The sequence below is a fragment of the Lactuca saligna genome, chromosome 6 (genome assembly GCF_052625555.1).
Source record: "Lactuca saligna cultivar CGN05327 chromosome 6, ASM5262555v1, whole genome shotgun sequence".
In the NCBI taxonomy this organism is placed as follows: Eukaryota; Viridiplantae; Streptophyta; class Magnoliopsida; order Asterales; family Asteraceae; genus Lactuca; species Lactuca saligna.
In genome coordinates this window covers 153,541,448-153,613,536 of record NC_136422.1, presented here as the reverse complement: position 1 = coordinate 153,613,536, position 72,089 = coordinate 153,541,448, and the positions used below count along the sequence as shown (strand labels likewise).

At 35.5% G+C, this 72,089-nt stretch overlaps 6 protein-coding genes across 9 annotated transcripts in view; 5 read left to right on the top strand and 1 right to left on the bottom strand.

The window, feature by feature from the left end:
* Positions 1–1,293, top strand: part of LOC144999768 (alcohol dehydrogenase 2-like) — a 3,317-nt gene extending 2,024 nt beyond the window's left edge. For both annotated transcript variants that reach the window (XM_078958935.1, XM_078958936.1), the window contains 6 exons: positions 1–139; positions 222–304; positions 370–445; positions 527–684; positions 775–936; positions 1,022–1,293. The exon at positions 1–139 is cut by the window's left edge and continues 187 nt beyond it. In XM_078958935.1, the coding sequence (XP_078815061.1) occupies positions 1–139; positions 222–304; positions 370–445; positions 527–684; positions 775–936; positions 1,022–1,138 (735 nt within the window). In that variant the 3' untranslated portion in view covers positions 1,139–1,293. The remainder of the gene's footprint in view (positions 140–221; positions 305–369; positions 446–526; positions 685–774; positions 937–1,021) is intronic.
* A 31,063-nt stretch (positions 1,294–32,356) lies between these two features.
* Positions 32,357–35,234, top strand: LOC145002102 (Exostosin family protein). Its single transcript, XM_078961398.1, has 8 exons — positions 32,357–32,822; positions 33,418–33,564; positions 33,644–33,708; positions 33,824–33,893; positions 33,976–34,194; positions 34,262–34,405; positions 34,480–34,615; positions 34,711–35,234. The coding sequence occupies exons 1-8, from the start codon at positions 32,448–32,450 to the stop codon at positions 34,938–34,940; spliced, it is 1,386 nt and encodes a 461-aa protein (XP_078817524.1). The 5' UTR covers positions 32,357–32,447; the 3' UTR covers positions 34,941–35,234.
* A 308-nt stretch (positions 35,235–35,542) lies between these two features.
* LOC145001874 (thylakoid lumenal protein (Mog1/PsbP/DUF1795-like photosystem II reaction center PsbP family protein)) lies at positions 35,543–36,943 on the top strand. 2 transcript variants are annotated; one of them, XM_078961207.1, is made up of 5 exons: positions 35,543–35,946; positions 36,080–36,187; positions 36,276–36,387; positions 36,468–36,695; positions 36,780–36,943. In XM_078961207.1, the coding sequence occupies exons 1-5, from the start codon at positions 35,938–35,940 to the stop codon at positions 36,842–36,844; spliced, it is 522 nt and encodes a 173-aa protein (XP_078817333.1). In that variant the 5' UTR covers positions 35,543–35,937; the 3' UTR covers positions 36,845–36,943. The 2 variants fall into 2 exon arrangements, with proteins under 2 accessions (XP_078817333.1, XP_078817332.1); XM_078961206.1 differs by having other exon boundaries at positions 35,557–35,946; positions 36,084–36,187.
* A 3,410-nt stretch (positions 36,944–40,353) lies between these two features.
* On the bottom strand, positions 40,354–43,626 carry LOC145000434 (Trimeric LpxA-like enzyme). 2 transcript variants are annotated; one of them, XM_078959662.1, is made up of 3 exons: positions 43,445–43,626; positions 40,837–43,040; positions 40,354–40,623 (listed from the first exon to the last, which is right to left on the bottom strand). In XM_078959662.1, exon 2 carries the CDS (start codon positions 42,989–42,991, stop codon positions 40,847–40,849), a length of 2,145 nt encoding a protein of 714 aa, XP_078815788.1. In that variant the 5' UTR covers positions 42,992–43,040; positions 43,445–43,626; the 3' UTR covers positions 40,354–40,623; positions 40,837–40,846. The 2 variants fall into 2 exon arrangements, with proteins under 2 accessions (XP_078815788.1, XP_078815789.1); XM_078959663.1 differs by having other exon boundaries at positions 40,837–43,033.
* A 4,592-nt stretch (positions 43,627–48,218) lies between these two features.
* Positions 48,219–49,415, top strand: LOC145000704 (uncharacterized). Its single transcript, XM_078959969.1, has one exon. The coding sequence runs from the start codon at positions 48,262–48,264 to the stop codon at positions 49,261–49,263; it is 1,002 nt and encodes a 333-aa protein (XP_078816095.1). The 5' UTR covers positions 48,219–48,261; the 3' UTR covers positions 49,264–49,415.
* Positions 49,416–61,188: 11,773 nt separating this feature from the next.
* Positions 61,189–62,193, top strand: LOC145003031 (uncharacterized). Its single transcript, XM_078962193.1, has one exon. The coding sequence runs from the start codon at positions 61,189–61,191 to the stop codon at positions 62,191–62,193; it is 1,005 nt and encodes a 334-aa protein (XP_078818319.1).
* Positions 62,194–72,089: the final 9,896 nt, after the last annotated feature.

The window sequence follows — 72,089 nt, the reverse complement described above, 5'->3', positions numbered from 1 at the left end:
AACGGAAAACCCATTTTCCATTTCGTCGGAACTTCAACTTTCAGTGAATACACCGTCGTTCATGTCGGTTGTCTTGCCAAAATCAACCCTCTTGCTCCTCTTGACAAAGTCTGCATCCTCAGTTGTGGGATCTCCACAGGTACAAAAACAAATCATAGTATCTTCCGATTGCAGTTCAATTAGTGTTTTCTTGACCTAATTAATCTTGGTGTTTTCTTCAGGTCTTGGTGCTACTCTTAACGTTGCAAAACCTAAAAAAGGCTCATCTGTCGCCATTTTTGGGCTTGGAGCTGTGGGACTTGCTGTGAGTTTTCTGATATTTTAACTTTATCATCTAAGGTTTATGACGAATGATTTGTTTGTGATCAGGCTGCTGAAGGTGCAAGAATTGCAGGTGCTTCAAGGATCATTGGTGTTGATCTCAACGCCAACAGATTTGAGCTTGGTTAGATTTTGCTTCATGAAACTGTGAATAAAAACCAGTTTGATAAATGGTGAATCTCATATATTTTTTTGGCTTCAACAGCAAAGAAATTTGGGGTGACAGAGTTTGTGAACCCAAAAGATCACACGAAACCAGTACAAGAAGTGATTGCAGAGATGACAAATGGAGGAGTTGACAGGAGTGTTGAATGCACGGGTCATATTGATGCTATGATATCTGCCTTCGAATGTGTTCATGATGTATGAATTTAATCAATTCATCTCTCACTCATATAATGAATTAATGATTCATGTTTAATTACACAATAACAAACATTGAAAATTTTACAGGGTTGGGGTGTTGCTGTTCTTGTGGGTGTTCCACATAAAGATGCTGTTTTCAAGACAAGTCCATTGAATCTGTTGAACGAAAGGACTCTGAAGGGAACCTTTTTTGGAAACTATAAACCTCGATCAGATATTCCTTCTGTGGTTGAAAAGTATATGAATAAGGTAACCCGTTTTATAGCTTCAAAGTTGAATTATAAATAAATAAAATGGCATGGAAGCATGATGAACTTGAGTTGATTTTGTGCAGGAACTTGAGTTGGAGAAGTTCATTACACATGAATTGCCATTTTCTGAGATAAATAAGGCTTTTGATTTGATGCTTAAAGGTGAAGGTCTTCGATGCATAATTCGGATGGGTGAATAAATGGAGAGGAAAGTTTTTAAAAATGTTGTATAATAGTAGCTCATATTTCATATAATAACACATCAAGTGTCTTCTGTAATCTTATTATGTACGCAGTGTTTCTGTGTTGAGATCCTGACTTTATGAGTTTATATATTCCATTGATTATTAGTTCACTTCTCTTGGTAACTTTTAACGTTTTTTATGTTTTAGTAGAAAGCTTAGTTTTGTGAGTTTAATCATGTCTAATGTTTTATTGTCACTTTAAACTCGATATATACCACACTTTAGGACACTAATGGTATGCCTATAAGTGTTTTGGTATATAATTTATATTGCTGTAATCATGTATAAGCGTCTATTACCACAAAAAACATTCAACCATCAAAATAACAAGAATATATACTAAACAATTTTACTTTAATTGTTATTTACAATAACAATATATTTACATAATATGTAAAATAAAACTTAGATAATGTACTTTAGTTATTAAACATAATATGAATTCGTTTTGTATTTCTCTAACTCTAATAACAACATACATATATATTCTTTTACATATGATAACAATCAACAAGGTGCTTAAATTTCTTTATGTAATTATAATAATATGTAATCTAACGTTGGTACATGTTTTATAAAATTCAAATTATACCACTGCTAGGATAAGAAATAAGAGAATTATGGTTATATATAAAAACATTTAATACTAAACTAATATGACTTTAACATAAAACGTAGACAAAATTAAATAAATGGTTCTTCTCGTTTACAAAAAATTTCATAGATGGTCTTTATGAGAATTTTGTTATGTTGTTGGTCCTTAAGGTTATCCGGTGGGGGCAACGTCTCATCGACGTTTTTATGTGATCTAAGAAGAAAACGTTGCTACCCGAGGCTGTGGTGGTAACGGGAAGCAATGACAAGCCTATAATGCGCAAAAACGATGAGGGGGAGGGGGTTGTGTAATGGTAACGCCGTTTTCTCGGTGCCACGTCGGAAAAATGCCGGTGGGGTGTTGCCCACACCGGATAGCTTAAGAATAGAAAATTTTGCACCACATGCCCTTATGTCTAACATTGTTAAACATATGGGTTAAATATTTAAAAATGACTAATATGCTCTTGTGAATACGTGTATTTACATCAAATAATTTTTAATTAAAGAAAATGAAAAAGACCCTATCCCACCCCCACCCCTTTTATCTGTATTGCCCATGCATTGTTGTATCTACCCTTGCTCCTCTATACCCAACACCGTCAAAGTCGGGCATCTCTGCCCTTGCTCTTCTATACCCAACACTGCTCCACTGACGACTCCTTTAACATGTAAAAAACACCCCTTCAACCAATTACAATACCCATTTTATATTTGCCATGTCATTCGAATCCGGAAGAATCACTCATCAACTAAAAATTAAACATGAGAATCAACAAAGTTAATATTCAAAGAGTTTATGTGCATCGAAAAGATAGCACACCATTGGAAGCACCATCGTACACATAGCTTTCGAGCTACAATGGCTTCAACACAAAATTAACACATACTAGAACTTAAATCAACATTCAATTAACCATAAACTTTTGTGGGGTTTTTGTTGGATCTATATGCTTAATAATCATTATTGAATGATATTGCTAATAACATACAATATTATAGGGTCATAACTTAATCAAGTTGGTACTTATTATTTTTTAAGTATTTGATTATTAATAAATAAATTCAACTCTTGTATTTAATTAGAGAATAATTATTGTTTTATGAAAATAATAATAAAAGAAGCAACAAACTCGTTATTATATCATATGGTATAACTAATAAATCGTGTACAAATATTTTAGACACTTTGGTTAACCGTAACTTAACTAGCTAGTTAGTGTTTTATGGTTGAAGAAACTAGAAGACAATTTTTGTCTTTTATTCCCCTCATGGCCTGATCTTTAGAGGTATGTAAGGATGTTTGTCAACCTCCCTCCTCTTGATCCCCATGCTTGTTTAGTTGCCAATACTTTATATTTAAATAATGTATAGGCTTTACTTTGCATGGAGGTATTTAAAGCATGAACAAAAACACTTTTTCTTGGCTTAGAAATCTCTTCAAAAACGTAGCCTTTTCTTCTCCTTCACATTGCTCTCTTTTAAAGTTAGTTTTGGTAATTAAAGTTTCCTTGAGTTGTCTCCTGTAGTGTTTACTTGTATTAGGTGCTTAAAGGCTTAAGATACTCAAGAATACAAGAAAGAACTAGTATTACATAGTACTTTACTCTTGGTGGTGGATATTTGTAGAGAAGATCATCCTCTTTGATTTTTTTATCTTCATTAACACCACAAAACCAAGTGGATTCAAAAGCTCCAAAGGTTATTATTCTAAAACACCCTATGGTTGGTTTTAATGTTATTCTAACCTCTTTAAAATGATCATTGGTGGTTTGGTTTTGTTATATAATCGAAAATTACTTGTAAAATTTTAAAGCTTTCGTTGCGGGTTTTAAGAAAAATTCTCTTATTATATGCATCAAAATCCATCAGTTTCAAATTAGCTACTAGGTTCGATTTTCTTTTAATCTTTGTTTAATAAAAGGGTTTTGTTTAAATCTTTTAGCAAAAGAAGTTGGTGATGACGATCTCAGTGATATAGGAAGTATGTGGGCACCTTGTGTATACCCATCACTGCCAAAACTCATCGCCATGCAACCAGAAACCGATAAAAAAAAGATGAATATAAATATTATAAATAATTAGTGAGAAAGGAAGCAGACTTGAAAGAGGGGTTTTTTCCTTGGGTATAAAGATCGAGATTGTGACAATGGAAGGTGTTGAATATATAGAGGAAGAAAGGGAAGAACAACTTAGCCTAAGACCATCTTCACATCTAAGACCATCTTTACATCTATACCATTTTTTTACATTAAAATTGTGTAAAAATAATGCAAATAGTATTCCAACTTCAACTTACATGTTTTTACACCAATAGTATATATATATATATATATATATATATATATATATATATATATATATATATATATATATATATATATATATATATATATATAGTCAAATACCACTTTCGACTTATTAGATTTTTACATATTTTTTGTGTAAATATTTTATAAAATATATCATTATTAATTTATAACCATTTTAATTATTTAAAATATATGTCAATTTTATGTTTTATAAAATATGTTACCATATTTTAAAATTTTAAAGTATGTAATATTTTAAATAAATTATGAACCTTTATATTAACTTTTATATTTATGATTAATTAATATCAACTTAAAAGATAACATAAAATTATAATGAATAATTATCTTTACTATCTTATAGAAGAAATCTCACTATTTCTAAAAATAGATTGAATATAATAATATTATTTTTTAAGACGTTCAAATTAATAACCTAATAGTACAAGTAGTCATCAATAAAATAATATTAAATTTTAACCTGTGTTTTGAATCCTTATATTTCTCAACAAATTCTATCTCCTTCCCTGAATTTCGGATAATTCAAAATTTGAAACCATCAGAAAATACGTGTTGATTCAAATATCTCTCATGCAAATGGCTCTTTCTTAACAGGTTTTTATTTTAATATTTACTTGTAATTGATTTCATCATTTTTAACTTTTTGTATTTTTATCTTATAAATATATTGGGTGAAGGCTTTATTATATCAGGTTTGTTCCTAAAAAGGTTTTTACTATGTTTATTTAATGTGTTGGCTTTGCAGGTTCAAAGAACTCAACCAAGAGGACCAGTTAGAGCGTTGTATTATCATTAGTTTGTATATTTTGGCATCTTACTTTTGCAATAAAGAACGGTTAAACATAAGATTTGACATGATTAAGGTAGTTTGTATATTTTTCATCTTGTTTAGTCTAAAAATGAAATCTTTTTCATCATTGGTCCTTATAATATCAAGTTTCATCACATGGACTTCCTAATTACGGTGATTATTGTCTTTATTATAAGGTTCTATATAGATTTTGTTCAATATTTTAAGGTTTCGAGAACCTAAATCAATATGAATCCTTTAATTACATACCATCGTTGAAAATGCTTAATTTGTGACCAAACTTGGTTTAAAATCACAATGAACAAGTTGATACCTGAGTATTTTGGCCTTCTTAAAGGCCTATTTATCGACTTTTGAATCACAACACCTGATATTGTAAAGGTTTATTTTTATAAACTATTATTTATATATTTTAGCATTTTACTTAGTAGGATATTAAATTAATAAATGAATTAAGGAAAACGAAAAAAAAATGACGATAAACAGTACAAGTAGTTTGGGTATGTATAAATGGAAGTAATAACCATTTAGGGAGTGTTTTGCAAAAAAAGCTTATTGCTTATTAGTTTATTAGCTTATAAGTTAATAAGTAAGTGTAGGGTAACTTATGAAAAAATGACGTATTAGAGGTTCCCCACCGGAATAAGTTATTTTAATCCAAACACTTTTTTAACTTATAGTGATGTGGAACCTAATAAGTTGTTTTAAAAAAGCTTAGCCAAACACCCCCTTAATATGGTATGGTAATGCTCTTGAAAAATATATATCATTTAATATTCATTTATCGAAGTGAACGCAAAATTATTTTAACTTTAAAGAGATCAAATTATTCGCCGTCCGCCGCTTTGCGCGGGTAGACGATTAGTTATATTTAAAATAAACCAATCATATTTTATAAACTAAAATGTAATAAATATTCAAAACAAGGGACTAAAAGTGTCACATGAATGTTTTATAGCATTTGGTATAAATGAATATTATAACATCAAATTTGGTGGTATACTATTTAGAGTAAATTACACGAATGGTCCCTATGGTTTGGGGTAATTTACGTATTTGGTTCCTAACTTATTTTTTGAACTCGGAAGGTCCCTACTGATTATTTTTGTTACACGCATGGTCCCTACTGTTTTTTTTTTTTTTTTTTTTTTTTTTTGCGAGATTGGTCACTGTTTTACCTAAAAATGCTACTATTTAAATAGAAAAAAATGGTAAGGTAGATAAGGTAAGGTGAAGGTGGTGGGGTTGGAGGTGTGTTAATTTAAATAAATTAAAAAATCAATGTCAAAATAGTTTTTTTAGGTAAGATAGGGACCAAGCGCGTAACAAAAACAAATAGTAAGGACCTTCTGAGTTAAAAAAATAAGTTAGGGACCAAACACGCGAATTACCCTAAACCATAGGGACCATTCGTGTAATTTGCTCTACTATTTATTTATGTTAAAATTGTCACACCCCCGAACCAGACGGCGGAAACGTCCGAGGGCTGTTGTGACTCAATTGAATACCATCACAATGAATATACATAAAACATAACATCATACATCACCAAGCATTGGAATAATACAATTGGTAGCGTTTACATTTAGTACATTGTTCCCTAACATTACATGCCCAAAAAGTAGATTGTTCGGTTCTAATTAAACAAGCAGCAAAACGTCACTGAGTACACTTATCCCTTCGATGTATCTGTTACCTGAGAATACAAGTATTTTGAAAAACGTCAACATATGAAATGTTGGTGAGTTCATAAGTAATGTTTGAAATCCAATGTTTGTATTGTTTCGAAAACCACCAGAAAATCCGATATTTTCTGAAAATAGTATAACGTAAAAAAAAGTGTGAAGATCCGTGAGTATGCTTGTTTGTTTTCTATAGATGTAAGCGTACGAGTTGTAAAATTCGGCATGTAATTCGTAAGTGTACTAGTTGAAAACCCTAGGAAAACCCGACGTTTTCCTATCACTTTGCTTTAATGAGTTTATGTGTTATTGTTACGTTACGTTAGAGGTATTCGTTGAGCTCCGGAGGCATTGAGTATATAGTGGGTGGTGAATTGTTGTAACGTCCGTTAATGAAAACGTCCAGTCGACAACCGTACTAGCGATCCCTTAGGCATCACTCGCACTTATTCACACAACTCAATCCTACCGAACTTGTGTAGTCCCACGACCGAAGAGAAAAAGAGAAGGTGTGAAACCCTCGGTATTTCCCTACGTCGTTAAAGACCATTGCAATTGCGAAGGGCCCGAAGCCCAACTCGCAATCGTGAGTTCCCGACTTTACTAGCAGCACCGAAGGACCCTTGGGGACCAGCAACACGTTTGCCATTGAAAGTCCTTTTACATGCGGTTAAGTCGTATTAGACCCAACTACATGTAAGCAAGTATCATTTGGGCCTAAAGATCATGTCATCGGGCTAGCTAGGCTCAACAAGCATGATTTGCAACTTTTGGGCCTAAGGAGTGTACGTCGACGTATTGAGTAATTCCACGAGAGTATAGAGTTCCGAGAGTTCCATATGTGTATTGAGCGTTGTAGTGTTAGTAGTTTTGGATTTGTTATTGATTCGAGACCGAATCAATTCGTTTAACAACGATTTTTGGTATTGTTGTGTATTGTGTCGGTAGTCGCGGTGCCAATATTCGATCAAGTTGCGTGTATTGAATTAGCCTTGAAAGTTTTCTGTTTTCAGCCCCTCATTGTTTGTAAAATTTACTTTTTCAACCCTCTAATTAAATAACTTTCTGGTTTGGTCCTTAAATCATTTTACTTGACATTTTAACACCAAAAATTATTGAAATTAATATCTTTCATTGAAAACAGTTTAAGTCCCTGAAATTGCAGTTTTCTCGGTTATAACCCCTCTTTTTCGTAGTTTTTACAATTTTGGCCCTAATTGGAAAATTTTTGCAACTTTGGTCCTTTTTAAATTTGAAAAGCATTTTAAACTTTTGAAAAGTACTTGTAACACTAGTAGTCCACTGTTTTACAGAAAAACACAGTTTTGGCCCTCCAAAACAGAAAAATTCGCATAATGGGCCCTATTGGGCCGAAGTTGTCATTTTTAGCCCATTAAGCTTGAAATTTATGTTTTTAATCCTCCAAAAGAGTATATTTTCAGAAAATACATTATGGAAACTGTTTTGACTCATCTCACCCATCAGCTTTTGAAATATTTCATTTTGGGCCCTTCAACTTTGTATTTTTAATATTTATGTCAAAAAAATGAGTTTTTAGCCCAAAGTATGTATTGTTAAGCCACTTAGCTATTTTTCTTGGTATCCTTTGTATGTAGTAGTATGTTTTATGTTAGTATCATTTAACATAAAGTATATCTCGGTTTTTAGTGATTTATGACTAGATCCAACATCATAATCATACCAAACACACATATAAGCATAGAAATCATACAAAGCATATACATAATGATAGATCTACACCTTTGCTTGTATTCTCCCCCAAAAAACTTATAAAAACCGAAAATAAGGGGGTATGAAGCTCACCTTTGGATGTTGATTCGGTTTTTGAAGAAAGGATGGAAGAAAGCTTGGTGATTTTTGACCCTAGCACCCCTTGATGAAGTTTTCGAGTTTATGGAGTTTTCTAGGATGCAAGATCACGATTTTTGCATGGATTAGGAAGATATTTTGATGAAACAAAGAATATAAGTCATAGATCCAAGCATAGCCTTACCTTAGATGAAGAGTTTGTGGAAATATCCTCTTGAAAGCCTCCTAATTTTCGAGATTTTTGAGTGGAGAGGAAGGATGTGTTCTTGAGTATTCTAGAGAGAATTTGTGAGATATTTGTGTATGTGTGTGTGTGTGTTTCGGCCGAGAGTGAGTGAGAGGGAAAGAAGAAGTGATCTTTGAAGTGATATGCTCCTAGAAGTATGAGAGGTGCATGGAAACATGTTGGATATAAGTGAGGTGGCATGCAAATAGTCAACACTTCTCCATTTCTTCTTAGACTTGGGCCTTGGGCCGAGAATGGGCTTGACAAAATGATAGAATTGTTTTTGGGCTCCTTTCTTGACTTGGTTCGAAGTTATGAAGCCCAAAAAAATTTCGGCCCATTGGGCCCTTAAGTGTGTTCACGGCCCAATGTAGATCAAAGGGAGGAGTTATTTGCCCAATAAGATCCATCAAAGATTTCATAGTCCATAACTAATTTGAACATGAATTTCTAGGGCTTCCAACCCTTAGTTGAACATATGAGATGTATTTGAATGAGTATGAAGTAGAGTATTCACTTAGAGTACAAGTTATTGCACTAGGTGAATGATTGCATAAGAGTAGAATTTCCTAGCAAAATGCTAGTTGTGACATCATCCCCCCGTTAGAGGGAATTTCGTCCCGAAATTCTTTTGTGAGATAGGTTCATGAATGAGAGAATAGGTGAGGGTACTTCCGTTTCATCTGGTCTTTGCATTCCCATGTGAATTCCGGTCCACCCTTAGCGTTCCATCGGACCCTCACAATTGGAATGCGGCTTTGCTTCGTATACTTTACTTCCTTATCCTTTATCTCAACCGGTTCTTCGACGAACAGGAGATTCTTGTTTACTTCGATTCTCTTTTAAAAGGAATGATAAAGGTTTTGCCTGATAGGCACTTTTTCAGATTCGATACGCTAAACACATGGTGTACATTGCTGAGCTCTACAGGCAGCTGCAGCCTATAAGTCTTTGGACCAATCCGAGCAAAAATCTCGAAGAGCCTAATGTATCGTGGGTTTAGTTTTCTCGTTTCCTAAAGAGAATCATTCCTTTCCAGGGTGAGTCCTTAGATAACACGCGATCCCCGACTTGACATCCTAATGGCTTACGCCGCTTGCCAGAATGGCTCTTCTGTCGGTCTCGCGATGCTTGAAGTCCAGCTTTGAATTGGATTATCTTCTCTGTTGTTTTGTTAATGGTTTCTGGTCTCATGAGAGTACTACCGAGTGATATGCATTTATGACTATAAAGAGTTTTCGAAAGGAGCATTCTTGATGCTCGTGCGATAGTTGTTATTGTATGAGAATTTAGTCAAGGGAAACCGGGTATCCCCTGATTTGTTGAACCCAAACACCTAGACTTGTAGCATGAATTTGAGTGGTTGAATAGTTCGTTCGCTTTGGTTAGTGGTTTGAGAGTGGTAAGCAATGATCATACTTAGCTATGCTCCCATAGTCTTTTGGAATGACTGTTAAAGTCTTGAAGTAATCTCGTTATCTCGATCCGAGATAATAGATGTTGATACTTCATGGAGTCTCACGATCTGTATTAGCTGGAAATGGGCATATTGGGTTAACCTATTGACGATCACCCGGATAGCACCCAATTCAACTCGCATTCCTATAAGCTTCGTCTTTCAACTCCGAGAGTTCTTTCCATTCACGTAGTGTTTACTTCGCGATATTCTCCGACTTTGACGTTTTCAAGGCTGGTCGTAGATGTTGACAGTGTTTTGTTCTTGCTTCGTGAGCAGACGAATATGTTATTAATGAAAATGATGAAAAGGCTAACTAGGGATGGTTGGGAAAACTTGGTTCGTAGGGTCCATGAATAGTGTGGGAGCATTCGTTAGACCGAAGGATACCACAATGAATCTGAAATGGTCATGACGAGTTCGGAAGGCAGTTTTTTTAAATGTCGCCTTCTCGGACTCGAAGTTGATGATAACCGATTCTTAGATCTATTTTAAAGAAGTAACGGGCTCCTTGGAGCTGGCCAAATAGATCGTCAGTCCGAGGGAGTGGCTATCGATTTTTGATGGGAAGCTTATTCAATTTCCTAAAATCGATGTACCTTCTGAAGGATCCGTCTTCTTGAAGAACAAGATCGGAGCTCTCTAGGATGAGAAGCTTGGCCTAATGAATCCTTTGCGCAACAATTCTACTCAGTTGACAGGATAACTTGTGAATTTTTAGCGGGAGTCAACCTATAAAGTGAATTGGCAATTGATGTGGTTCCCGATATGAGGTTGATTCGAAATTCGACCTGTCTCTCTGGGATATTCCTGAAAGTTCCTCGGGAAACACATTTGGAAAAATCACATGCTACTGGAATACCTTGTATGCCTACCTCTTCTTCGGTCTTGTCCACAACATGAGTGAGGAGAACGTAGTTCTTCTGGTGCAGGCACTTCTGCGCCTTGATGCACGAGATAGGAAGAGGATTGGCGCCAGGTTTATCACCATGGATTATTAGAGTTTTCGTGATTAGGAAGGTGAAGGCAAACGGCCTTCTCGCGACACATAGTATCGGCACGGTGGGGGCTTAACCCAACCACGATGATTATCACATTAAAACTCCTAATCTTTACTGGCATGAAATCTATTTGTCATGAATGGTTGTTTAGTGTTAAGGTGTACTCCACATAAGTACCCTAGGTTAAGTCGGTTTTTCCCCGTTGGCCATGTCCATTGAAAAGGCTTAGCTTAGCTTTGGGGATGTTGTTTTAGTAAGTGTTTGAATATGTTAATAATCGAAACTTCACTCGGATTTACCATTGAATAAGAGGTAAGCGAAAGAGTTGTCAAGTGGGAACATACCAATAACAACCGTTGGGTCTTGGACTGCTTCGCCTTGACCCCAGGTCAGGACCATTTCTGATCTTTCTGCACCTTGATTGTTATCCTTGGGGCAACTACGCCAGAAGTGACCGGTTACTCCACACCCATAGCAAGTGTGAATGGTCTCATCATTGGTGTTGTTGTTAGGGTTGCTGCGAGTGTTTTCATTTCCATTTGGCTGACGATTCTGGCATGGATACGTTCTACAGAATTTAGCGGTGTGATTCTTTCGGTTGCATTGTCACAATGCATCTCCCGGTAGGCTCCATTATGACGGAATTTGCACTGGTTACATTTTGGGAAGGATTCCAACATATGGTCTCCCGGTTGTTGGTGTAATAGGGGTCATGGTCTCATGAACAACAACAACATGTTGCTTCCTTGAGAACCCTTGAGTGGGATGTCCCTTTCTCTTACTTACAGACCTCAGCTTCCTGCTCTTAAGCTTGGGGTTTGGGGTTCCTTGATAGGTTGTCACTTGTTGGTTTCCATGTTCGTCCCTTTGGCTGGAGTTGTCAATGCTATTCCCGCCTCCATTTGGGTTGTTTGCATCGATTTGTGCCATAGTAGTGGTTACTGCCGCCATTACAACAGCTTGAAATGTAGCAGAGTCCATCTGCAGGAGCGGTGTCTTGCGGGCGCGCTTGTTATCCTTGCGGGATGGCATTTTCCTGTGTTTCCATCTACATCGCTATGATGTATTTGCGGTAGTACGTAATCACATATTTGGCATGATCGTTGCGTCTATCCTTAGAGTATATAGGTTGTTCTGGTTTTGAGATCCTTGAGTGTCTAGCGGTCTCGAGGGTTCGCTTGTGCAAATTATTGAGTCTTTGCAGTAATGTGAAATCAATATAGCACCTAATTGTTTAAGGGGTAAGTACCATCTCAGTACACGAAAGGGAGTCATGTCGGATAGTAGGGGGAACTAGAAAAGGCTGATCCTAATCATGGCGGGAAGTGTCTGGTGGTGGTGCTGGTGAAGTGGATGCACCTTGGAGACGAGCTACTTGTTGCTCGGTATCTCGTAGGCGTACCTCCCAAACTAATCGTCTCGCTCGAGAGTCTCCGTTCACTTCCCGTGTTTGCCTTTCATCCCTCTTAATAGCAAGCCACATTTGTTTCGTTCGATTTTGGGTGTCCTGAGCTCGGTTATCAATACTTCGGGTGCGTCGGACCATGATTGGGAGAGCCTGGTCAGCGGGTCCTTTATGGCCAATGGTCGGAGAGACCTCTGTAACGCCCGCAGATCCGGGCTAGTCAATTTAGAGGCAATAGGGGTCAAAAATGACTTTTCAACAAAAGATTATTTAGAATGAATATTCTTAACCAAGTTTTAGAATATGTCACAAGGTTTCCGTACATATAAAGAACGCCGAAATCCGAGTTATAACGAAGAAGTTATGGCCCGCCGAAGTTTTACGGCAAAACCGGCACGGCACCGGAAGACGTAAATAGTGAATTTACGATAGAAGACTTTTTAGCCTTAGCAATCTAAACAAAAGTCTTAGAATATGTTAAACTAAGAGCGTCGATAAAAAGAACGCCCAAATCTGACTTCGTATGAGGAAGTTATGATTTTTCTAAGATTCGGCTTAGCAGTGTACAGCCCGAAACTCGAATTTTAGTTCGAGCGGTTTTTGGCTTACGCGACCTAAATGAGAGTTAAAGATCTCATTAATAGGAACTCAACAGTAAAAAGATGGACGAAAATGGAGTTCGTATGAAAGAGTTACGAATTCTTCGCGGTCATTTAACAGTCTAAACGTCTCCTACTGTTAAATTTATGATCGGTCGAGAATTAGCCAACGGAGCCAAAATGAAAGTTGTAGATATTATTTTTACCTACGCATGGATATAAAGAACATCGAAAACGGAGATAGTATGAGATAGATATAGACGAAGCTTAGTCGCTACTTTTCGAGCGCGGCGAATTCGATACAGTTTTGTAAATCCGAGATAGAATGAGAATTAGCCAACGAGGTCTAAATGAGAGTTGAAGATCTCATTAATAGGAACTCAACGGTAAAAAGACAGACAAAAATGGAGCTCATATGCGAAAGTTATGGACGAAGCTTAGTCCCTACTTTTCGAGCGCGGCAAATTCGATACAGTTTTGTAAATCCGAGATAGAATGAGAATTAGCCAACGAGGTCTAAATGAAAGTTGAAGATCTCATTAATAGGAACTCAACGGTAAAAAGACAGAAAAAAACGGAGCTCGTATGCAAAAGTTACGGACGAAGCTTAGAGACTACTTTACTATAAAACTCCTATAAATACAAGGGTGAACTCCTCATATTTTCTTCACACCATAAGCCTCTCTTTCTCTCTCTAACTTCTCTCTAGCCTCCCTAAACCCCTCCCAAGTCTACGGAACCTCCCTAGCACGAGAAGAAAGCCCCGGAGCGCCCGACGGCTCCGAGAAGAAAAGCTTCCGGCTTGGAAACGCTGCTCCAGCGAAGCCCGATTTTTAATAAAAACTCGTTGTAAGTGAGCTACGCCTATACCATATTTAATATAGATTTTATTTAATTATAGTAACATTATTAGGACCTTAGAATAATTATTTGGGCTATTATCATGAGTTATATTGAGTGTTATTTAACGCTTATATAATAGTAATAATAGCTAAACTATTAATTAGTCGTGGTTAACGTTAAAAACTAAACCCTAATGGTATTGATACTAGGTTTTGTCGAGGAAAATTCTTTTGAGATAACGAAGTGCTGTCTGAGTTCGGAATCACCACCTAATCAGGTGAGTGCATAGTCTCTTTCATCTTACACATAGATATGAAGTATTTAATATAAACTACGTGCTATGTGTGCATATTATCAGAATACTTGTTGTCTATGTTGGATGAACGTTTTATACATGTTTTAAAGTATTTAAACTGTATACGTATTTTATATATACGAATATGTGGGGTATGATGATGGGTAGATAGATGATGAGAGACAGAAGATGACGTGAGTATACATTGGCAGCTATAGACTTAGTGCCTATGGGACAAACACCGGTAGCTATGGACTTAGTACATGTCAGACGTTGGTAGCTATGGATTTAGTACCTGTTAGAAATTGGTAGCTATGGACTTAGTACCTATTAGTTAGATGCTGGTAGCTATGGATTTAGTACCTATAGGAATTGGTAGCTATGGACTTAGTACCTGCTGAACGCTGGTAGCTATGGATTTAGTACCCGATGAGTAGGATATAGCAGCTATGGAATTAGTGCTTTATGAACTAACATCGGCAGCTATGGATTTAGTGCCAGTCCTATAACCCTGGAAGTAAGGGACTTCGGAATAAACAAATGCATGATAGACGACTCTTAGGTTAAATCCTTAAGAGTAAAGAAGATAACGGGGATGGGTAATAGGGTTAATTGTTTGATGATTAAACATAACAATTATATTATTGTGGGTTGAAAACCCTATATACTCACCAGGTTTCCCAACCTGACCCACTCAGTTTATGTATATCACAGGTGTTGATATGAAGTCACTTTACACTGAGAGATTTAAAGAGATGTAGATCACTAGTGTAAATAAATGTAAGTTCTGTTTATGCTTATGTTTCTATATTAACGATGACATCCCAAACGTTTTAAGATGAATAAAAATACGTTTCTTCGAAAATGTTTTAATAACGTATTTATCGTGTTTTTCTGGGAACAAATTCCGCAACCTTTTTATAAAATGAAGTACTCTGATTTTTATAAAGCATAAACAAAATCGGTATTTTCTGGCCGTGATTTTGGGGATGTCACAACCTCGGTTCCTGCCCTAGTGTGGTCATATCCCCTGCTGGTGACTCTATTTCCAACTTTCGTATGCCCAAGGGGGCATGGGGCCACTGGGGCCCACACAATAAGTCGATACTCTGGCTTTTCATGGATGGTTAATGACATCAGATTATGCATCCGAGTCATCATCATCTCTGCCCTTGGGCTCCTCCTCCTCGAGGTCCACTTATTGACTTGGCGGGTTCACCGGCGAGTTCTACCTCGTGTTCCTCCTGCGGTTCTTCCTCTGGATCGAGCCACCCTACTGTTCCTTGACTAGGGAGATAGGGTTTTCCTGACTAATGATACTTGTCTATAGTGTATTGCATGAAGGACTATGAATACTAGAATCAAATAGCATACCAATTACTCCTATAATCCTACAACTATTGCATAGATTTAGTTGGGGTTCCCTTTTTGGAGATTAGGGGTATGTTTTAAGATTCCCTAGCTATCACGATTTCTTCCAGACATGTGATGGTTGTACCTTGGAGGGAATGTAGTTGATCAGGCTACATCCGCTCCTTGATACAACCAAGAACAGTCCTGGATTAACCGAGATACTAGCATTATTTTGTTTGGTTCGGTGTTAGGTTCTCGTTCCTAATACAAGCAATGGTGTTTTATTGTTATGTTTTACTTATTTTGTTCAGAGTTATGTTAGTCCCTCTTTTGGTTTATAGTTGCATATCAATGTATGGTTAGATATGCTAGTTCACTATAAACAGAGCTCTAATACCAACCTGTCACACCCCCGAACCAGACGGCGGAAATGTCTGGGGGCTGTTGTGACTCAATTGAATACCATCACAATGAATATACATGAAACATAACATCATACACCACCAACCATTGGAATAATACAACTGGTAGCGTTTACATTTAGTACATTGTTCCCTAACATTACATGCCCAAAAAGTAGATTGTTCGGTTCTAATTAAACAAGCAGCAAAACGTCACTGAGTACACTTATCCATTCGATTTATCTATTACCTGAGAATACAAGTATTTTGAAAAACGTCAACATATGAAATGTTGGTGAGTTCATAAGTAATGTTTGAAATCCAACATTTGTATTGTTTCGAAAGCCACCAGAAAATCCGATATTTTCTGAAAATAGTATAACGTAAAAAAAAGTGTGAAGATCCGTGAGTATGCTTGTTTGTTTTCTATAGATGTAAGCGTACGAGTTGTAAAATTCGGCATGTAATTCGTAAGTGTACTAGTTGAAAACCCTAGGAAAACCCGACGTTTTCCTATCACTTTGCTTTAATGAGTTTATGTGTTATTGTTACGTTACGTTAGAGGTATTCGTTGAGCTCCGGAGGCATTGAGTATATAGTGGGTGGTGAATTGTTGTAACGTCCGTTAATGAAAACGTCCAGTCGACAACCGTACTAGCGATCCCTTAGGCATCACTCGCACTTATTCACACAACTCAATCCTCCCGGACTTGTGTAGTCCCACGACCGAAGAGAAAAAGAGAAGGTGCGAAACCCTCGGTATTTCCCTACGTCGTTCAAGACCATTGCAATTGCGAAGGGACCGAAGCCCAACTCGCAATCGTGAGTTCCCGACTTTACTAGCAGCACCGAAGGACCCTTGGGGACCAGCAGCACGTTTGCCATTGAAAGTCCTTTTACACGCGGTTAAGTCGTATTAGACCCAACTACATGTAAGCAAGTATCCTTTGGGCCTAAAGATCATGTCATCGGGCTAGCTAGGCTCAACAAGCATGATTTGCAACTTTTGGGCCTAAGGAGTGTACGTCGACGTATTGAGTAATTCCACGAGAGTATAGAGTTCCGAGAGTTCCATATGTGTATTGAGCGTTGTAGTGTTAGTAGTTTTGGATTTGTTATTGATTCGAGACCGAATCAATTCGTTTAACAACGATTTTTGGTATTGTTGTGTATTGTGTCGGTAGTCGTGGTGCCAATATTCGATCAAGTTGCGTGTATTGAATTAGCCTTGAAAGTTTTCTGTTTTCAGCCCCTCATTGTTTGTAATATTTACTTTTTCAACCCTCTAATTAAATAACTTTCCGGTTTGGTCCTTAAATCATTTTTCTTGACATTTTAACACCAAAAATTATTGAAATTAATATTTTTCAGCATATTTTTCATTGAAAACAGTTTAAGTCCCTGAAATTGTAGTTTTCTCGGTTATAACCCCTCTTTTTCGTAGTTTTTACAATTTTGGCCCTAATTGGAAAATTTTTGCAACTTTGGTCCTTTTAAAATTTGAAAAGCATTTTAAACCTTTGAAAAGTACTTGTAACACTAGTAGTCCACTGTTTTACAGAAAAACACAGTTTTGGCCCTCCAAAACAGAAAAATTCGCATAATGGGCCCTATTGGGCCGAAATTGTCATTTTTAGCCCATTAAGCTTGAAATTTATGTTTTTAATCCTCCAAAAGAGTATATTTTCAGAAAATACATTATGGAAACTGTTTTGACTCATCTCACCCATCAGCTTTCGAAATATTTCATTTTGGGCCCTTCAACTTTGTATTTTTAATATTTATGTCAAAAAAAATGAGTTTTTAGCCCAAAGTATGTATTGTTAAGCCACTTAGCTATTTTTCTTGGTATCCTTTGTATGTAGTAGTATGTTTTATGTTAGTATCATTTAACATAAAGTATATCTCGGTTTTTAGTGATTTATGACTAGATCCAACATCATAATCATACCAAACACACATATAAGCATAGAAATCATACAAAGCATACACATAATGATAGATCTACACCTTTGCTTGTATTCTCCCCCATAAAACTTATAAAAAACGAAAATAAGGGGGTATGAAGCTCACCTTTGGATGTTGATTCGGTTTTTGAAGAAAGGATGGAAGAAAGCTTGGTGATTTTTGACCCTAGCACCCCTTGATGAAGTTTTCGAGTTTATGGAGTTTTCTAGGATGCAAGATCACGATTTTTGCATGGATTAGGAAGAGATTTTGATAAAAAAAAAAAAAAGAATATAAGTCATAGATCCAAGCATAGCCTTACCTTAGATGAAGAGTTTGTGGAAATATCCTCTTGAAAGCCTCCTAATTTTCGAGATTTTTGAGTGGAGAGGAAGGATGTGTTCTTGAGTATTCTAGAGAGAATTTGTGAGATATTTGTGTATGTGTGTGTGTGTTTCGGCCGAGAGTGAGTGAGAGAGAAAGAAGAAGTGATCTTTGAAGTGATATGCTCCTAGAAGTATGAGAGGTGCATGGAAACATGTTGGATATAAGTGAGGTGGCATGCAAATAGTCAACACTTCTCCATTTCTTCTTGGACTTGGGCCTTGGGCCGAGAATGGGCTTGACAAAATGATAGAATTGTTTTTGGGCTCCTTTCTTGACTTGGTTCGAAGTTATGAAGCCCAAAAAAATTTCGGCCCATTGGGCCCTTAAGTGTGTTCACGGCCCAATGTAGATCAAAGGGAGGAGTTATTTGCCCAATAAGATCCATTAAAGATTTCATAGTCCATAACTAATTTGAACATGAATTTCTAGGGCTTCCAACCCTTAGTTGAACATATGAGATGTATTTGAATGAGTATGAAGTAGAGTATTCACTTAGAGTACAAGTTATTGCACTAGGTGAATGATTGCATAAGAGTAGAATTTCCTAGCAAAATGCTAGTTATGACAAAAATGGTGTAGACAATGGAGTGAAGTTGAAGATGATACTATTTTGGTGTAAAAACCGGGTTTTGGTGTTGAGTTGGAGACATGATTCCTTTTGGTTAGATGGGAGATAGAGGCATTGAGTGTATTTGTTATATTTATTTATTTATTATTGATAATTTAAATAAGACAAAAATTTAAGAAAATTGGTCATTTGTTAATTTCATATGGACATAACCTTTACATTTTATTGGATTTTGGCGTAAAGACCATATGCAATGACCCAATTTTCACAGCCAAAAATTTCACTTTTAAATCAACACTTTAGAAAACATTTGTGAATAAACTGTTGGGTTTTGAGCAATCTAACACTTCCTAAGTGTGCATGCAACCCTAATAAACCTTGGATCTATGTTTGTCTAAATACATGCAAAATAATAATTTTCCAAGGTTTATAACCTATCTAACATGGCATGGGGAACATTTCAACATAAAAGAGTTAGAAGAGATTACATACCTTTTGGTGAGTTTGGTTCTAAGGAGTTTGAGGGCCAAGCACCAATAGTGTGAATGCCTCAAATGGAATCACAAACACCACAAACTCTTGGAAAACTTTGAGAGAGTATACACCTTGTATAAAATCAGCCACACACATGCACACACACACACTAGTTCACTAGTTTTCTCTTAGGCTCCATTTCATGCTCCATAAGCATGCTTATATAGTGTGCATGGTTAGGGTAAAACCCTAATAACCCATGTCTTTTCCTTTTCCAAGGATCCATGGGTTAAAAGCTCCATGGATCATCCATGGACTTCCACATAAGCCTAACCCATTAACAAATGAGTATTAGCCCACACTATATAAAACAACTAGCCCATAATTTAATTAGTATTCCTTTTAATCTCTAAATTAATTCATAATTAATTTAAGACTAAAACTAATTAAATAACGTAATTTCATATTAATATATTATAACCCATAATATATTAATAAACATATGTGTATAACTCTCATAAAATTATCCATAATAGTTTGGATGAGATGCAACCCAAATGGACCATGCCGGTCGGGTCAAGTATATACCAAATAAGTTATGGACTTAGACACCTTATCCAACAGACTCCCACTTGGATAAGTCTAATAACTATATTTGCCTATAACTTCAGGAACCAACCAGCAATCGTAGCTCTCGAAAACTCCCTCGAACTATGAAGACTCTGTCGAACTATGAAGTGCCATTTTAGATAAGTGATCACATAATCCTCTGTTCTCATGATATCAGCCGGACAAACACATGGAACTATGTCTTGCTTATTGTCTAGCAGTTGTTTCTCGATTTTTCGATTTGTTTGACGAAGAACTTCACTAAACACATCGGTTTAGTTCTGACCAGGCCTGGTACATGGGTCAACACAAAATCATCGAGGGGCCCAGATATCGCTTCTATTTCTAGAAGGAACAGATAAACTTCGACTGATATGCTTGTTCTACTACTTATTGAATTGTACACAAAGACACGTTTTATAACATCAAGTTACTGATGTGTTTACGTGCAATCAATGCACAACCAACTCATAGGTAACAACTCATATCTCTAGGTTTAAAGATTTATATGATGTTATCGTCTCACGATCACTCGAGATAAATTCCATGAAGTGATACAAGTGAGCGTGGGTTTATACCAATACTCATAACTTATGAGTACTCATGAATGTTGCAGCAACCATTGCCATGTCTAAACACCTTTAAGGCATCTACAAACCCAATTCATGACAATCTTGATTCATACCTACTTCCGACGTATGATCGATTGTGGAGGTTTGAATAAATTAATTATTCTGGAAGTCAAAACATGCAAAACTGAAACAATAGTGAATAATTGACAATGATAGTAACACTTTACTCATAAATAAATCACAAATTTTATTCATCATCAAACGTCGATTACATTTTACAAGTTTCAGAAAAAACTACCTAATCTGTAAAACTAATATCGTCCCTCAGCCCGATGCGTCTCGCATGCTGAAAATGCTTAATCCTCGTTAGTCCCTTCGTAAGGGGATCTGCAGGATTCTCATTCGACGATATCCTCCTTGTCACAAGGAGTCCTTCTTCAATCTTGTGTCTTATGAAGTGATATTTTCTGTCAATGTGTCGGGATCTGCCATGATCTCTTGGTTCCTTGGCTAAGGTAACCGCACTATTGTTGTCACAGAAAATCTCTATAGGCTCCTTAATGGCTGGTACAACTCCAAGGTCTCAGATGAAGTTCTTTAGCCATATCGCCCCCTTCGCTGCTTCACTCGCTACTATATACTCTGATTCACAAGTCGAATCAGCCACCGTCTCCTGCTTGGAACTCTTCCAAGAAATTGCCCCTCCATTTAAGGTAAAGATCCAGCCCGACTGAGAGCGGAAATTATCCCTATCAGTCTGAAAACTAGCATCTACCCTAATACTTTCAAGTCATCACTGCCACCAAGGGTAAGGACCCAATCCTTAGTCCTCCGCAGGTACTTGAGAATGTTCTTTACCGCGGTCCAATGAGCCTTGCCAAGGTTCCCCTGATACCTGCTGACCATGCTCAAAGCAAATGCCACATCAGGACGGGTACAAGTCATAGCATACATGATCGAGCCAACTGCGGAAGCATATGGTAATTGGCTCATCTCAGCTATCTCTGCCTCTGTACTCGGACTCTGAGTCTTACTCAGTTTGGTATTGCTTTGGATCGGTAAATCTCCTTTCTTGGAATTTTCCATGTTGAACCTTTTCAACACCTTGTCCAAGTAGATACTCTGACTAAGTCCAATTAGTCTTCTACTCCTTTCTCTTAATATCCTTACCCTAGGATATAGGTAGCCTCCCCTAGGTCCTTCATAGCAAAGCACTTCCCAAGACAGGACTTAACCTCCTGCAAGGTTGGGATGTCATTTCCTATGAGTAGTATGTCATCCACATACAGTACCAAGAAGCTAACTATACTCCCACTAGCTCTGACATACACGCAAGACTCATCTTCGCTTCTCGAGAAGCCAAACTCTTTTACCTTCTCATCAAAACAAAGATTCCAGCTACGAGATGCTTGTTTTAATCCATAAATGGATTTCTCAAGCTTGCATACTCTATTAGGGTACTCTGCACTGACAAAACCCTCTGGCTGATTCATGTACACATCCTCAGCCAACTTTCCGTTAAGGAAAGCGGTTTTGACATCCATTTGCCATATTTCATAATCATGAAATGCTGCAATGGCTAACATAACCCTAATAGACTTAATCTTTGCTACCGGCGAGAAGGTTTCATCATAATCAATACCTTGAGTTTGAGTAAAACCCTTCGCAACCAGTCGAGCCTTATAAGTATGCACTTTTCCTTCCATGTCGGTCTTCTTCTTGAAGATTCATTTGCACCCGACTGTTTTACGGCCTGGTACATTGTCAACCAAGTTCCAAACTTGATTGTCATACATGGACTGTATCTCGCTGTCCATAGCCTCCTTCCATTTAGCAGACTCCGTGCCTGCCATGGCTTCCTTAACACTGCTGGGTTCATCCAAATTTACCAGTGTACTATCACTAATAAACATATCACCTTCCGTAGTAATATGAAAACCATAATAAAACGAAGGTGTGTTCCTAACCCGTGTGGAACGCCTCGGAGGTACAGACTCGTCAGCTGGATCAATAGGAGTTTCCTCCTCAGGTTGATTGCTAGTGTCTGAGGTTCCTTCACCCCTCTCACAAGTTCCAGTGAAGGGTGATTTTGTCATTTTTCCAAGTAGACAAGATTCACAACTATCATCTGATTTAAGGTCAAATGATTCCAAGACTCCACTCTTTTGGAGTTGGCCTATGCGTTTCTTGTTTACATGTCCAAGACGACAATGCCACAATGATGCTTTATCTAGGCTAGTAGAGGAATCAATATACAACACATTATTTCCTAAGTTGTCTACAATCGACACAGTTTCATACACACCATCACAAGGTAATGCTTTAAAATAAAACACATTATTAAAGAAATCATTAATACCACCACATTCATTATCAAACAAAAAGGTAAAACCTTGTTTGTACAAAGCATGAACAGAAATAATATTCCTCGCCATTTCAGACGAGTACACACATTTATTCAAATCTAATTTTAACCCATTATTAAGCAACAAAGTATAAACTCCAATCTTGGAAACAGGTGAAGCCTTCCTATTCCCCATGATTAAGTTTATCTTCCCGTGCTCCACATCCTCACTTCTTCTTAGGCCCTGCAAATCAGAACATATGTGAATACCACATCCTGTATCAAGCACCCAAGAGTTAGAGTATGTTGAGTAATTAGACAATATAGTGTAAATACCTGCATAGGTGGGTTTCACTTTCCCATCCTTTAGATCCTGCAAGTACTTAGGGCAGTTTCGCTTCCAGTGTGCCTTTTCATGGCAATAAAAGCATTCAGCATCCTTGGGAATGGCAGAAGGAGTGGCAGAACCGTTCTTGGTCTTTGATGAGGAGCCTTCAAGAGACTTTCCCTTGGTACCCTTCGAAGGGTGCTTCCTCTTCTTCCCTTTGCCTTGCCCAATAGCTAAAACAGGGGTAGATGTGGAGTAGGAGTAGTAGAGGTAACAACCGCTTTACCCTTAAGACCGGTTTCAGCGGTCTTCAAGAGTCCTTGAAGCTTGCTGAGGGTAACTTCCTCCTTGTTCATATGATATGTCATTCGAAAATGATCATAACAAGAAGGCAAGGAGTGCAAAATGATGTCAATTGCCAACTCCTCGGGGATGTTAACATTCAGCTTCAGCAAATGGTCCACATACCTTTGCATCTTTTGCATGTGGCCCGTGACGGATTCACCGTCCTTCATGCGGGTAGTTATTATGGAAGAGATTATTTCATACCGCTCCTGACGAGCACTCTGATGGTAACTTTCCATCAGGTCTTGGTGCATCTTAAAAGGGTAGAAATCTTCATACGACTTTTGGAGCTCGGCTGTCATCGTGGCCATCATGATACATGCCACCTTAGTAGCATCTCTCTCATGAGTCCTGAATTCAGCGATCTCCTCAAGAGTAGCAGTAGACTCATCAAGTTCTTTTAACTCCTTATCGAGGACATATTCCTTATCCTCGTAACGAGTAACCATCCTGATGTTCCTAATCCAATCCATGAAGTTGGAACCATCAAAGATGACCCTCCCACAAAGATTCATGAGAGAGAAAGAACCAGTTGGGTTAGAGCCTGAAGCATTAGTGTTGGAAGACATCTGAAAGAAGAAAGTGAGTTTAGATTAGATATTTAGGATCCTTAATAAGACACCCAAATGTAATATTAAGGCTAGGATCCAATCACAATATATTACACTTAGAAGAGGGATGCCGTAATCTAAGTAATAATATATTTGAAAGGTAGGTGAATGACGATTCACCAATTTCCACCATGAAAACGAAATGATTTATTAGGTTTAATTGGATTTGAAATTCCTAGATTCTTTTGAGATTCATTGAACTTTTCAATGGCATGTTTCAATCTCGATTGTGTCCTTCAAGTTTTGTGACTGGGATGCCGAGGATCACAAAACAAGGTGTGAATAACCATGCTAATTCACTTGGTACTCTTAATATTATCACCTAATCAATGTGCCGGTTAACCACACACGCTCCATTGATCTATGACAAACATTAAGTCACCCTTCGTGATCCTTACTAGTCCTAGTTAGTGTGCCGGTTAACCACACACGCTCCACCAACGATTTGGTAAGGTACAAAGTGTGAATTCCATGGACTAGCACCATGTTCACATTTTCCTAAAATAACTAAGATTGGGAATTAAAAGAGTTTAGTTATTTTATAATATTCATTATACATTTAATGAGGATTTAAAGTCATTGTTCTACCCGTTCGGCTAACGACCCTCCACCGATCAAGCAAGCGGTGGGTGAGAGTATACACCCATTAAGTCGCCATTTTATAGGCAACAACCTTATACCCACCTTATAGACCGGCTTCGTGAATGAGGCCTACTAACGGTAAAACGACTTATTCTTATACATATATATAATAATTAACCATTAATGTTATAATAGTATAAGGGTTGAATTTTAACTATTAAAACTCTAAGGTTTGGAATTAAAGTTTATTAAAGTGTGTGAAACTTTACAAATTCCAAAACTTGAGGGCAAGTTTTGTAACTTTGCAAAACTCTTCATTTCATAACTTATGAATTAAAGGTTCATAAAAATGAAGACTCTTCATTTTCATGTAACTTATGTGTTTTAAGTGTGTGTTAAATAAAAGTGACATTTGGTAATCCATAACTTGAGGACAAATTATGAATCCCATTAAAACACATAAATGATCAAGAATTAATTCTAAACAATTCAGCAAATAATTCCTATCATTTTCTAAATTCATAAGAACATGAACATGATCATCAAAAATTCAAGAATTATATGAACACATAAAATCATGGAATTTTGATATATGCTATTGTAAATGGATTAGAACAACCATTACACCAACTAAAATAAGTTTTATAACACCAAAACAATTTAGGGTAATGTTTCTAGTCCATTTCCAGCAGAAAAAGTCGAGAATCTGCACTTTTTCGATCCTACTCGTCGAGTGTATGAACTGACTCGTCGAGTAGGTTGAAGTTTGCCTTGGACTCGTCGAGTCCCCCCAATGGACTCGGCGAGTCCACCATGCTGACAGCAACGATTTCGACTTTTTTCACTATTTTGCATCAAGTATCAAACAAGCAAGCCTAGGCTCTGATACCACTGTTGGGTTTTGAGCAATATAACACTTCCTAAGTGTGCATGCAACCCTAATAAAACTTGGATCTATGTTTGTCTAAATACATGCAAAATAATAATTTTCCAAGGTTTATAACCTATCTAACATGGCATGGGGAACATTTCAACATAAAAGAGTTAGAAGAGATTACATACCTTTTGGTGAGTTTGATTCTAAGGAGTTTGAGGGCCAAGCACCAATAGTGTGAATGCCTCAAATGGAATCACAAACACCACAAACTCTTGGAAAACTTTGAGAGAGTATACACCTTGTATAAAATCGGCCACACACATGCACACACACACACACTAGTTCACTAGTTTTCTCTTAGGCTCCATTTCATGCTCTATAAGCATGCTTATATAGTGTGCATGGTTAGGGTAAAACCCTAATAACCCATGTCTTTTCCTTTTCCAAGGATCCATGGGTTAAAAGCTCCATGGATCATCCATGGACTTCCACATAAGCCTAACCCATTAACAAATGAGTATTAGCCCACACTATATAAAACAAATAGCCCATAATTTAATTAGTATTCCTTTTAATCTCTAAATTAATTCATAATTAATTTAAGACTAAAACTAATTAAATAACGTAATTTCATATTAATATATTATAACCCATAATATATTAATAAACATATGTGTATAACTCTCATAAAATTATCCATAATAGTTTGGATGAGATGCAACCCAAATGGACCATGCCGGTCGGGTCAAGTATATACCAAATAAGTTATGGACTTAGACACCTTATCCAACATAAACATCATCATTTCATAAACATATTTCGTGTCCGAAACCAAAACATAAAAACAACCATAATGTCAGAGTACAAATCCCAGAATATCTCGTAGTGCGAAAAACAAAGAGTGTGTGTGTGATATGCCACTACCGCGCCAGCTCCTTCCCCTTCGCTGAAGAGGCACCTGAAACAACAACTAAAAACCGTAAGCACGAAGCTTAGTGAGTTCCCCCACCGTACCACATACCAAATAACCACATAACATACATATATTGTCAGGCATATCTGGGTACCCGACCTACCCCTTCGGTCCTCTCGACCGGATACTAACTAGCATATTTGGGTGTTGGTCTCCCGTTCGGTCCTCTTGACCGGATGCTGACTAGCATACCTGGGTGCTGGTCTCCCTTTCGATCCTCTCGATCGGATGCTGGGGACTATTTCACCCCTACCACTACCACATAACACGTATCACATAATCTATCTAGCATGATTGGGCATAACTTCCCCTTCGGTCCTATCGACCGGTAATCTGGGGACTATCTCCCCTACTATCACTAGCACATAGCATCATATCATACTAGCACATAAACATAACACAGGTAGTAGCAGCCCTAGATGAATATCACAGAGACAATCATCTAATCATACAACTCCTACTAGTGGGCCGACATTGTGGCCTTAGACCCACTGCTACTGGAAGGTAACTCACCTCGAAAAGTAGCTGCTGAAAGTCTGCTTGCTAAGCGCTTGACTACTGAATCGGTAATCCTCCGACTATAAATCATAAGCATAGATTAGCCACTCATAAACACCCTTAGGTTAGATGACTGACCCACCCCTGGTCCAAGGTCAACTCCTTGGTCAAAGTCAACTTCCAGTTGACTGGACTCGCCGAGTCCTTCTCCCTCTAACCCGGTCCCACTCTACAAGTCCCTTTTGCCACTCACTGAGTCACCCTTAACTCACTACTTGGGACGATAGAACCGGCTCGCGATCCAACTCACCGAGTCCAAGAACAACTCGTCGAGTCTATACGAGCAAATCTCCTACTCGCTTCCAAATCCTCACCAGAGCGTCCTTTATGAGGATTTGGGTTTCTAGGACTATTGCTACACGTTAGATTGCTAATTAGTGCAGATACGAAGGGTTGGACCTTCAACACCTAAACCCCTCTTACTCAGTAACTGTTCATCTGACTCACCGAGTTTGAAGAACAACTCGCCGAGTACCAGGCAATCTTCATAGGACTCGCCGAGTTGTTCATCCAACTCGCTGAGTCTAAGGCCATCTTCAAAGAACTCGCCAAGTTCCACTTTGGGACTCGGCGAGTCCATTGACCCATTTCCCATATAGACCAAATCTGAGACATGCATGCTTCAAAACCATAGATCAATGTTCCTAGGGCATGCTTATTACGTAAAGTTGCAAACTTTACGTGCATGCATGGCCCTACAAGCTCCAAAAGGCAAATCCAAGCTCTTTATGAGGTCATACACTTAATGGGGACCTCAATCACTTTAACCACAGAAACTTTGTGCTTCTAATATGTCCATAAGGTCTAGATCTAAAGTCCTTTCGGATCATTAAGCATAAACACATGGAGTTTGGTGTTTTAGGGCTTGAAAACCACCAATTTGGGACAAAAATGGTATCTAATGAACTAGTGATCAAGGTAGGAACTTTTCTACCTGAATGGAAGCTTCTCACAGTGTAGATTTCGGATCTACTCCCCTCCTTGCACTCTTCAACCTCCTCCTTCTTCTTCTAAGCTCCAAACTTCCTTCACCAAGCAAAATCACTCACAAGAATAATATGGGGGCTAAGGTTTCGCTCTACAGCTCTTTGGAAGTGTTAGGGACAAGGGAGGCCGAGTTAGAGTGCTTAAATAGGGTGCACACACCTGGGTTAGGGTTTTTGCCCAAACAGGGCCTACTCGCCGAGTCCGGGAACCGACTCGTCGAGTCCAAAGCTCAGACCCCGGGTCTCATCCCGCTCTTACTTGGCGAGTTGGTCCTTCAACTCGCCGAGTCCAAGGCAAATTGCATTAATTTAAGAATTATTAATTACAAGGAATACGTACCATGAACCAAGTGCTACACTATGTATGTAAGGTTTTTCAAATTTAAAGACCATTAGTCTAACAAATTCTTCATAAAGACCATTTGTGGTGATTTTGTAAACATATGAACCAGTTTTGTAACTTTATCTCAAATGTAGAGAAAACTGCAAAAATAATTCATATAGTTTGTAGTTTTCTTTGACTAAGTTCCAAAAAGGTTTCAACTTGTAAAAGTAGTCCTTATTTAATGGTTTCGTTGAGGATTTCGCCTCTAAAAGTAATAGTAGTTAGTTTCTATCTCTTAAGTGTACTTAAACGAGTTTTTTTGTCATTCTTTTTAAATTTATTAGATTATTATATAATAATAAATTTTATTTTTTAATACTCTTATTAAAAACCTAAGAGGCTACGACACACCCTATCCATTAACTAGAGTCAATCTAATGTTGTAACATCCCAAAATCCAAAATAAATTTTCAATTTTTTTAAATATAGCAAAACCATTCAAATATTATTCCATCAAAAGATAATCAGAGTATGAGTTTGAATTTCCAATCAAATATCAGAGTAAAATCATAAAAACGGACAATATGGAATGTCCAGTGGATGCGATGCAATCAGTTGGGGCTCTTCTCTTTGGTACCACAAGTACCTAAAGCATTAATACTTAAAATAGTAAGCATAAAACTTAGTGAGTTCTCAAAGAACACAAAATAATGGACCCCACCTTGAATATTGGACCTCATCCCGAATAATGGCCATCTCCCTGCATATTGGACCGCGTCGTGAATAATAGGTCCCCACCCTAAATATTTGGGTGCCACCCATCAAACATACAAACTTACAAACAATAGTCACAAAGACAACAAACATATATCGACACCTCGTGTCCTACATAGGTTAGTGAGAAGACTTACCTCATATATAAAATAGATAACCACTACAACTTGCATGAAATGTGAAGGTTGGTCTCACAAACCACTTAAAATTAAATAAAATGTCAAACCTTAGTCTATGACCTAAAACCCTAAAGTTTGTCATAAGGTCAAACTTAGTCAAAATGTATATATTTAGTCAAACAGGCGCCCCATGCCCACTAAAAGACAAGTTAGTCGGGATCCAAGTCTAAAAAGGTGTATTTCAAAAAATTTCCAAAAACGCGTCACTCATGGAAAAGACATGTCGCGTTAGATTCACTTCTTACGGGATTTTCGAGTTATTCCATTAAGTCAAAGCTGAAACTTCCTGAACCGGTCCCTAACCATGTATTAATGGATAACGTTTCCAACTTTATCCATTAAGACATCCTAATCATGCAAGATGTAAACTTTATGCACCATAATGACCTAAAAAACCAACATAACTTACATGTCTTAAAGGGGGGACAAAAAGGTCCCAACTTTTCTAGTCCATGAGGTCTAAGGAGTATCCCAAAGTGCTCACAAGATGTTGGTGTTCTCTCAACTCCAAGATCACCAACAAAAGAGACCAAAAAGCTTATAATGTGATATAAAGCAAGATCTAATTAATCAAAAAGAAAGTTTGAAGCTTTATACTCACAAAGGTCTAGAAAAGATGCAACCTTGTTGGATCTACACTTGAACCTTCCTTCTATGCACCAAAAAAACTCTTGATCTACAAGCTTCAACCACCAAAATGGAAAAATAAGCTCACAAAAGGATTCCAAGGCTCAAAACAAGGGAGAAAAGGCTAGGGTTTTTGAAGTTCTCTTAAGGGGTTGATGAAGGCTGAGAATGAGCTAACCCTAGGGGTTAACGATGCATAAATAGCCCCAAAACCTAAAAATACGTTCAACCCATGGGACAAGGCGCACCATACCTATAAAAAGACGCCTCACATCTTTTACGCTTAACAACAGATTATCAGTTTTCAGATTTCAACGAATAAGTAAAATAAAACCATGATAGATTACGTACCAGGAAAATGGATGTTACTAATGTAGTAACTCTGAAGAACAATGATCAAGCAAACAAGACTTTCCATTCTTCTTCTTTTTTTGGCTAAGACACAAACCCTAACTTGGATATGAGAGAGGGAGAGAGAGAGAGAGAGAGAGAGAGAGAGAGAGAGAGAGAGAGAGCAAGAGAAAACATGAGAATGAGAGGGAAAAATAATATGTCCAGTTCTCAAGTCTTAAGGAACTGCTCTATTGGTTAGATTGCTATTTATCTATTTTAATTGGTATACTTATATGTTAATCCAAGGGATAAATACTTACCAATTCAAAGTTTCAAACCAAGCATAATTACACTTAGACCCTTCATTTAGTTTCTAATTAACTAGACATAAGGTGACAAGATAATAAACTAGTCCCTCTAATTTTCCTTTTATCATTTTATTCGTAAATCATATCTTCGTGTAACCTAAAAGGACCATGCTATTTCTAAAAATATCACTAACTTATGACATTGGGCATACTTCCAACAAGTCAAACTCAAAAACCGTTTTTGGGTTTTATTTTCAAAAGCACATACACACAAACGAACACATAGAAAACTCTGAAGAATATGAAATCGTTCGTGGGTGTTCATCAAAATCTGATTTTTGTGATGTTAAAAAATCGAAGGACATGAAAACCTTTTTGGAAGAAATCATTTTTTAGGTGTTTGATTTCGTTTCTGATGAGTCAAACCCATAAATCGTTTCTTGTTTTTTTTTTCTTCGGATTTCCTGGTTTGTTGGATTTTTTTTGGAAGAGATACACAAATATAAGGGATTCATGGTAAACAATTTTAATGATTATGTGCCAAAAAAACATAAGGGTGCACAAAGTATGAGCAAACATGGAGAATGGTAGCCATTGGTGGGCTCAATACCGTGGGTACGGGTAGCGCCATTCCGTGAAAGTGGGGGCCGTAATGGTGCGGGTTTAGCCAAATGGTGATTTGTACCACATGTTTTAGTATTTGTACGTTGAGAGCGGGTTAGGAAATATGGAATCCTTGTATTGAGGGTTGTGAAAGATAGATTAAGAAGAAAGAGAAAAACGAATGTGACAAATAAGTGACAAGAGGGTTGAGACTTGGTATGGCTGGGAAAGATAGATTCCCTTGGTTCTAAGTAATTAAATACGTGCATGAGATACCAAATGGTTTGTAGCCTAACAATATCAAAAGTATTGGAACAATGTTTATTTTTTAAACGATCGAGGTTTCAAGTCTCATGTGGACAAAAGAAGTGGAATTAGTAGTATGATTAGTGGGTGTGTGTTTGTAGTAAAAAAAATAAGGGAACTGAGTAAACTAACTATTATAAATGAGTTTTTATTTATTTTTTTTTATAATTATTTTTTTCAGTTTTTGAAAAATGACCATTTACTCCCAAATACTATATTCCGGACATAATTCATTTTTGGTTTTATTTTTTCAAAAGAAATATCTCTATTTATGTCGGAAATGTCCTTCGAAGTGTTCAATGTCATTGATTTTTAGTCAAATGCTTGATTTTATACATTAATCTCGTATATAGATCATATTAACTATGTTTGTTGAACTTTTTGTTAGATTTAAGTAAAAGATTAATTTTTTTCTTGAAATTTCAGAATTGTTCATCAGATTTGGACTTGTTCTTGAAATTCCAAAGTTTTTATCGAAATCCAAAAATATTGTATGAAATCGAGAATGTTACTCCGAAATGTCAATCTGAAAATGTGTTTTTTCAAAATATCGATTGACAATTCCGTACTAAGTGGTTATTTTTAACAAAATAATTCTTTTTAATTACTTTTCTTCAAATACATATTAAATTGTGGTTAGATTGCTTAATACTGTTAATAATACAGTGTTGAAATTTATTATTTTCTTATTAACTCATTCTTGTGATTAAACATCAATAAAAGAGAACGACGTCGTCGTTTCCTTCTTCCTCCAAATCTCTCACTCCCAGACACAGTATGAGTCGCTTAACTTCCTGCTACTGATAGTCGAACAAAGCAATGGGCAGCACAGTCAACATCAAGAGCAGAGTGTTCGGACCTCCTTCCTCAACACCCTGCACTCGCTCACACCAGATCGGAGCCCTAGCCCTCATCGCCGTTACCTTTTTCGCCACCAGACTCTTAGACCAATCATTCCCCTCCTCCATTTCTTCCTCTTCATCCTTCGATGGCAATGGATATGAATCCAACATTATACGTTTCTCAGAAGATGAGGGTTCAGTACGGTGGCCTCGCCGCGGATATGGGTCCTACATCTCCCTCAAAATCTACATCTATGATGAGAATGAGATCGACGGCCTAAAACAGCTCTTGTATGGTCGTGATGGAACGATTTCGGCCGATTCTTGCCTCAAGGGCCAATGGGGTACTCAGGTAATTCAATTTCCCTTTTTTCGTGTTTACCAGAGTTCATGGAACCTATAGATCGTCAATTTCATCTTACTTGTGCAACTTATTGAATGAAGGGTGCTAATCTGTTCTTCAACTATAGTCGATTTGCCGAAATTATATGTTACTGGTTTATTGGGATTAGTTGTTGTTTTACATGATTCACTTCTGCCCTGATCAAAAGCTGAAACATCAATTTAATCTGGCGACGATGTATAGGATGCGAACTCAATTTGAATTGCATATAACAAGTTACCATTCTGAACTGATGAAATTAGTTTGTAAATTTGAAGATAACCTTCCTTCATCAGGTTTTTACAAGCACATCTGGTCACAGTTATAGCATTCTTGTATTTTGGTAGAGTTTCACATGAATTTTATCCTTTGCATCAGATAACCAGTCCAGTTTTTATTTTTCTATCAGATTTGACATAGAACAGGATTATCTTATTGTGATTAAAACCATGTTCTTGAAAGATTGCACATTTATATAAATTGATAATGTTAAGTGTTCTGTATCCTATTTTTGTTTGAAGGGTATACTAAGTTCTTGTCTTTTGACACTGACATGAAATTATAGGTCAAGATCCACAAGCTTCTACTTAAATCAAGGTTTCGTACACACAAGAAAGCAGAAGCTGATCTGTTCTTCGTACCATCTTATGTTAAATGTGTTCGGATGATGGGTGGTCTTAATGATAAAGAGATAAACCAAACTTATGTTAAGGTATATCATAAGAAATTGTACTTTAATTTAGAAATAGTTAAGTTAAAAGATTTCTAATTTAGCACCCTCTTGCTCTCAGGTATTAAGCCAAATGCCATATTTCAGGTTATCAGGTGGTCGCAACCACATATTTGTGTTTCCAAGGTCTGATTACTTACAATTATAACCAATTTCATCAATTATTATTCTTGTTGTCAGTTTTTATAACATAAGTATGATGACTTACAATTACTACTATGATACTATTACTATCTGTCAGTGGTGCAGGGGCCCACCTATTCAAATCATGGGCTACCTACATAAACCGCTCAATAATCCTAACTCCTGAGGTTAGTGAATACAAAATAAGACTTGCATAAGGTGTTTTCTTGATTTATATTGGAGTAAAAAAAATGTTTGCATAATAAACAGGGAGACAGGACAGATAAGCGAGACACAAGTGCCTTCAATACATGGAAAGACATAATTATCCCTGGAAATGTTGATGATGGAATGACAACTCATGGGGTAAGGCTGGTAGAACCCTTGCCATTATCAAAAAGAAAATACTTGGCAAACTACTTAGGTCGTGCACAAGGAAAATCAGGCCGTCTTCAATTAATTGATCTTGCTAAACAATTCCCACATAAGGTATTTACTTACTTTTTCCTCTGTCTCTGTCACTGTCACTGTCACTGAAACTGTCTGTTTTCTACAGTTGGAATCTCCAGAGTTGAAGTTTAGCGGTCCTGAAAAATTGGGGAAGGCCGATTACTTTCTACACCTGCGGAATGCTAAGTTTTGTTTGGCCCCACGTGGGGAGTCATCTTGGACTCTTCGCTTTTATGAGTCCTTTTTTGTGGTATGTGTTTTTATTAAACTTGCAAAATGAGGGTTTGTTGAATAATTGAATTTTTTTTTTTTAATGAAAAACAGGAGTGTGTGCCTGTGCTGTTATCAGATCATGCAGAGTTACCATTTCAGAATGTTGTTGACTACTCCCAAGTATCAATCAAATGGCCATCTTCAAGAATTGGTGTTCAGCTTTTGGAGTATTTGGAGTCCATACCAGGTTTGTTTGATGTTATGACATGATCCCTTAAATTGGCATTAAGTATGTTGACTTTTTGGTATAGTTGTTGACCTTTTTGGTTATGGTGTTGTTAGATAAACGGATAGAGGAGATGATTGCTCGAGGAAGAAAGTTGAGATGTTTATGGGTATATGGTCCTGATTCGGAGGCGTGTTCTGCTTTTAGTGGGATATTGTGGGAGCTTCAAAGGAAAACAAGACAATTTCATCAGTCAAGTGAAACATTTTGGCTGCATAATGGATCGATAGTTAATAGAGATTTGGTGGAATTCTACAAATGGAAACCACCCATGCCTTTGCCTTAAAACTTTGAAAAAATGGAGAGGATTCATAGAATACAAGAGTTGTAGTTTTAATGTGATATGAGAAGCTAGTCATGGTGATGTAAATGATATGGCTATTTAGGAAGAATTACAACAATTCCTCGATATAATGGAAATTTTGATTGGTTTGTTGTATTATAGTTACAAGATGACAATTGAGTTTGGGTCAATTTATCTATTTATTTGTTTGAGGTTGCTAAGACTTGAGTTGTTATGTTGACCTATACGTTGTTATTTTGTAATTAAAGTTGAAGAGGTGGTTTCAATTTTTTGTAATTTTTGTGATTAGCTTTAATTAACATAATATGGTATTTCTCTCATGTAATAGTTATACAAATTGCACCCAAATGAGGAAAATTAATCAATGCATTATGAGATTTCAGAAAAGTTACGTTTTGCCAGGCAGGCTTTTAAATTTATTATTTTACTAATATCTTTTTGCAAAATATGCGATTATATAAACAAAAAAAAAAATTAAAAAACACATAGAACACGAGTCTTGTACTTGAAGACGTGGCCAATTCGAAGCCAGATGGTGACCATTTTCAGATAAGTGAATTCCCACCATGAAAATAGAACATACAGTAAACTACCAAAATACAAACTATCAAACATTGTGCATAAGTTGTTGAAGAAGAAGAAGATCTACATTCTACAGACTAAAAAGGAAACACCCTCAATCTTTTTTACGATATCATTCTACCAGAAGCCCTTCGAAAGATGGGCACAATTGGATTTACAAGTTTCGGGTTTCCATTAAAAACCAGGAACCAAAACCTTCCTGTTGTTGCTTCTAGTTCCTCCTCCCCTGAAAGAATCAGTTCAGAAGAAAACGGGTGTGAGGTTTTGAGAAGAAGAACAGCAATCGTATCTGGAGCTTCATTGGTGTCTTCAGCAATATTAGGATTCCCTAAAGAGGGATTGGCCGTCGTCAAGCAAGGACTTTTAGCCGGTAGAATTCCAGGCTTATCTGAACCTAATGAACAAGGTTTGTCCCCTTTTAATCCTAGATACACAATCAATTAGGGAATATGAAAACTCTTACAATTATACCAAAATCATCAATCATATATTCTTAATCAATTTTGTTATTCATCTTCACGATGTTAAAACATGATCAGACAGGTTGGAGGACTTACCGCCGACCAGATGAGAAGTCCGGCGGCCATGGAGTTGGCTGGAGTCCGATCATTCCGTACGCCTTTTCAGTGCCTGATGGTTGGGAAGAGGTAACAATTGATTATCATCCCTTCTGAATCATTCGATAACGTTAAGAAATCAGCAACGGTTTGGTGATTTGTCTATCATCTTTTCCAGACACCAGTATCGATAGCTGATCTTGGAGGAACGGAGATTGATCTGAGATTCAGTAGCCCAAGTGACGGACGCCTGTTCGTCGTCGTTGCACCAGTTCTCAGATTCGCAGATTGTGAGTTCACCCTTCAAAAAAAATAAACTTATCGTTTTTTCTGCATAACTAAACATTCTATTACGTCATTTAATACATAGATCTAGAGGATGATGCCAGGATAGAGAAGATCGGAACTCCAGAGAAAGTGATCAGTGCATTTGGACCAGAAGTAATTGGAGAGAATGTAGAAGGTAAAGTGGTGAGCAGTCAAGTTAAAGAATATTCAGGAAGAAAGTATTATCAGTTCGAGTTAGAACCACCACACTGTTTGATCACAGCCACTGCTGCTGGAAATCGTCTCTATTTGTTCAATGTTCTTGCAAATGGTAATGAAAATGAAATCCATATAAGTTTTGAATCTTGAAAGATTGCTTACATTCATTAACGTGTTAATTACTTAATCTTTGCAGGTCTACAATGGAAGAGGCACAACAAGGACCTGAAAAAGATAGCGGATTCTTTTAGGGTTGTATAGAGGGAGGCAACATACAGATGATAGTATACTGTATACATGATCTTGTTGTATAAACGTGCCATTGAAAACATTATATTTTAGTTTTGAATTTTGAAGCAACCCATGATCGACATGCTTGAAAAATATAATAACACTTTGGGGTTTGAAAGATAGTCAGCAAGATGATTGAAACAAAGCGAAATAGCAAAATCATGGATGAGAATTTTTGTGATCTTGAAAGTACCATTCTTTTTTTAAAAGTATCGGGTAAATTGCAATGAAGTCACTAAGTGAACTAATTCATTTTATTTACAATTTTGTTACAATATGAATCAAAATAAGAGTTCTTTTTGTTCTCCCTATAACAAATCTTCGTAAATTGCAATAAAATCATTAAGTCTACCAATTTTTTTTTTTAATTTTTATTTTGACACCTTGTTTTTTTTCAATTATATCATTACATTTATAATTTTGTTGCAATGTGAACCAATTGATTGGTTACCATCGATCTAACACATTACCAAATAAATAACATGACAATATTGTGATGTGAAAATCACGTCAGATCTTATGCAGCAGGATTGAGTTTCAATATAGGATTTCCATCGAATCCATCACACATCTTCTTATCTTCTTCTTCTTGTCAGAGTTCTTCTTCACAATTGACGTCTGAAAGGTCGGTCCAATTGTTCAAATTCACTTACAAGTCAACAAAAAAGACTTAGTTACACTTTTCAGTGGATGATATTGTGGTTTAGAAGCTTGATTTATAAAACAATTAAATGAAGACCCTGATAATGTTAATCTAGTGGTTCAAACTTACTAAGCATCTCTCGGATCCACCTTGTAGGGGTTTTCATTTACTTATTGTACAAATTGAGCTTCTAAACCAATAACATTTCCTGAAAGGGTGAGTACAACCCTTTCACTGACTTTTAAGTGAGTTTGAACCACTGGATCGACCTTCAGACATCATTTGCAAAGAAATACTTTGATGAGAAGACTAGAAGAAGACAAGCAGATATTTGAAACTAGGTTCGATGCACACCCTATATTTGAAACTTAATTCTGCCACATAAGATCCGACGTGACTTCCACATCACAATATTGACTTGTCATTTATTTGGTAACTTGCTAGATCAATGGTAACTAGTTAATTGGTTGACATTGCAACAAAATTGTAAATGTAATAACATGATTGAGAAAAACAAAACACATTGTTAAAATCGAAATTTTGATAAACTTACTGACTTTATTGCAATTTGGGAAGAATGATTACCCGGAGAACATGAGAACCAATCAGTTGGTTGATATTATAATAAAATTGTAAATATAGTGATTTAACTGGGAGAAAAAAAATATATTGTCCAAATCAAAATTTTCCACTAATTTAATGAATTTATTGCAATTTGTCTAAAGTATATAAGAAACATTGTCAAATTATATATTGAAAACTTTATTTTCCAAGTTAAAAGTATTAATCAAATTTTGTAATATATTATATAAGAATGTAATAATGCATTTCATTATTTGTTAATTAATTGACTTTTATATATTTCATGTCCATTAAGTTGTGCGTGAGAAAGTTAGATGGGATGTAGTGTAAGTTGTACTTTTGTTGTTTCTCCTGCCCTCCGTCTAGTAACTTGCTAGGCGGCAGGATTATTTAATAAATTTGCCGGTTCAAATATATATATATATATATATATATATATATATATATATATATATATATATATATATATATATATATATATATATATATATATATATATATGAGGTAAATTTTGTGTAGAATAGACTAAACACCACACATTAACAATTAGAAGTATGATTGACGATGGTAAAGAATACATCAGTAAAGTCGATACCAAAACTTGACTACGCCCATTTGCTATAAGTTGTGCCTTGAAATATTCCATCCTTCCTTTTTATAAACCCATTTGCATCAAACAACCTTCTTAACCTTAAGTACATGAACAAGATCCTAAGTACTGATCATGCACAAGAACAATCCACTTATCCGCATCCTCTGAATTATTTGCTCCACTATAAGTTGAGGGCTCATCAACCTACTCATATCCGATGCAACATTCAATGCATATGCAACCATATCAGTAACATATCTCATAGGAGGTACAATTTGTTTCCTTTCTCGATTTCTTGCAATGCATGAATGGATTGAAGTGGTGATGTATTTGATTACGAACCACCTTCATCTTCACCATCAGAAGAAGAATAATGTTGTATTGGTGTGTGTAGTAGGAAGCTCCACCTGAATTTGAGGACTCATCATTCTTTTCATCCACATCATTCTCTTGTGGCTTGGAATTGGACTATCTATGAAGCGTATATTTTCATCAAAAGTAACATCTCTACTAACAATGACTTTACGCGTCTTTGGACTCCACAACTTGAAACATGTCACTCAAACTTTGAACCTTAGAAATACACATTTCGAATGCTCAAGGTTTCAACTTTCCATTATCGAATTTAGTGTATGTGGAACATCTAAAAACTTTAAGCAAAAATAATACGCAGGTTTACCTGACCATACCTAAGTAGGTGTCTTCTTTTTGTGTTACAATGTTTTTAATTCTAGCTTATTACACAATAAACTTATTATCCATTCCAACTCCCAATTGACACACACCAACCCTCCACTATCCCTCCCCATAAATTAAGATAATCATCTTCTTGTGACATTATTTTCGAAAGTATTGTCAAATTATATACTAAAAACTCTGTTTTCTAAAATTCAAACTTCAAAGTACTAATTATATTAATCAAATGTGAACATCACAAATTATTGACAATCTGGTGTCTAATTTTGAAAATCCTTCTTGCATATTGGCTTTTGCTAACTCCATATTTTAATAGCATCTCGTATAAGGGTTTGAATAACTTTTTTTCTTTTGCGAAAGAGATTTGAATAACTTATTGACGATACATCAAATGAAGTGTTTATTGGATTAGGTATCTCATGTTGTAAATGACAACGTTTCTTGAATCACGAGCTCTGTCCTCCATTCACGAACCAATATGTTGTCAAATACCACATAATTGAAGAGGACACTAACCCCCATTACTCGATTGAAACACATTTCCAACCAAGTAATATAGGATTTTCTTGGGTATGCTGCTTCTTTTGTTGTACTACACGACTTTTCAATGAAACACATTTCTAACCATGTTGAAGAGGACACTAACCCCCATTACTCGATTGACGGGATTGTTTTGAATTTTGATACCATTTTCATACAAAAAACAAGAAATAAAAAAATACGATTACATAATAAGAATGAATACCCGACAAACGAAACTGGAATGTGAATTAGGGATTTAAATTTGAGATAATAAAATATGAAAACCCATAACACAAAATTTGTTGGGAATGCGATATTAGGCGCTTTTTAAGTTTCATATTTCTTGCATCTATGTGTTAATCTTTAATTATTGAAACAAATATTTGGATCCATTACTGCCATCAATCAATAGAAGCTAAGAGATCATACCCATGAAGATCAACATACTTGCAAAAATAAATACTTGCAAAAATAAATATCCCAGTTGACACAAAATAGCAAGGACAAACTCACTCTCCCATGATAGGAATTAAATAACCGTATGATATCATCAATCTTACCTAAATTTCTACCAAAATCTAAATCTATGTTTAAATCTTAAATCATCCAAAATGTAAGCACAAACATAGATTTCAACAACCCAAAAAACCAACTCATTGGTAGACTCAACAACCAACCATGTTTTTCTTCACTTCTACACCTCCTTCATTCAACCTGTTCAAAACAAATTTGCACAAAGAAAAAAGAAAAAACTTTATATCAAGCCAGCTTTATATATATAAAGCTGCATTTGTTACACAGGATGAGGAGAAGAGGGTATTCATGTCTTTTTCACAAACATGAAATCAGTCAAGGTCATATACTTGTCTTGTCCTGCATAAAAAACAAACCTAAGGGGCAAATATGTAAAATATGCGAATTTATGACCTTGACTTTTTCAATCCTCTTCTTCAGACGCCTCATTCAGCCACTGAATAAACTTCTCCGATTGCTTAACGAATATTTTATCCGATTCATCTGCATCTTCTTTCTCACTTGCCCAATTAAGAATCGCCTCCTCTTGAATTATATCTTTATCATACAAAACATGCAAAATCTGCACAAACAGTATTGCAAACTCCTTCCCTGACTCCAAACACATTTCTTCAAATTTCAATATCACTTCAATTTCATCATCAATACCATTTAAATAAGGTTTCAACAACTTCCCCCATTGAGAAATCACATCATTTGTGCTCTTCACCAAATCTTTACCAGTATTACGTGAAACATCAAGCGCCAATTTCATCATGGAATAAAACAAAGCACTAGCACAATTCTCAAGAGCCATATTGTATGACAACCGAAGTGAGTTCACTTCAAGGATAATATGGTCATCTTTCACATTTTCATTAACCCCCCTCAAGAATGTCGCTTCAACCTCTTTCTCAAAGTACTGTGACTCATCTCTATTATCATCATCAGTTTCAGTATCGGATTCTCTAACATCAGAAAGTGGAAGAAAAGAGTCATCTTGGATTAAAGCTTCAAGATCATCATAAACCGCTTGGGTAAGCTCGATAAGTTTAGAATCAGGTATTGGTGCAACCGAATGTCTCCATTCTTCTTCATGGTCAACTTCACTCATTGACCAAATGAAACCACGCCCATTTTTACCAATCTCAGATACAACACAATCATTTGTTGAATCACCATTTTCAAGGGTGTTTGTTGTTTCTATGATCCCACTATTACTATCAGCATATTCAAGCTCCTCATCACTATCTTGTTTCACTGGTTGTGGAAGTAAAGAAACTTTTGAGTAACTCGGGACAACAAATTCTTGTCCCACAACAACTTTATAAGACAAAACAACACCAGGTTCCAAAACTGCCCCTGACTTCATCACAACTCCATCACATAATATTGCATGTCTTAGTTTGCATCCATCTTGTATTGTTACATTATTCCATATATAGCATCCATCAATGGCAACATTAGAACCGATTTTACACCCATCCCCAACAACCGAATTTGAAATTATTGTGTTGTTTCCAATAAAGGTGTCTTTCCCGATATATGTAAAGGGTCCCACTTGTGAAGAACGAGACTGTGTTATGTTGGATGCGCGATAAATCCCGTGTCTCTCAAGTTTGGTGGCATTGTTGATTGAAAACTGAACATCTGGCACTAAAGGGTATGTCCACCTTTGAATTATGTCTTTACTTATGGAGTCATAGCTTCTAAAGTTATCAATTCGAGCAGCATAACTTGAATGGATTTCATGAGTGAAGATTTTGTAACCCATGATGTCATCAACAAGTAAACCTTTCACAAAGTGGCGACGAAGGTGTTGGTAATCAAAATTGTCAGTGAAAAGACTAAGGACTTCTGGTGAGCATATGTCTATGTAACAATCTTGTTTATCATTGTGTAAAGATAAAGAAGGGTTTTGAGCAAGAAATGACTTATCAAGAGTTAAGGATCCTTTGCGATCATCTGCTTTGTCTTCATAGAACAGGAGTTGCTTTGTAGCAGGATCAATGGCCATGATTAATTCGTCTGTTCCAAGACGTGTTTGGCGTGTAACTTGAGAAGGTTTTGATTGCTTGATGACCATTGTCATGACAGCATTGTTGTCCTTTTGTCTTCTCTCTTTGTGTTCTTGAAGGGCTTGTGTGAGCATCATGTTGCTGACTGTGTCTCCACTAACAAGAATGAAATCACCTTGAATCACATTACGTTCGTATATTAAACGTAAAGCATCACCAGCACTAATGCAATTGTGGGATTCGATTGTTGTGACTGAAAAGTTTGGTTGATTAACCCATTTGGACTTGTCTAAATAGTTGATTATTTGCTTGGAATGTGAACAGCAAAACACAAAAACCTCTTCAACATCAGCAGATTCAAGCCATGCTAATGTGTAATCAATCATGGGGGTGTTGACTAATGGTAAAAGAACTTTTGGACATTCAAGGGTAATAGGTCGGAACTTTGTGGTGAAGCTGTCAGCTAAAAGAATGGCTTGCAATGGAACTCGTGGCAAATCATCTACACCATCTTCTGCTGCTCCTCCTTTTACACCTTTCTTAGCTACCATTGTTTGGCAGCTTCAATTTTCAATCGGATTTCTTTTCCCCTCCTGCAATCTAAGAAAGCAACATTGTAAGGTTTTAATGAACAGAAAATCCACATGTTTGGGTGCCAAAAAACCCTAAATTTGGCGCAGTAGTTGCAATCATATATGAAAGAAAACATATTGCAAGCCATGTTCTATGTAAGGTACCATATAATCACTCAACCAACCAAATAGTGTTAAACTAAAACAGATTAAAACCCCTAAAGTAGACGAATTTATAAAAACCTTCGATGCGAATTCCATAAACCCCCAAAAGTATCCATAACCCTAATTTTCAAAACCGAAGTGCATCTCAGCAATCAAATTAATACATTAGAGATGGTACATATAATGTAAACAACATTAGATAACAATAAAAAATGCACAATTTATGACGAGGCTATCTAATTAAAAAGTGGAATGCGGAGGACATACGCTTTAAGGAGAGGGAGGAGTGAAGAAGCTTGGTGGAATCGACGGAGTAATAGGAGAAGGCGACCTTGGCAGGCTCAACGGCGGGTTCCGATGGTTTTTGATGTCAGTCGTGAGAGGTACGGCGGAGAGAACGGAGAGAGACTGTAAACTGAAGCGTGAGTAGGCAGCGAGAAGAGAGGGATCATGTTCACAACATTAAGTCATTCTTCCAGATTTAAACCCTCAACTTTCAGATTGTACATAGAATACCCTATAGTTGCAAAAAAATCCAAACACCTGTGGTTTGTTTATTAGTACCCACTAGAACATGCTCATCAGACGTATTCTTCCATTATCGATAGAGGTTTTTATTACTATGTTTTAACACACAAAATAAAAATAAAAATAAAAATAAAAATATTCCTTGGTTAGTTGCCAACTTTTTTAAATGAAAAAAATTCATATATTTGTTTAAAAAAATTACACATATGATAAAATTAACTATATAAGTCAATTTGTTAATGCATATAGGGGTGTAAGTGAGCCGAGCTACTCGTGAGCTACTCGGGATCGACTCGTTTAAAGCTCGACTCGAGATCGAATTAAACGAGCCCGAGCCGAGCTCGAGCCTAAATATGAGGCTCGTTTATTAAATGAGCTCGAGCCGAGCTTCAATTAATGGGCTCGCGAGCCTAAACGAGCCTATATATATATATATATATATATATATATATATATATATATATATATATATATATATATATATATATATATATATATATACACACACACACACACATACATACATACACAAACACACACACACACATAGAGGCTCGTTTAGGCTCGATTAGGCTCGTGAGCTCACTAAATTGTTCATGAACCGAGCTCGAGCTTCCTCAAATTAAACGAGCCGAGCTCGAGCTTTGTCAGGCTCGGGCTCGGCTCGGCTCGTTTACACCCCTAAATGCATATCACTTTTGAAATGTGAATCTAACAATATTAATACAGAAACTTATCCTTGTTAATATAATTTATATATATATATATATATATATATATATATATATATATATATATATATATATATATATATATATATATATATAGAGAGAGAGAGAGAGAGAGAGAGAGTTATTTGGTAAGGATGATATGCATTATATATTTGAGTTTTTTTTAAGAGTGTAACAAAAGATGATGAAAATATATCAGGAAATATGTTATTGAGTTTTTTTATGAGATGGAAGGGAAGGGAATGAAAACAAAATATATGTTTTTTTCACTCTCCTACTTTTGGGAGGGTTAGGAGGGGAAGACAAAAAAATAAATAAATAAAAAATAAAAAAATAAAAAAAAGCTCATATCCCTCTGTTCCATTCCATTTCCCTGTGTGACTCAAGAACACCATTGTTCCATTTACTTTCATTTCATTCCCGTTCATCCCTTTCCTTCAATGAAAAAACTCGAGAACAAGACCTTAATGCTTATACTTTTTCAACAAACTATATGTAGTTGTTACTTTTAGAAAGATTTAAGACTTAGCTTCCAAAAAAAAAAGTCAAATATATAATAAATTTGATCGATAAACCTTAGCCCAAAAATATTCTTAGCCTAGCCCCAAATTTAAGATCATTCATAAATTAGATATTCCACTTCAAATTTTGCTTTACTTCTTTTCTTTTGTGTGTGAGTTGTTGTGCAACAAAAAAGAAAAATGCTCCTCTCATTTTCCTCTTTTTGTTTCTTTTCTTTTATTTTGATTAGTGGAGGTATCAAATTAATTTCAGATCAATTCTAATTAATAATTAATCAATTCTAATTAGTTTTATATTAATTTATTAATTATATAAATTAAAAAAACAATTATTTTAATATTTGACCTCATATAATTTATTAATCATGTAATAAATTAACAAACTAATTATCTATTTCTAAATAATATATTAACAAATCATTTTCATAATTTTCAATTAGTTTATTAATCATATAATAATATAATAAATTATATTTCTCTCCTAATACCATTTCTAACTATTTCTTATTATGAAGGCAACATAAAAAGGACTTTGCTTCCAATTACAAGTATACACCAATTTAACTATTAACTTAGACACTTTAATTTAACAATTGTATAGTTGGTTGGTTAGTCTATGTACTTGTTATGTATTGGATCCTAAGGGAAGTTGGTTGTAAGATCTTATGCGATTATGTGTTGGATCCTAAGGGAAGTTGGTTGTAAGACCGTATGCTATTATGATAGATAGCTGGAAGTTCAACATATCTTTAGGATGATGACATTGAGTTTATAGGCCCATAGATGTGTTGACTATAAACTAATGATGGTTAAAAGTTCTACAAGTCTTTGAGATGATGACTTATGCCTATAAGCCCATTTAGGTGTTGACTATGAGCCTTGTATGTATACATTATATATGTAATGTAGTATGTGGTATTTTGGGGAACTCGCTAAACTTTGGTTTATAGATGCACATTAAATGCTTTTAGATAATTCTTCTGATCGTAGGAGGGATCCAGCTTGATTGCACTATACATGCATCGCAAATGATCATGTTTCTAGATTTTTGCCGACTATGATGATTTACGTACTTATTTTTCCCATTATAGGATGTTGATACATTGATACTTGATTTGATGATGTTTTTTTTAAACAATTTATTACTTTGATCTTTTTATGAAGAAGTTTTGGAAATTTTTGATTTTTTTTTTTTTTAAATTGGTTGAAAAGTGGGACGTTATACTTATCCTAGTTTTATTTTTGTTGTATTAGACACCCTTTTAATATTCATTTTTATTATGTTTGTCGGATACAATATTGCAAATATCGGGATCCTATATGATATTGTTTTTTGCTTTGCAAAATCTTGATAGTAAGATCTAATAAGAATAATAAAATCATCCTAAAAGTAGTTTAAAACATAAAAAATAAATATTCGACGGTTAACCATTCATTTAACAATAAAAAGTTTAAAACGTGAAAATACACCTATAATACATCATTTACCAATAAACAATTTAAAATGAGTTTTGTAGGATTTATATTTGATTCACTTAGTTAGCACAAGAATCGATTATACAATTATAGTATTTCGATCATACCCAAAAACAATTATAGTATTGATCACAATCATACAACTAAGGTCACGATTTTAAGTAGGGATGAACATATGGACCGGGGAACCGGTACCGGTACCGCAACCGGAACCGGAACCCGATGGAACCGGTCGGGCCGGGAACGAGACGTTATTTTTGTGGATTTTTGGAATTGGAAACCGGTAGGAACTGGAACCGATGTAACCGGAACCGTATAATGCTATTTTTCGAGGACCGGTTCCAACATTTGAAGACACCACAAGAACCGGTAGGAACCAGTAGAATCGGAACCGGTAGAACCGCAGGGCCGGTTAGGTTCTTGATTTTAGCCGAAGCCGGTTCCCGGTTCCGGTCCGGTTCAGTCCTTTTGCTCATCCCTAATTTTAAGAACCTTCGTCGAACACATATTGGACAAATTTATATATGTGGTTTATTATATTTGCGGTTAAATTTGTAAATTTTGATCAGGGTATTATTGTATTACATTATTTTTATTTTATAAAGAAAAAATATGGATTTTAATGGTTTTTTACTGTTTTTAAACTGTTATTTTAGCGACAGATATCGACGGAATTCTATCAATAAATTAGATTTAAATTCTCTCCAAAAATTGTCCCAAAACAAAATCCATTCCTAATATGTCATAAGAATATCTATTGTTAATTTGTGACAGTCCAATTTACGTTAGAATCACATACTAATCAGAAAACTTTATTGGAAATTTGTCACAAAATCAATGGGAAATCCGTCACAAAATTACCAATGCGGTTTTTCCAACGGATTATTTTATGTTGAAATACGGGAATGAGGTTTGCGATGGATTTGGCGGATGAAAATGCCTTTGTGATTGTGTCTAGTATCGCATCGTATCGGAGATGGTATGCCAAATGGCTTTCTCCTTTCATGACCTCATCAGGGAGACAATAGCCCAATTCCCCTTGATTAAACGACAATGACTAGGCGAACACTACACTATGGCTAAACAACCCCCCCAAGCCAAATGGCAAGCTAACCAGATCACGTAGTCTTCATATCCTCCGTCAACTTGGTCCAGACATTATACTTATATTTTATAAAACTTTAACTGGCATCTGCCATTTTATGATTTTTGTTAGAAAGTTTTAACATTTTCAGTATACTAGTTTATTTGACATTTTTTATGATTTTCGATTTTTGAGTTAGAACATTATCCTTTGAATTAAAATTGATATTCTGATTGAAGGAAAATAAAACAATTGGTTTAAATTAATGGTTAGATTACGTGGTTTTGATTTTAAACATGCCAATAAAAAATTAGTTAACGATGGCATTGACTAGTCAACATATGGTGGCGAATAAGACCTTGGCCGTCTAACATGAAGCTTCCTGGTATGTGGTTGGTGTGTATGACCTTATCAACGCGTAGGAGGCATTTCTGGAACCACTCCAAGCGACGACTTCACAGTCAACATCATTATTTAATTTCTTTGATTTATAAACATGTTATACTTGATTAATATATAATAATAGTATTACGTAAATTTAACCAGGGAAAATACTATATTTTAATTAGAAATAACGAGTTTAAGAAGACAAAATATTTAATTAAAACATTATTAAAACATTGTTCTGGATATATTATGGCAACGACTTTCTAAAGAAAGTCAACTCAACTCGTCTTCTCCACTCTGCTTTTATAGACCAAATGGATCATTTGTATTTCCATTCGTATTTCATCTTTTACAGAAATGGATAGAGAACAAGAGCAAATGCAATTCTTGGGCCTCTTCGGCATCTTCAAAGAAAGCTTCAAGATCATCCACTCATGGCGAAAGATCTTCACTCAAATAACCCTAACCCTAATTCTTCCTCTAACCTTCATATTCTTGGGTCATCTCGAGATCTCCAATTCACTCTTTCAAGACATCAAACATACAGAATTCGAAAAAGACTTTACACGTCCTGGTACCAGAACATACAACAAGCTCTCCGACACACTCTCATCGGAATGGATAACTTTCTTACTCTTCCAAATCGCCTACTTCACCATCCTCCTCATCTTATCCCTCCTATCCACCGCCGCCGTCGTCTACACCATCGCCTCCATCTACACCGGCCAAGAGTTGACTTTCAAGAAAGTAATGAGCGTCGTCCCAAAAGTCTGGAAAAGACTCATGGTAACATTTTTATGCATGTTTGTAGCTTTCTTCGTTTACAACTTCATCGTGATACTGGTAATGTTCATCTCTATGGTGATCTTTTCTTATAACGTTGCGGTTGTCGTCGTGTTCGTCGTCTTGATCATTTACCTGATTGGGTTTGTGTACATGACTGTGATTTGGCAACTGGCGAGCGTGGTCTCTGTTCTTGAGAGCTCGTACGGGTTTAAAGCTATGAAGAAGAGCAACGATCTGATCAAGGGAAACCAAGGAGTTGCCATTCTTATCTTCTTTATGTTGAATATGTTCTTCATACTTGTAAAGTACTTATTTGAAATATTCGTTGTTCACGGAAGCTCGTTGAACATGGAGGCATGGAAGAAGGTTGGATTCGGTGTCTTGTGTTCCCTACTGCTTTTAACATTCTTTCTCTTCGGGCTCGTCATCAAAACGATACTTTATCTGGTTTGCAAATCGTATCATCATGAAAACATCGATAAAGGAGATCTGTCCAACCATCTTGAAAGTTATCTCGGTGATTACGAGCCTCTAAGTGGAAAAGATGTTCAGTTAGAACAATATCAAGTTTGAGTTCAGTTCAATGCACTAGTGGATAAGGATAACGGATTTTGTCTTCCACTAATGCTATTTTTTAGTAGTGATCTAGACGTATATCGTATTGTGCCTCATTTACTTTTGAAAATATGATTCACGGTTTTAATACACAAATTAATTTGAAGATAGATTTGTGTCTTCAAGAATGGATGAACCCATGATTTTTTTGGCTCCAATTGGTTAAGAAACCTTAATAGTGCCTCTCCTAGGCTCTGAAAAGAGCCTATGACAGAAAATGAGGTAAAAACTTGTCATTTGTTAAACCGATCAACACATGTGAAGTGATGGAGTTACACCATGTCTTGACGGTGAGCCATTTTAACATTATGCATTAAATAGCATTATACTTTGCCTCTTTATACAAAAGGCATTGTTGACATTTCTCATTTTTCGTCAACTTTAATACTTATTTTCAATGTTCCATTCATTTTAACTTACATTCCCAAGCATCATAGTAATGTACTTTTAAGTTTCAGTATATACCATTAGGATATGAAATCCAACATTTCAACTTAGGTGTGATTTATTTTTGGAATGGCACCAATATATTGAAGACCCAAGCTAGCTATAGATACTAGCAAAAACCAAAGTACATAGTAAGACAAAATTGGATTGAATGAACGCATTCCGATTCTTTCTAGCCTTAACGTTTTTAACAACAAACCAATTAAAAGAATAACCAACAATGTTATAAAAAAATGCAATGCTTTGGAATACTTGATGACGAAAGAGCAATGTGTTCCAATATGTAGAAAGAACCCAAATGATTGTCGAGAAAACTGAATCCAAAATCACGTGTGTACTATATGAGTAGAAGAACGATAATGAATCTTTTGAGCCATCTACACAGCAAAATCAAATTCATGAATAAAGATATCCACCCAAGCAGCCACCCGATTTCACACCTCTAGCTAACGAACACTTGAAGAATAAGTTATTAACATCTTCGGGGTCCTCTCCGCAAACTCGGCACAACAAAGAACAATATCTCTTAAATATAAATTCACCCGCGTAGGAATATGATCTAACATAACCCTCCAAATAAAGATATTAATCTTTATTGGATTCGACATATTCCACTAAGTAACACGAGCACCTATAGGAAGAAGACTAACATTAATCTGACATCTGGAAAACCGTATTGTGAAACCTCCATAGGGGTCTAGCTCCTAACCCCAATCATCTGGTGTTGACTGTAACCGGACCGAATCCAATATGGAAAGCAAATTCGAGAGTTTTAATGATTAGAATCCTCTTGTAATTGTCAAACGCTAAGAGAAACTCCAACCCTAATAAATTACCAAGTTTTTGAACAACCCCTGACGATTGCTCAAAAGCGCATACAATATATGAAAGCAGAACCACAACACAGTATTCCCACACCAAGTATCTATCTCAAACTCTATATTAGCCCTATCCTCCAAAATTATATGCATCACTAACGCTTGAATAACACCATTATCACGATAGATCGATTATTATGGACCAAATACCACTACCAGCTCAGGAACGCAAGCCCAACACAAAACCACCATCCCTATCATAAAACGCTTTAATACGTCTGTTATATAGAGAGTTGTGCTCATTAAAGAATCGCTAACTCTACTTATACAAAAATGTATAATTACACACCTTAAGACTTCCAACATCCAAGACATCATGTTGTTTAGAATTAAGAATGATGTCCCATTTCACCAAACTCATATGTCTATCTTGTGTATTTATTCCCCAAAAGAAACAACCTCTACAAGCCTCCAAACTTCGACCAACACCCCTAGGCATCTTAAAAATATACATGTAATAAATACCCAAGCTTTGCTAGACAAACCTAATCAAAGTCAAGACCACCCGTTGAGAGCATTTTGACCTTCCATGTAGACAAGTGCATCTTAACTATCATCCTCTCACACGAGTCATATTAGCTTCTACAAGAAGCACCAAATACGTAAAAGGAAAAGACGTTGCACTATAACTCATAAAGTAAGTTAAAGGTTGCATAGAAGCCAAATTACCACCAACATTTAATAACTTCGATTTAAGGAGATTAATTCTTAATGCATGCCCCTATAATGCACCCAAGGATAAGGATGAGCAGTTTGTCCCAAATCCCAATCTTGTACCGGAACCGGTACCGAACCGTACCAGATTTAAAAATATAGGATGGTATTTGATACTCCAAATACATGAAATTCGGGAATCGGTACCACCGGTACCGGTACCATTCCCGGTACCGGTACCAGTGATGTTAATTCGGTTTGGTACTCGGGATTGACTTTTGACCAAAATTGGTTTTCGGAAAATCGGGAACAGTACGGGTCGGTACTAGTTCCGTCCCACGATCATCCCTACCTAAGGATACAAATAACGTTTTGAACATAATGTTTATCCCACTTACCTACAAACAAATCTTTATCGGGATATACAAAATGAACACCATCAACTTATTCCCTATAAGCACACCACAAATGTAAACCAGTTTCAGAAGTTATCATAATGTCTATTGGAGGATCTCAAGTTTTGGAGGTTTTTGGGAAAAGTCTGAAATCATGGCTCGACTGATGGGTGTCAAATCCATCAGACAATAAATAATAGTGACTCAACCAATATGAGGGCTCTAAGCGAACCAAAATTTTGAGGCCCTTTCGCCTTTACTATACTACTCAATTGTATTGACATACAAGTTCACTCTTTATGTTTTCTTCATGGATAATTTTAATATGGTATAAAGGAGCTTTCATGTTGTAATAACCCAAATCATCAAATTCTCATGCATGGTTGAGTTAAATCCGTTAATATGCCATTTTTATGCATTAGGGGCCTAAAAAACATCAAGATCTACTATCCTAGGCTTCTGGAGTAGCTTATACTCACATGAATCAACCCAAGAGACCAAAATATATCAAAAAACCAAAACTAGCTACATCTAAGAGATGAACCAACAAGGTTGAGAAGGATCTAGGTGAGGCTGCTTATATTATGGGGATAAGAATTCTAAGAGACATGAGTAAAAGACTAATTGGACTTAGTCAAAGTACATATTTGGAAAAGGTGCTAAAACGATTTAGCATGGGAAATTCCAAGAAAGGAGAACTGTCCATCCAGAGTAATACCAAACTGAGTAAGACTCAAAGTCCGAGTATCGATGCAGAAATAGCAAAAATGAGTAGGATTCCATACGCTTCCACCGTTGGATCTATCATGTATGCTATAACATGTAATCGCGCTGACATGTCCTTTGCTTTAAGCATGGTCAATCGTTGTCAAGGAAATCCAGGTAAAGCTCACTGGATAGTAGTTAGGGCTATTCTTAAGTATCTGCGAAGGACTAAGGACTGGGTCCTAATACTTGGTGGCAAAGATACATTAAGAGTAACTAGGTATAGTGACACTAGTTTTCAAATAGATCGAGACAACTTCCGTTGTCATTCTGGATCGATGTTTACTTTAAATAGAGGAACAACTACTTGGAAAAAGTTCTAAGCAAGAGACAATGGTTGATTCTACATGTGAATCAAAGTACTTAGAGACGGGTGAAGCATCAAAGGAAGAAATTTGGTTGAAGAACTTCATCAGAGATCTTGGAGTTGTTCCAACTATTAAGGAGTCAATGTAACTTTTATGTGATAATATAGGGGCGATTGCCTTGACAAAGGAACCAAGAGATAATGGAAGATCAAGACATATTGACAGAAAGTACCATTTCATCAGACATAGATTAGAAGAAGTCCACCTCACTATGAAGAGAATTTAATCTGAATAGAATCCTACAGATCCACTTATGAAGGGTTTGAGTTGGGCTAAACACATTCAACATGCCAAAAGCATAGGTTTAAGAGATGATATTAGTTTTAGTAGTTAGATAGTTAGTTTGAAACTTGTAAAAAAGTAAATGTAATTGACTTTTGGTGATTAAATAATAAAGAATTAATTATGAGTTTGTTTACTACCTTTATCAATTGGTTATTCTTATGTTTCATTTTTGCATGTTTTAATTCCCGAATAATACGATTATTCAAATTCCACAGTCGATTATACTTTTGGAAGTAAGTAGTGAATTAAGATTGTCATGAACTGAATTATAGATTGTCTACAGAGTTTTAGACATAACAATGGTATTGGTATAATTTTCATGAGTACATTGAAATGGAGATTTACATATTGGATTAACTCACGCTCAAAGAGTTACTTCATGGAATTAATCACGAGTAATTCTGAGACAATAATGTCTTATAATCTTGAAATAGAGATATTTGAGTTGTAGTTTATAAGTCGGTTGTGCATTGATAATATGTAAACACATCAATAACTTGATGTTATAAAACTTATTGAGTCAAAATAGAGATCTCACCTTGCACATGCTCACACAATTTAGCCACCTCACCTAGGAGCAACTCTTGTAAGTCGTGCATCTCTTTGCGTAGATCTCCACTAAGTTAATTTATCACTCCCTTCACGTTGTCTTGCATTTCTTCGTTATCTGATGCCATCACACCCATTTGTTGATGTGCATTCTCAATTTTATCGCACAACGTCTCCATACCCGTCTCAATTTTGCCATGACTCTTATTTAGGGTGTCACACCCCCAAACCAAGAATGGTGGAAACGTCCGGGGGTGGAGGACTTCATGTATAGCATCATAACCACAATTGCAATAGTAATTTAAGCAAACACAACCAACATATATATAATTGAAAGTGTTACATCATTGTATGAGTTACATGTTTCCAAATCAATTACAATATGTTAACAAAACATGAAATGTTGACGCCTTAACGTCTCATCCTCAAAATGCACTTTGATATCTGTTTAGTGATTTCCTGAGAATACAAGTTGTTTGAAAAAGTGTCAACACAAAGGTTGGTGAGTTCATAAGCTTTTGTTTTCAAACTTAATAAAAGTCTTTCTTTTGTAAATGTCATGTTTGTTTCAGAAAAATCCAATATTTTCCTTAAAATTTTGTAATGTAGTCTTATAACCGAAGACCATAATGTATAAGTAACCTCTCTTACTAATAGAAAATGATATGTGTTTAATTCAACATAAACACGTTTAAATTAAATGAAATTCCCGTAAATTCTTATATTGTGAATACTTTCTGTGAGTTCATTATAACCATACTATGACCTACTTGGTCTGAAACGACGTTCTTCAGGCGTCGGAAATGTTTATGACATTTATCACCCCAGACCTGCCGGTCTAACTGTTGCATGCAGTTAAGGTGTGGGTTTTTCAAACCCAATATAGATCTATATACAACTATCACGCTCTCTGTAACATCCGAAAAATACAACCAAATTTAAATTTTTCAATTTAACCTGATTTTCATTAAAATGTTTACAAAAAGGTTTTCAATACAAATTATTAGAGTATTCCCATAATCACATTGCTACAAAATCATGAGGAGCGGTACGATCGCGCCTTCGCCTTGCCACGGTCTCCTGAAGAACTTGAAAAACATTAAACCACAACTGTAAGCCCGAAAACTTAGTGAGATACCCCCAAAATACCAACCACGCATACGCCCTTCCAGGCTGTGACCTTCCGGTCCAAACATACAAAACATACATAACATAACAGAACATAGAACAGCCATGCATATCGGGTATACTGTGTGACTGGTCCGCCGTATCTGGCATTCAGTCCATCGGATCCATCCTTCAGGTCTATTCATGTCCTTCGAGTCTACAGTGGGGTTGGTCCGCCCGCAGCGGGCCTTCAACCCACCTGGTCCACTCTCCGAGTCTACAGTGTGACTGGTCCGCCCGCATCGGGCCTTCAATCGGCCTGATCCACTCTCCGAGCCTCGGCACGTCTGGTCCGCCCTCGTGGGGCCTACAGCCTATCCGGACCGCTTGTTGGGCCTTCGGAACAACCGGTCCGCCCAGGGTATCTTGGTCTACATCACAAAGCAGGACCCGCCTCAACCCATCTTCAGTCCAAACAACCATGTGCACAAAACATACATTCATATAACAGTCATAGTCAACAAGCCGAGCAAGCAGATCACATAGCATATCATTACCCTAACCGGGTTACCAACCTAACCGGTCACTAGCATAGCATCACTCTATATATCGGGAAACTGACCTTAACAAGGTCTCCTAGTATGTACCATCCTAGCTACCAGGATGCAGACACATCAAACAATAACATAATAACCATAACCGAATCTCAATACAATAAAGGGCCGGCCTTGGTACCTTAGACCCTGTTGATATAGTGAGGATAACTCACCTCGAAATTGTCGGCTGAAAAGATAAGATCCCGCTGCTCCGAACTCTGACACGAACTCCTCCACTGAACATCAAAACATACAACTCAATAAATACCCTTAATTACCAAAATACCCCTGGAAAACAACTGGTCAACCTTGGACAAGTCAAAGTCAACCCCTAACTGACCCTACTCGCCGAGTCAACCCGATGACTCGCCGAGTCCATATGCTCAGAACATCCTTCAATCAGCGACCCAACTCGCCGAGTCACCCCAAGACTCGTCGAGTCCAACAACTCTGAGTCCACTCGCACCCAACTCACCGAGTCATCCCTTGACTCACCGATTCCTCGACTCGACCAGAAATATTGGGACTTCCTCGACAAGACTCGCCGAGTCCAAGGCTATCTTCAACCTACTCGCCGAGTTGTTCTTCCAACTCGTCGAGTTCCAGGCCATCTTCAAGCAACTCGTCGAGTCCACCCATGTGACTCGTCGAGTACCACCAGTCTGAATCCATACAGAAGCATCTCAGGCCATGCAATTGATCCAAAACATAGATCCAACCTCCTACAATCCATCCATCACGTAAAGTGGCGAACTTTACGTGAATATAACGAGATCTAAGCCATATTCACCTTAAAACCAAGGTTTGGGACATGGTAGCTTTATTAACAACACAAGAACAGGGGCTTTAATGCTCTTAAGATCTTCCCCACTCCAGATATGAGGTAGCAACCTCAGATCCATACCCCAAACATCAAGATGTCACACAACCAAGCACCCCACGCAACCCCAAAATGAGAAACTAGGAAGATACAGCCCAAGAACGAAGGTATTACCTCCAAAAGATGCCTCAATAGCAACCAAACTCGAATCCAAGCAAAGCCCTTTGATCCAAGCCACTTCTCCTTCAAGATTTCTTCAACCAATACCTCTCCAAGCTCTAATTTGCTCCACAAATGAACTCTCCACGAATTTAGGGTTTCTGGAACTCAAGGGGGGAATAAGGGAGGCTGTGGAGGGGTATAATGCTCTTTATATAGGGCTCAACCCCGAAAATTAGGATTTTCTCCATACAGCACCTACTCGCCGAGTCCATCTTTGGACTCGCCGAGTAGGCCACTTGATACGCGACCATAGTCGCGACCTGACTCGCCGAGTCTATCCATGGACTCGCCGAGTCACCCTCTAAAACTTACACTTTTAGCCCTTCAACTCTACTCTTGCGATTCCGGGATGTTACACTCTCCCTCCAGGAGACTCTGGTTACAATACAAGACTTAATGGTAAGTGTGAAGCGAATGTCTCACAAAGTCTTTAACAAATTTACGTGTAATGTAATGAAAATCCCTTATTGTATAAATGTACACTTTTTGTATGAGTATGTTATGTAATGTATCATAAACCATATCTATTATAGTTTATCAAAGCAAGGGTAGTAATGGTAACGTACGTAAACTATATTCAACGTAGTTCATTCAATTGTTTGAGTAAAATGGGTGTACTTTGATTATAACAATCGTGTTATCCTTTATATTTCATATGAATATCTATATCAAATCCATTTATTAACTGATGCATGTTCATATACCAAGATAAAATATCATTCATTTGTAATAACATACATTCACATAAGATATATACCTTGCTCAACATGTTACACGGTGATAATAATATGTTAGTATTTTTCTGTTACTAACAGCTTCGATCACTGTTATTAGAAAATTTATAAAAACTTCATAAAAGATCCAAATCAGAATCTGTAAATTCTGGGAGTTTGGTTAATGAGTCTAGTTTGTTCATAACATTTTCCACGATTTTAGTGACCTCCAACTTAGGTGAAAACGTCCATAAACACAGACTGGTCCGGTTTGGTTCTTGAAATGATAGCCAGTATTGAAAAAATCACCATAAATTGTAGAAACATCTTATGGAGATGTGCAAGTAGCCATTTTAAAGCTAAGAACTTGAAATACTTGCAACTTGTACACTTTTGAAAACAAAAATGTTTTAGTTGACCAAAATAGTCTGTGAATGGAGTCCAACTTTTCTGATGTAAGCTGTTAGAAATATTTAGTTGTGTTCTTGATGATTTAACTTGTATTCCCCCCCTTAAAACATAAGAAAATATGAAAATGTAGGGGTATGAACTCACCTTGAGTGATTTCAGTGGATGGATGATGGAGAAATGTAGTATTCCACTCAAGAACACTAAGAAGATGCCTTGAAGGTTTGAAGATCTAACATTAATGTGATGGAATTTGTGTAAGAAATCTATGATTTGGAGTAAGAGGAAGTGAAATAATTCTATGGAGGATGAATATACTTACCAAAAAGTGGTAAAAAATTTAGAAGAAGGCCCTTTAATCTCGAAATCTTGGTGAGATGATTGAGAGAGAAAAGTGTTTAATTTTTGGTGAAATGAAAGCAAGTGAGTGAGAATGAGGAGAGAGGATGAATGTGTAGCTCTAAAAATGTGGGAATAACTTGTGAGAGAGGTAAAAAGGACAAGGAAGTGACAAGGTATGGTGGGGAGGAGTGTGGGTTAGTCATGGAGTGGGTATGGTGGTTGCTTGTGTCATAATATAAAGAAAAATCAACACTCAACCTTTGTACTTCACCCACTCTTCTTGGATAAGGTTTTATCCCCAAAAACATGATTAATAATTAATTAGGGGGCCTTATATGTTAAAATAAAGTTTTGGGTGAAAATCCCGCGTTAAAACGATGAAAAACGAAGCTAAAATGAAGTCGTAGTCGAAAACCGGCAAAAACTTAGTTTTTCAGCGAGGCCTCTCGGTCTTGGCCAAGGTTCGGTCCTCCTGAGGCTAGGCGCGAAAGCGAAATGAAGCGAAAGCAGCAAGAAGCGAAGCACAGGTTCGGTCCAAAAGGGAAGATTGAGCGAAGGTTAAATGGAGCGAAAGCAGCCTGAAGCGAAGCGGAGGTTCTGTCCCGAGAGGACCTTCGGGTTCGGTCTTGTGCGAGGTTCGGGCCCGAGAGGACTTTCGGTTCAACAGCTTGGTGTTCGGTCCTATTGGTTTCCGTTTAGCAGCTTTGGTTCGGTCCTCTTGGTTTCGATCCCTAAGAGGACCTTCAGCCCTAAGAGGCTTCGACCCTATATAGAGGGTTTCGGGTCTGTTAGGGTATTTTACCCGTTCTAACTACGTTTTAAGCGATTTTTGACCCGGTTAAGGGTCGGAATGACCCGAATGACTTCAAAAAGTTAGGGGAACCATTGAGAGAGATTTGGGAGAGATTTCAAATAGAAAGAGATAGAGTGAAAACGATTGAGAGAGGTTTCGTTTGTGACCTTTTTGAGTGTCCGGCTTCGCAATGCAAGGTCTGTAAACCCCATTAAGTCATGTTTTAGGGTCTTACACACTCCCGATGAATGTGCATTAGTGTTTTATCGCTTTGGTTCATTGTTTATCGCATTTAAGGCTTAAGAAAAATTCAATCACACGGATTTTTCAAATGATGTTTTCTTATTAAAATAATGGATTGTTTAATAAATACACAACGTAAACCCTAATACGCAAGGGCTAATTGAGTCGTCCGGTTTGACTTGTTGACTTTGTTTGACTTTGACTTGACTCGAAATTGACTATTGTCACATAGGGATTCCCATATATCCTTAGACTTACCTCGTCCATGGCGTACACCTTGACGAGTCTCCTCTCGTCCTCGATTTTATTCGTTTGCCATAACACCAACATTGCCATTAACATTCTTCTCCATCTCACCCACAATACCTTCTTTACTTGATTCACTCTGATACCACTTCTCACGAACTTAACTCCTTAAGCTCACCGTTCGACACTTAGTCCTCAAACTAAGTCAGCCTAACTTAAACCACCACACAAAATCAAGGAAAGGAAGAAAGAAACTCACACTTGAAAGCTCTTTATTGCTCTAGATAATTGAAACTCAATTACAAGATGAAGAGAAATGAAATGGAAGAACCTTATATATACATGAAACAAGAAGCTACTAGTAACTAAAGAACATTTTTAAGGAGATAACTTAAACTTAACTATAAGGTACCGATACAACATATATGATATCATGTTTTGTTATCGGTGATGATCATTTTGTGAATTTTTGTTGACAAATTCTATCAATTTTGATATTAATAATATTGATTTAAATAATTAAATATGTGTCACATCTTTCAATTTTTTTAGTACGGTAGTTTATTTGACATTTTCGTTATTTTCCTTATACAAATTTTATTTTATTTGTGGTTTATAAAAGATCCCTTAAAATCCAGATGATAATCAAAAGAAAAAGAAACAATTGGTTTCATATTTCAAGTATGTAGATTTGGTTTTTGAACGTGGGAATGAATGTTAATGTTGGCATTGACTAGTCAACGTATAGTGGGAGAAAGACTTTAGATTTCGGAAGTCTAACGTGAAGCTTCCTTTGCGTCGTTGGCGTGTACGTCCCGGCCCTATCAACGCGAAGAAGGCATTTGTGGAACCAATCCAAAAGACGACTTCATCGTCAACGTCATTATTTAATATTTTTTTGTTTTATTTCTATAGTTTATAGCAAAACATAGGTAAAATATACGATAATAACAGTATTTACAATATAAAATCAATATTTTATAATGTTCATCATAAAATCTGACAACATAAATTGTAACTTACTTTTTTTTTTTTTTTTGAAATAGTTAAACATTTTAAACAATTAAATACTTTCCCATATCAAAAAATTATTCCAAAATAATTGAAGAATACGCGAGACATGATATAGGAGGTACAAATTTAGAAGCAATGAATACGAATATTCATATAATTATTGTCTAATCTAATGAAATGATCATCGAGACTTATAATTGGATAAATTTACATGATTTATGCAAAACGAGCCGATCAACGAAACTCATCAATGTATCATGACTTGAATTGTTTTTCGGTCATTCGAAATCTTTTTCGGAGATAAAAAATACGTATTTCTATATTTGTTGATTTTTGAGAACTTTATTCATTTTGTTGATTTATATAACTAATCGGAGATTTTATCCAAATAAATTTTGAATTATTAGATTTATAGAAATTTGAATTTGTAGGTTTATAGAAAGAAACTTATTTTCTTTTCATATTAGTATATCATTTTTTATTTGTTTAAGACAATTCTTGAAGTTTATTAGGAAATATCTGTTTAAAAGTAATTTATTTTTTATGTTTATTTTGGTTGTAATTGGTAATTCAATATAATCATTTTGAACGTCATAGAATATCTATGTCGTTCCAGATAACTAAGACATTAAGATGCCAAGTCATCCTGAAACAAGTTGTAAAGATGAAAATGCCACTTAATAAAAATGTCTATTTAAAAATTATGATATTGAATAATGATTAAATATTGTATACATATGAGTAATATGAGTAATTACATGATGTTATAAAGAAATTTGTGATTAATCTTTCCAAAGTATTCCACCGTGTCCCATGTTACTTACAAAGGTTGTCATGATGCCATTTCCGCGACATGGTCCTACTCATGTAGAAATGGCACAACTTGTAATTACACCGAATATCTAAGGGTAATTTGATCATAGAAAAGTCCAAGTCAAAACCCATCTTCCCCATTATACATTTACACTTTTATATACCAAATTTTATATACCAAATGGATCATTTCCCCTTTCCATTTCCGCTTCATCTTTAGCAGAAATGGATAGAGAACAGGAGCAAATGCAATTTTTGGGCCTCTTCGGCATCTGCAAAGAAAGCTTCAAGATCATCCACTCATGGCGAAAGATCTTCGCCCAAATAACCCTAACCCTAATCCTCCCTCTAACCTTCATCTTCTTGGGTCATCTCGAGATCTCAAATCTCCTTTCTCGAGAAATCAAACACACCGAATACGAACAAGACGTCACACGTCCAGGCACCACAAGGTACAACAAGCTTTCCGATACACTCTCATCTGAATATATCACTTTATTACTCTTCCAAGTCGCCTATTTCACCATCCTCCTCATCTTATCCCTCCTATCCACCGCCGCCGTCGTCTACACCATCGCCTCCATCTACACCGGCCGTGACTTAACCTTCAAGAAAGTCATGTGCGTCGTCCCAAAAGTCTGGAAAAGGCTCATGGTTACATTTCTATGCATGTTTGCAGCTTTCTTCGTTTACAACTTCATCGCAGTAGTGGTGATGGTCATCTGTATGGTAATCTTTCCTTACAACGCATTCGGGATGGTCCTCCTGTACATCGTATTGATCATTTACGTGATGGGGTTTGTCTACATGACTGTGATCTGGCAACTAGCGAGTGTTGTCTCAGTTCTTGAGAGCTCGTATGGGCTTAAAGCTATGAAGAAAAGCAAGGATCTTATCAAGGGAAACCGAGGTGTTGCGATTTCCATCTTCTTTCTGTTGAATATGTCCTTAATACTTATCAAGTTCTTATTTGAAATATTCGTTGTTCACGGAAACTCGTTGCACATGGAGGCATGGAAGAGGGTAGGGTTCGGAGTCTTGTGTTCCTTACTGCTTTTAACATTCTTTCTCTTCGGGCTCGTTATCCAAACGATACTTTATTTGGTTTGCAAATCGTATCATAATGAAAACATCGATAAAGGAGATCTGTCTAACCATCTTGAAAGTTATCTTGGTGAGTATGAGCCTTTAAGCGGAAAAGAGGTTCAATTAGAACAATATGAGGTTTGAGCTGAGTTCACTTCAATCCAGAAAATCCGTCATTAGTGACGAATTATAGATATTAGCATCGGATTTGTCTTCGGACTTTTGTTGCTAATGCTTCTTTGTGATCTTGACACGTGTCATATTGTATATTAATATGATTCAACAATTTGATATACAGATTTTAATCTATTGTAAGTAGTTACTGTAACAACTTTGGGTATAATAAAAGAAAAATACGGTGGTTAGATGAATTAGACTTATTCAGAATCACTTTTCGTTAGGTTTGGTTAAGCATCGTTATCGATATAGCCAAAATAAAACAACTCCATTAATTCAGAATTGCGACGTATGAATGGAGCTTCTCCACAAAAACCAACCGCCCTTTTTGTTGACAATTGACTTCTTTTAGCCAAAACGACATCGTTATTCTCGATGAATTTCCTTTCGCTGTATTTTGTTGGTTAAGTTTTATTTAGAGTAAATTACACAAATGGTCCCTATGGTTTGGGGTAATTTACATGTTTGGTCTCTAACTTATTTTTTTAATTCGGAAGGTTCTTACTATTTGCTTTTGTTATGCGTTTGGTCCTTACTGTTTGTTTTTATAACGCGTTTGATCCCTGTCTTACCTAAAAATACTATTATTTAAATAGAAAAAATTGATCGGGGAGGTAAAATATGGTGAATGGAGTGGGGTTGGGGGTGTGTTTATTTAAATAAATTAAAAAAAATCAAAAGCAAAATAGTCTTTTTAGGTAAGACAGGGACCAAGAGCGTAACAAAAACAAACAGTAGGATCTTCCGAGTTAAAAAAATAAGTTAGGAACCAAATATGTAAATTACACTAAACCATAGGGACCATTCGTGTAATTTATTTGTCTAGAATAGAGATCGGATAAAGTACCTAGTTATTTAAGGAAGTTTTATACTTTTTTTTTTTAACTTGTATAATTGATAGTTTCTAGAAGAAATATGTAAGTTTTTTTAAAACAAAATTGTGTAATACTTATCCTATTAACTAGTTTAACACGTCATAATTATAAAAAAAATTGATCGTTTAGTTTACCTTTTTAAGTTTTTTAAAAATTAGCTTATTAGTTTATCTTTTATTGATTATAAAAAAATTTAATTTTGTATGTGTTATTTTATATCATTTTACATATTTGAGTTAGTTTTAACATTTTTTTATCCAACAAGCTTATCAATTACCGATTAGATTTTCATATATTAGTTAATAGTTTTTTTTTCAATTATTAGTTAGTTTTTTAGCTAGTATGTCAAATATAATCTTAGTTTGGGTTAAAGTTGGATACTTGGCGGGAGAACCAGAGACATTCCTCTTCCTTCTCTGTCCACAGATACCGGGATCTATCCAAGGAATTGAACAAGTTTAAAAAACATGCAAGGTTTAGAATACCCGTTGTATTGTTTGTATAAAATGATACAAGAAAAATGACACATCCAAACATAATTGTGTTAATTTGTAAAAAATAAAAAATTTGAAGCATAGATTAATAATAAAATAAAACCATTACATTGATAAGCATATGATCAATCACACATAATCAGGCAATTGGTTAGAGTGTTGCACATACATTCTTCTGAAAGGAAATTATGGTTGCCTATATATTTTGACTAAAAACCGTTTGCTTAAATAAACCGATACAAATACGATATGTCAAGTATAGCCCACAAAACCAACAATATTCTGATACAAGGAAAATTTCAAAAATATAAGTCAAACTTTTCTTAAGTAAATTTCAACGCTCTCATTTTTGTAAAACGTAAATTATAGCTTGTCACGTTGAAGTCATGACATGGTCAATATTTTTACCGAAAGAGATTGATTATGTGGTAACATAACAAATATCTTTTTTAATAAATAGTTAATAAGTATTGTATTTTTTATTTGTTATTGTTAAGTTTATACCATTATGAAATTGTGTATTTGGATCTTATGTTGGGATTCATGAGTCATGGCAAGGGAATAGGGACCAGGTCGCGATAGATAAATCTGGTTCAATCCTAATACCCAATCACCATGACAAAGTCACAAAGATGTAACAACAACAACAACCATATGGGGATTTAAATGTATTATGCCTCTTCAAAGACTGGATATTGTATCTTATATAGATGAGGAGGCATAGACTCTGAGAGTCTGAGTTATCTGCTCTAGGCCAAGGCTTATAGTTGGGTAGGCCATCACAACTGGGCCCAATAAATCCTTATGTCTTCAATTAGGTGTCCAACAACTTGCATAATTAATTTCCATATTTATTATCGGTCCATGTAATTAAATCTTGAGGAATATCGTATACACTATACACCTTTAATAAGAATCATTGTTCACTACAAAATTTGAATATATATATATATATATATATATATATATATATATATATATATATATATATATATATATATATATAGGCTTAGCTTATTGTATTCTAAATAATTATTGTGCGTATATCGTATGTTATGGGAATGATAAAGAAAATATGTTGTTTGATAATATAAATATGTTAAATCTTACATAATTATTGTCATTAACACACATTCCCACTAATTAAATCGTCTATAAGGTTATTATACAGTTATTATTATTATTATTCTCATTTCTGTCAGAATGTTTATTGGGTGTATTCTGTCAGAACGAAAATGAGTGAAAAACAATATATAAGAACAAAAATAAATAATAATTAGCGAGAATGCATGAAAATGACGATATATTTGAAAGGTTAAACGTATTCACATTGCTAAACAACTTATTCTCTTAGTAATTCTCATAGCATACGATATCCACACAATAATTAGTTAGAATACTTGAACCTAGCTCTCTCTATCTCTCTCTCTCTCTCTCTCTCTCTCTATATATATATATATATATATATATATATATATATATATATATATATATATATATATATATATATATATATATATATATAGGGTTAAGATTAAATGTGAACAACAAATATAGTGTGAGTGTATGATCATTATTTAACCATTGGATTATAAGAATGAATGGTTAAGATGAAGAGGGGCATGATGGTAATTAATTGGAAAAAATTTAATTATTTTCAATATAAAAATAACCAATAAGGGTAAACTGGACATTTTATTTAAAAAAATTAGGAAAATGCATACATTAAGGAATACTAACCAAAAGCTCCGGAAATTTGTATCCTTTAAATAAGATGGAGATTTTGTTTTAAAAGTTGATTATTGTTCGTCCGTTCTTTAAAAATATGGTATAATAATTTATCCATATTGGAAATTCTTTAAAAATACCTTCATTCTTTTTGTTCATTTTGTTGATATTACATATGCATTCTTTTGAGTTAGGCAATCTTAAAGAATACGAATTTATACAAGATATTTAGCGCGAATTAAACATTCTAAAGGCATAAGATTGTATATACTCTAAATAATAAGAAACTGCATCAAAAGATTATTCAATCATATTGAAAATTGATATATTTCACTTAAAATAATAGAAAAATGAAGTTATACAAATCAAATTATAATTTGTTGATGCATTCTAAAAACTTGCTAATACATGCTAAAAAATATGCATTCTTAAAGTATATTGCAGTAAGTATTCTTAAAGAATACTGCATTAGACATTCTTAAAGAATATCAATAACATTACATCCCTTCTTTTTTGATTATCGAATTGCAGGTCCTCTGGTTCAAATTCAAAAACTGCAAAATATATTTGTGGAATTTAATTGCCATGTCATTTGTGTTCAGATGGCAGTCCAAAAAGAAATCAAATCCATTTATTCGTCTTCTTTTTCTTTTCTTCTTCTTCTTCTTTTTCTTCTCTTTTTTTAACTCTTTTTTTAACTCTTTTACAAAGCGTGAAACAAATCCATATATTATCGCATTCATAGTTCCTTTTTTCTGCAACAGGTCACATAAAAATGAAATTTCTAATAAAATTTTTACCATGTCCTTTGCAAATTATTCTTAGCCGAGCAACATACTCATATATCTTTTGATTACTTCAACCTTTAATTACATTAAAAATACAAATCAATGATCAATACTATTATCCTCCAATAAAATGCCAAAATTCTTTTTGGAATTCACTTGTTGACTCATAAATTCACTTTCTACAAAAATGGTTAATTACACATCATTGTTCCTGCTAGGTACCTGGTTTCATTTCACCTTACATTTGCATATTAGAATCTTAAATCCACTCTTAGGATTAAAAGGTAAAAGTAAATGCAAAGGGAATTTATTAAATGCCTCATGGAGGTTTATGATTTTCTCATTTGCAGCATCTCTAATGACAAAAGAAGCTCCATAGCTAGTATCATTAAAGAGTAATATATGAAAGCTTACAAATAAACATTTATAAAATATAGGGATATAAAACAACTTACCATATAATGCATCTACTTGCTCTTCATGATCAACTTCGAAAAAGACATTAAAATAGAATTCAACTTCACTTTTCCACCACGTTTGAAAACCAAAACATTTGTCATTATTTTGATAAAAAAATATAGCAAATAAAAACTAAAGATTGGTGATAAATGATTAAAAACCTAGTACTCCATAAACTTATTTCCAGTACTTTAATCAAGAACATGTTGGGAAATTGTTCTTTAATGAAATTATGCAAGAATCTTATCATACAGATGTTAGGCAATGATAAGATTCTCCTAGACCTTTTATCATACACATGGTGGGCAGTTTGGCTTTACACTAAGGTCTAGTCTTTAGGCCAAATAATAGAAGTTTCAATATCTAAACATAGAGTTTTTATAAAAAAAAACCAATTCATAAAAATGCTAAAAAAATGTTGAAATCATCAAAGTTACAGCTGAAAGGAAGACAAGAAACCGATGGTAGTTCCCCCCTACCCACCTTTTTTTTTCCTTTGTGGTGGTAGATATAAGAGTGACTAATATATGAATGTTTGTGAAAAGCTTCAAGAATGATGCCTTATCAGCAAGCTCAGGCTGCAAAGAGTAGTTTTTACCTTTGTAATGCTTCTGTTAATTAATTTAATGATGCGTACTATAGTCGTGATAAGCCCAGGTTTTTGTTTTTGCGATTTATCTGATGCGTTGCAGGATGGTTGAAGGATACATATGGACTATTGGGGATTGATGTATAAGGATGTCAGAAAGATCGTGGTGGCATGGATTGTGATGGATGCGATGATGATGGTGGCAGCTGCGGTGATTGTAGTCGATGAAGATGAAAACGACCGATAAAGATGATGATGGTTGCGACAAAGATAATAACGACAGGTAAGGTGGTGATTATAAGTTAAATTCCTTGATTATAGGATTTTAATTAGGTTTATTTAATTAATTGATAAGTTGGAAATATAATGATGTTGTACAAAATGACTAAATTGCCCCTAAACGATGATTGGTCTTCAATTAGTCATACGGTCACACAATATTTATCATTTACATATGAACCTAACTCTCTCTTTCTCTCTCTCTCTCTCTCTCTATATATATATATATATATATATATATATATATATATATATATATATATATATATATATATATGTTCAAACGAGAACAATTTTTATTCTGAGAATAAATGAGAACAAAATTGTCTTCAAGGTGGTAATTTTGTAAATAATTGAAAATGGAGATGCAAAGTTGATGGATTAAAAAAGACTCAGAGGTTTTATAGTAAACTATCCACCCGTTCTTCCTATGTCGTTTATGTCGTTTCATTTTCATGTCGGACCACCATCGAGACCATCGGACCTCCGGCGAACCACTCGGTTTCCGATTTCATCCCAACTACAAGAGCTTATCGTTCACTATATATGCCATAAGTCCCAATTGAAAACATAATTCGTTGGTCTCTCTCAGAGCGTACAAGAATCCCTCAATCATCAAGAGTTTGCTATCGCTTAACCTGGATCTGAGTACAAAGATCAATTGAACCAGGTATGTTTATTACTTGATGAAATGGTTCGATTTTGTTCGAATTAAGGACAAAACTATAATGAACTGGTTTTATTTATTTAGATTGCAGAAATTAATGTCAGTGATTTTTTATTTTTCTTAAGTGATTCTTGTTGTTATTGTTGTTTCATTACTCTTTCATTTGGGGTAATTAACTTCTATCTTGTTTCATCTAATCTCATAGACATTGTGACAACTTATAGATTTTTTATGAACACCAAGTGTTCAATGAAATATCTCAATGAAAAAACATCCAAAACTAAAATCAAGAACGGTGGTGTATTTACTGTTGCAGTCTGTAGGTGCTTGTTGATGTTATTTTTTTTTATTTTTTTTTTATTATTTTTTTTTTTTGCTGAAATAGCATCATTTTGATGTTTTTGTTTAATTTGCCTATGTTTTTTTTACTAGAATTTATTTCCCTAAACATATTCAACAACTTGAATGTTTGGTTGTTGAGATTGTAAACTGGATTTTATATTATTGTATAGTTTCCCCAAACATATTTTGATATCTTTGTTTAATTTGGCTTTGTGTAGGACTCTTTTTTGCTTCCAACAGGTGACTTAAAGAGCTTAATGGGTTAAGTTGGCAACTTAACCCTAATAAGTGTAAAGGTGGCATTTTATGTGAAAATCCTTACCTTTAAACCCTCATTAAGACAAACATTAAGGCCCTTAGGTTAAATTGAATATCACATATCAATAGCCTAATAATTAACCAACAATCATATAAAAGTGATAAACTTAAGGCTTAACCATTAAGTCCTTAATAGAACACCAAAGGTGATTTAAAAGCTATTATGATCAATTTTTCCAAATTTGTCCTCCAACTTCTAAAATTTGTGCAAGTCAATAAGAGCACCTAAAAATAATGAGACTTAGTTTTTTGGAAATCTTAGTGTCTAGTTTCTTCAAACTTTGAATCATATTTCGAAATTCCAACTCCTTGAGGGGTAAATTTGGCAATGTTCTCAGGCTGGTCTATGTTGTCATAGATTTCATGTATTGTCTTCAAAAAATCATAATAAATTCATTAGAACTCCAAATGCCAAAATTCCAAATCCTATAGTTAGATATGGATGTATAGTTTTGCACATATAAAGGGACTGATGTGATTCTCAGTAGATTTGTACAGTTTATTCCAAGAGTGTTGAGTTGTCTAGAAAGTGACAACTTAAAGTTACTAACTTGTTAATTTAATATAAAATCAACCAAAAATTATTAGAATGATATCTTTATATTTCTGAAAATATAAAAGGGGAAACTTTACCAATATTATTTTATCGAAATTTAAGAATGGGTTGAAAAGTAAGAAAACAGATCCTAAAAAGAAAACTACAATCAAAGAGAAAATAAGAAGATATATACATAAGTTTTATAAGAGTAATACAACAAAGCAAAAGCTAAATAATGTTATAATTGTTGTGTAGGTTCTCAGAAAGGAAAGGATCCAACTTGCTCACGCTAGCTGATTTTCAAGTTCAAGGAGGTAAGTTACACCAACTCTCTTATTATGTAGGCATTACTTGTTTTATATTATCGTTCATGGATACCCTAATCCAGTAGAGTAAACAAGGAAAGACAGAATGTAGTTTGTTTTCTAGTGAGACATGCAGAAAAGATTCATTTTCGCGTTCTCGATTTGTTAATTGTTCTAGTGTATTAAATCACATGTGATTATATGACCTAATCACATATGACTTATATGCAAAAGATTCATTTTTTTGTTTTCGATTTAGTAGATGCTCTTTGTCCATATTAATCGTATGTGATTGAATACATAAAATAACATATGATTAATGTCACACCCCTGAACCAGGACGATGGAAACGTCCGGGGGCGGATGACTTCATTGTATTGTATCATCACAATTCAATATAATTGAAAACATAGCAACCAACATCATACATTAAAGATACCAACATACATTGTTTACATAATTGTATTTGTTCACAACTTTACACAAAAGTGACAATTAATATGATGTTCCAAAAATGTAGTAAATATCCAAAATCCATAGCCCGGGTACCTGCTCACTAAGTCCCTGAGAATACAAGTCGTTTTGAAAAGCGTCAACTAAAAAGTTGGTGAGTTCATAAGCATATTTATATAAAAGATTTGTAACAACTTTGATTTGTAATAATTTGTAAAACTCCAGAAAGTACGATATTTCTTGTGAAAATTGGTTTGTAGTCTTGTTCTAAAATGGTGGATAGTTGCATGTGTGTTAATTGTTTTCTTTTGTTCATAATTGAAAAGAGTGTGTGTTCCCAGAAAATCTCATATTTCCTGTTTTATAAAAAGTGCAGTCTTAAAATCGTAAGACTGGAGTGGTGGTAGTTAAGTACGAGAGTGATGCATAGTTTTATATTTTTATAAAACTGGAGAAGTGTATAATTTCGTAAATCCAAAATAACATCTTTAATCCCTATGCGATTCGTTACGACCATGCTTGATATGACTAAAATGCTTGTCATGAAGTTCTTCAGGCGTCGATTTCGGGAATATATTTGTCACCTTAGACTGTCCGAGTCTAGCTGTAGCGAACAACTCAGGTGTGGGGATGTCAACCCCGTATAGATTTATACGCAATTACCTCGCTCTCCCTCCAAAAGACTTTGGACTTATTGTGTACGCTAGATAGGTACGGTGAAGGAAAGTCTCACAAGTGCTTTAACATGTTTACACAATATTTTCTGTCGTAAAATTTTTTGTTTGTTTACTGCTTTGATTAAATTGTTTACAAGGCTATTTATAAATAATTACTAATGGGGTTACCAACTTGTAATATGTGTAGTGGAAATATCATAATACTCTTGATTATAAACCCTCAAGATGGTAACAACATATTACGATTATTTTACTAGCAATATTTATTTTTAGAAAAATAACCAAGTTTTGTAGTGTGTTTTAACATACTCAAAATTTTATTTGAGTGCTTTGCAAACAAATATATTCTATTTTTGTTGTGACTATAATTTGTCACAAATTCCATAAAATCTCATATAAATCTATGAGATTTATTATGTTTCAATATTGTACATTTATTAGTGGTAGAAATATATATAACAAAAAATTAACCATTTTGAGTGTAACTTTCATATTTTCACCATCTTTTAAGTGTTTACAACCAAATATGTTATAACATTTTCCTTGATATTATTTTCTTTCTTTTTAAACACACATTAAAACCCATTTCTCACCTAGTAACTTATTTCATCTTCAACATATAACCATGATACACGAAGTTATACAAAACAACTTTAGTCTAACCATATGAGATTTGTAAAATATCGAGTTTCATGGGGTGTTAGCATGATGTAATCCACATTTCAACACACACAGACATATAAACATACAAGTGCCTACATTTATTCAAAGATTTAAACAAGACTTGACTTGTATTCTCCCCCCCAAAAAGGATGAAAAACTCGAAAATAGTGGGGTATGAAGCTCACCTTGGAAATTTTCGAGATGTAGAGGACGAAGAAGAAGGAATTTCGAGCCTAGCTTGTGTTCTTGTGAGATTCTTGAAAGGGTGGTGTTTCTAAGACCCATATACACGAAAATGAGGGTGTAAGAGGAATGATCTTAGTATAAATATGAAACAAAACACTTGAGTTTAACCTAGAACTTACCAAGTTCTTGAAATTGCTTGAAGGAATCCCACAATGACATGCACCCACTCAAAATTTTTGGAGAGAAGGAGGAGGAAGTTCTAGTGAATTAAGTGAAGGAAATGAGATTTGTGGAGTATGTGTGTATGTATCGGCTGAGAGATAGGAGAGGGAGGGGGAAAGTAGGTCTTGACCTCTTGATACATGGATGGGATATGCACGAAAATGAGGGTGTAAGAGGAATGATCTTAGTATAAATATGAAACAAAACACTTGAGTTTAACCTAGAACTTACCAAGTTCTTGCAATTCCTTGAAGGAATCCCACAATGACATGCACCCACT

Excerpts from the sequence above, each read along its gene's own strand:
- LOC145002102 (XM_078961398.1), top strand. The coding sequence starts at position 32,448 with ATGGGCAGCACAGTCAACATCAAGAGCAGAGTGTTCGGACCTCCTTCC. Across the intron at positions 33,565-33,643 it reads TAAACCAAACTTATGTTAAG|GTATTAAGCCAAATGCCATA; the intron begins GTATATCATAAG and ends TCTTGCTCTCAG. Across the intron at positions 34,406-34,479 it reads TTTATGAGTCCTTTTTTGTG|GAGTGTGTGCCTGTGCTGTT; the intron begins GTATGTGTTTTT and ends AATGAAAAACAG.
- LOC145001874 (XM_078961206.1), top strand. The coding sequence starts at position 35,679 with ATGGGCACAATTGGATTTACAAGTTTCGGGTTTCCATTAAAAACCAGG. Across the intron at positions 35,947-36,083 it reads ATCTGAACCTAATGAACAAG|GTTGGAGGACTTACCGCCGA; the intron begins GTTTGTCCCCTT and ends ATGATCAGACAG. Across the intron at positions 36,188-36,275 it reads TGCCTGATGGTTGGGAAGAG|ACACCAGTATCGATAGCTGA; the intron begins GTAACAATTGAT and ends CATCTTTTCCAG.
- LOC145000434 (XM_078959662.1), bottom strand. The coding sequence starts at position 42,991 with ATGGTAGCTAAGAAAGGTGTAAAAGGAGGAGCAGCAGAAGATGGTGTA.
- LOC145000704 (XM_078959969.1), top strand. The coding sequence starts at position 48,262 with ATGGATAGAGAACAAGAGCAAATGCAATTCTTGGGCCTCTTCGGCATC.
- LOC145003031 (XM_078962193.1), top strand. The coding sequence starts at position 61,189 with ATGGATAGAGAACAGGAGCAAATGCAATTTTTGGGCCTCTTCGGCATC.